Consider the following 72,089-nt stretch of genomic DNA (forward strand, 5'->3'; position numbering starts at 1 on the left):
GTGTCCCCCTCTCAATCCCTATCCTTGTCATACAAGAAATATGGAGCTGGGCAAGGACAGCTAAAAAACACTATCAGATCAAATGTGACTTTGTTTTTGTCCATGTCACCATTGTAGAGACTTCATCATTTCCACAAAAGGTTATTAACAAAAACTTGACTTTTCCTCCTATTCAAAATTAAACCAAATGTTTTAGCTTAATCAAAAGAACAAAGTTGTATTTTGCGTGGGAACGATCAAACTTATCTGATAGGAATAATTATTTTCTATTTAGGGAATAACATTTATAAGGACAGTATCTGAAGGGCAGCAGATCTCTTTGCTTGACTAGGCCTAACAGATGTAGGCATAGGAAAATTTTATTATGGTTTCTGGATGGTACCTATTTATGCAAGCAATAAAGCAGGAACGTGAAACACAGTTCAAGTAAAGGCAAAAAATAAAATATTTGGTTGTAAGACTTTATTTGGGTTATAAGCAGGGTTCTATAGGTTAAGTGTATGCTGCCATCTAGTGGTTTATATGCTATACAACTATCATAGTTACTACAGTAGAACCCCGGTTATCTAGAACTCAGATAACTGGAAAATGTATGCTCCTGCAGCCCTAGCGGAGCTGTGGCATATGTCCTGCATCCAAGAACACATAGCACAGCCCCGCTAGGGCTGCAGGGGCAATTAGGGAAGCGGAGCTGTCAGTATAGCCAAGCTCTGTGATTGGCTGAGGAAAGGGCGCCTGATGACGCTTGAGCCATTAACCGGGTTTCCCTTTTCTCAGCCATTCAGCACTAGAAGTGAATGAAGACAAGTCTCCCAATTCAAGTCTAGTGCTGAATGGCTGTGAAAAGGAAACCTCGATTAAGCGGAAACTACACTTATCCGGAATCAGCCATTCCCCATGGGTGCTGGATAACCGAGGTTCTACTATATTACTTTGTTTACATTAATTTGTATATTTTAATATTTTTTGGTCACATCATGTTTTTTAATGCGTTTAGGTATTCATATCAACCTGTTGGACTAGTATCACATCTGAGATCAGCACACATTTCTAGAGAGTGACATTGATCGTCCTCAACAGATCACATCTCTGCAGCATCTTGCATTGTGACATTTATTTCCAGGCAGCACTATTGATTGAGGTGACAGGCTCCAGTGTGGAATAGGTAACGGCTGTCTTGATTAGTTTCCTGACAATGTGAAATGAAATGGCAATCAGCGTGAAGAAAAAGGGAATTCTTGCTAGATTACCTGTGTCTATAATGTCATTACAATTCATACATTTAGCAGCTCTCGTGTTTTCAGAAATCTGCAGGTAACGGTAAGTCCTCAATATTTGAAGCAGGGTTTCCTAACCTTTTTAAATAAAGGAAACCTTTAAATAATTTACTCGTCTTGGGGAGCCCCTGCTATTATTACTATTTCCTCACCTCACAGTACATTCGTGTGGTGGTCAGTGAGAAGAATGCCTCTTACATTGCAATCCAGTGGGAAGAATGTCACCTATACAGATAGCCAAAAAAATCATTGGAGTCAGTTAAACTTACCTGAGGGGCACAATATGCTCAAGGCAACCTTTGAATGATATCTAGGGTTCCACAAATCCCTGGATGTGAAACACTGGTTTAGAGACTCACCTCTAGCTGCTGAGCTGGCTCTGGTCCTGGTTAAATGAGTATTGCAAATGCTGTTGCTTAGTATGGATCCATCAACTATTTGTATTGCTCAGAACATGCAATCAGCTTCTTCCTATCATCTAGTGCACATAAAAACTGAAATTGTTAATGTCATCGATAAAGATCTAATATTGTAAAGTAAACATATAGTCAGAAAAACACACAAAGTTATTATCTAATTTGTTAAGTTAATTGAAAAGGCCATGAACATAGTATTGTCACCAATATTGCAGGGGGAGGTCAAGGGGGTCTGTGTGCTAAAAATATATTTTTTAAAAAGTTATGTTGTTTCTCTACTTAAAAGTTAAAAAAAGCCAGCAAAACATATTTTAAGGAAAACAGAACCCCTGTGACCCCCCCCCCCCCCCCTTCTCCACACACACAACAATAACAATTGCAGTGACAAAAAGTAAAATCTGAAAGAAAAAAAAATTATCTGGGGTTAGACATTAAGGGCAACATATTGTGCAAGTCAGTCTCGTGATGCAGCATTTGCTGACAGGAACAAGATTCACCAGGCAAACTGGCTCAGCAAAGCAATGTGAAATCAGCAAGATCACATGACTTGTAGATTGTACAGTGTTGTGGGTTTGTTTTGGGATAGAAAGCATTCCATCTTCCCTTTAGATGTGCATTGTCCATGTTCATCTCCTCCTGCCACTGTGCGGTGCTGCACATCAGCCACTCACATACTCAGTTTATATTGAACATTAGCTATTTAAAAATATGTATGTTTGCTAAATATTTACATAGATACTTGTTAATAAGTAAGCTTCTGAGTAACACATAATCAAAAAAGGCAGATGAACAGTCCTGGATTTCTTTAACCTTTATTCTCCATGTGCTGTAGGGTAGGATAAACAATGGGGAGTGTCATGGTTAAACTTCAGAGTACAGCATATATTGGGATCTTGTGATCTAGGTTATAACACAAGTTGTGCCTGTAATCACTGTTTTCACTATAATTACATTTATCAAGCTTTAAAAGTGATCTGGAATTCTGCTATAACTGCATATATTAGTAATGGCTGAACATTGGGGTAGTATACCAAAAACCAGCCCTGAAATGTAAAGGGCTGCCTGTAGTGAGCTGCCATGTTCTGCTGCAGGCTCAACCACCAGTAAATAGAAGAGGGTAGAAACCATTTTTTGCATGCAGTTGCAGCAGATTATGGCAGATTACCCAAAAGTAACATACTGCATTTGGCTGCACAGTTGTTCAAAGAGTTACACTATGGCCATGAACATATCTGGTTACCTGTGTAGCAGTTTGCCGCATTGGGTGCACACCAGCGGTTTTCCATGTGCCAAGGTGTAGACATTCTTACGGTTTTATACCACAGATATGGAAGGGCCCTAATATGACTAGATAGATAATAAAATACTAAAAAGCCCAACTTGTGATAAAACAGACTAATACTTACCTGACAGTGACTTAGGGCAATGAAAACATACCACAAAAAAGGTGGACTAGGCATCAGACACAATGGGCTCATTTATAAAACAGGGAATCATACATTCCCTCAAACATTCTCTAGTGGGAATCTTCCAGGTCAATGTGTTTTAATGGCAGTAACTGATTCCCTCTAGGGAATGTTTGAGGGAATGTCTGATTCCCAGTTTTATGCACAATATAGACACCAATTAACACAGCTCTGTAATCATTGATAATCAATAAATGTATCATATATAATGCTGTATGATATGTGGTGAAGTGATATATAAATATGTATGATATGCAATGAGGTGATATATAATGCTGTATGATATTCCAGATCTCCCCTTTTAACAACACTATTATTCGGCCCTCCCCTCAGGCACGTTGTCTTGGTGTCACCTTTGACTCGGCCCTCTCATTTACCCCCCATATTCAGAACATTTCCAGGTCCTGTGCCCTCTCATTTACCCCCCATATTCAGAACATTTCCAGGTCCTGTCACTTTCACCTACGCAACATCTCCAAAATCCCCCCCTACCTGTCCCCTGAGACCACCAAACTCCTTGTACATGCTCTTATCATCTCTCATCTGAACTACTGTAACATCCTCCTCGCTGGTATTCCACTAACCCGACTCTCGCCTCTACAATCTATCATAAATGCTGCAGCCAGACTCATCCATCCTTCCCTCCACTCCTCTTCCGCTCCATCTCTTTGCAGATCTCTACACTGGCTTCCATTTCACCTTAGAATCAAATTCAAGCTCCTGTGCTTTTCCTTCAAATCCCTTCACAGTTATGTCCCACTTACATTTCTGACCTGGTAATAAAATACTCCCCCTGCCGCTCTCTCCGCTCCTCCAATGACCTACTACTGACTTCCTGTCTCATAACCTCATCACACGCACGGTTACAAGACTTCTCTAGAGCTGCTCCAACTCTCTGGAATGGTCTTTCTCATCCTATTTGGCTTGCTCCTACTTTCTGCTCATTTAAAAGAGCAATCAAAACCCATTTTTTCAAACTTGCCTACCCGGCTTCTTCTGTCTTCTGAAACCCTCACTCCTTCCCACCACTACATATCTCCCCTCCTATTGTGTGTAAATTCCCCCACCTACTAGATTGTAAGCTCTTCGGGCCAGGGTCCTCTCCTCCTGTGTCACTGTTTGTATTAGTCTGTCATTTGCAACCCCTATTTAATGTACAGCGCTGCGTAAAATGTTGGCACTATATAAATCCTGTTTATTAATAATAATAATAATAATAATAATATTAATAATAATGTGGTGAGGTGATATATAATGCTATATGATATGGGGTGAGGTGATATATAATGATGTATGATGTGGGGTGAGGTGATATATAATAATGTATGATGTGGGGTGAGGTGATATATATTGCTGTATGATATGTGGTGAGGTGAAATATAATGCTGTATGATATGGGCTGAAGTGATATATAATGATGTATGATATGGGGTGAGGTGATATATAATGCTCTATGATATGAGGTGATATATAATGCTGTATGATATGTGGTGAAGTGATATATAATGCTGTATGATATGCGGTGAGGTGATATATAATGCTGTATGATATGAGCTGAAGTGATATATAATGCTGTATGATATGAGGTGATACATAATGCTGTATGATATGTGGTGAAGTGATATATAATGCTGTATGATATGAGGTGAGGTGATATATAATGGGTGAGCTGATATATAATGATGTATGATATGGGCTGAAGTGATATATAATGATGTATGATATGGGCTGAAGTGATATATAATGATGTATGATATGAGGTGAGGTGATATGTAATGCTGTATGAGATATCACACAGTAATACACTGCTGAACTCTGTGCTGCCAGGAGGGGGAGGGGTGTATGAGGCCAGCACAGCTATAGGGATGCCGGAATGCCGCGGCCCAGCATAGGTGGGCGGGGCTTTGGTGGAGGAAGTGCCTTTCATATAGACATTGTATACTCGGGGACCGGCTCACTTACATCTCTGCATTTACCGGCACCTCGTATCACGTGTCCTCACCATGACCGACGTTCTGCCTAAGCTGTTCCAGCACATTGACAGCCAGCAGGAGCTGTACATTACGGTACCGCCTGTCCGTGCATGTGTCTCCTATAGGACGTATATGGGGCTCCATTACAACTCTCTGCAGGGGGAGGACAGATGTTCATGCCGGGGAGAGAAGCTCGGGACATTTCATAGTTTGGGCTGGGGTTTAGCGAAGTAATTTGCATGCTTTAAACAGGATAAGTTTTTATATAATAGTAGCAGGGGAGAAATGGGTAAAACATCTGTAAGTTGTTTGTTTCATGTGTGTCCCCTTGGGGATATTTCCTGCACTTCCTGTCCTGTAGACACTGCTGCAGTTGTAAGACTTCTCCTCCATTCCTGTCCTGTTGATAGCTGAGTATTCAGTGATTGTAGTCACTGTGACATGTGTCTATGGATGGACATTACTGGGCCACACATAATACCATAGGTAGGTCATTGCCTCCTAGCAGGAAATACCTAGACATTTCATGCCAGGTACCAGTAAATGCTGACATACTGGTATGCGGCACTGTCACCTGGGAGTGGTGGAAACATCCCCAGCTTTGTGCCAAATCCTGATGTACAGGAGCTGTGATTGGTCACATGGGAGTGGAGAGAGGGTCCCCATCCCGGTATAACCCCTTCTCTCTCCTCAGCCAATCACTGAACGCCTCATATTCTACATTATAGTCCCAGAATATAGGGTATTCTTCCCATATGATCTGTCACATGATCCTCTATACCCAGCAATACCAGCTACTTCCTTCTTCTTAAGTAGAACAGAGTGGAAGGAGAATAAAGAAAGGTAAATATATTATAGGAATTATATTGTGTGTTAATTCCCCCACCTCCTAGATTGTAAGCTCTTCGGGCAGGGTCATCTCCTCCTGTGTCACTGTCTGTATTCGTTTGTCATTTGCAAACCTAATTTAATGTACAGGGCTGTGTAATATGTTGGCGCTATATAAATGCAGTTTAATAATATTATTATTAATAATAGGAAAGGACAGAGGATTAAAGCCAACTTGTTGCTTTTCCCTTTTGCTTTAAACTATAAATCCCAAATAAACTTGACATTCAGGTGGTTGTAGCACGTGGGCGTGTGGGTAAGCACACAATCCTGTCAAAGGGGTACAATTGTCTATATTCTGATTGTGTTCTCTCATCCTGTAGAGGCTGACAGAATGGGTTGCCATCCAAAGTGTGTCTGCGTGGCCCGAAAAAAGAGGAGAAATCAAGAAGATGATGGAGGTGGCTGCCAAAGAGATTGAGCGCCTGGGTGGCAGTGCAGAGCTGGTGGACATCGGGAAACAAAAGGTAACCTGCCTGATGCTAACTGCACTTCCTGTGTTTTGTAAATGAGGTGCAGGATTCCAGACTGACTGATGAAAGTAGTCGGCTATGTTCACACTGGTTGGGAAGTTGCGTTGCGATTACCACTTCCTTGTGCCAGGGAAGAAGCTATATGTAGCTTTTCCCAGCGACAGCCCCATAGAGAAGGAATGGCGCAGCAGTGAGCAGTACCAGTACCACCCACTGCCACCAGCTGTCGAATGTGCAGAAGATGGTTCTTTATGAACCTGTGCTGTGGTGCGAATGATGAGTAGCTGGCAAGGTGCCAGCTGCTGGGAGATATGACATATTAAACAGGTCTGACTCTGCCATTAAAGTGAAGCTTTGAAGTCTTCTAGCAGTCACCTCTGCTACCTGTAGCATATAATAGGAAATGAGAGATTATTCGTTTTTGCAACTGAAAGATGTTTTGGGGATATTAAAATAGTTCTCCAATCAAAATAAAAGTTCAGCCTTGACATGCATACAGAAAACACCTTCTCCGTACTTTGCAGCTGTATTGTGGTTGTTTGAGGTGCATGGGGGGAGTCAAAAGACACATTATAAAAGATGTCTATCTGACATCACAGCTTTACTGTTGAAGGGAAATATGTCCTGGTTTACACAGGAACATTTGTTTGCATATCTTCCCCAGTTTTGATTGAGTTTAGCTGAAGGGGGTTGTGAGGTTTCAGATTTCTGTTGCCAGTGATGGATTTACCATTGTAGAACAATGCAGAAGACATTTTTGATTGCAATCTTTCACAATTCTGCTTGGTAAATATTTTCTGGTTGGACAGGAGGAATGTGGTTGTGGTGCAATCCTGAATTAAATTTCCAGCTTGTATTTTTACATGTGACAATTACACTCAAGGAAAGCAGTTGGTTCTAGGCAAGCTGACACATGCTTTGTATAATTTATTAGTAATTGTTCTTTGTAATTTTAAATCTGTCACTTTTATGTTCCTAGCTCCCCGATGGCTCAGAAATCCCTCTTCCTCCTATTATTCTGGGCAGACTGGGTTCAGATCCTGGCAAGCAGACTGTGTGTGTTTATGGGCACCTGGATGTCCAGCCAGCAGCTTTAGAAGATGGGTGGGACAGCGAGCCATTTGTTCTGGAAGAAAGAGATGGTAAGTGTGCAGGTTCTTGAGTAAACATTTGTAGTAAAGGTAAGCTGAAGCATCACTGTGTAATATTCTTTTACTGACCTGTATGTATAATTCCATCTGGTGCAGGGCCATATTTATAGGAGGGGTCAACAGGACATGTCACCTAGACTTGATGATCCTTACATCTGAGCAGTATGCTTGCACTCCAACACAGTAAAAAATAGCATTCTGCTAGTGAGTGTCACCTTCTACATCCCAGAGAGTTTGATGCTGTTTTCTAGTACTGTATGTGTGTGATAGTGCAGCAAGTGTGATCATTGTGATATGTTTCAAATTTTCAAAAAGATTTGGTGGCACATTAATATGCTGCATAAGATCCATTCCTGAATAGTATGTGATTGAAACCCACAAGCTACCTCTTAACCCAGGACATGGACTGTAAGGATGACCCAAGCCGCAATTAAACCAGAACTAAATTTCTGCAATTAAGAACTGTGAGCAGGCAGTTTTTTTTTTAATTGCAGAAGTCATCTGCCTATTCATGATGTTTCTGTTCACTATGTGCATGTGTAGCTCAGTCTAGGATGCTGGCATATACATTTAAGAAAAAGATTGTTCTACACAGAAGCAGTCAGCAGATATAAAATTTTACTTTGATAGAGAAAGAATAGTATGTGAGAGAAAATTATTGTAGGCACTGCAGTGAGATCAATGGTCCTGCTTTATTTACCAAGTGCTGTGGTAAGACAATAAGTTGGCTTAGTCAGAATGACAAGCTACTCCCTAAAGCAAAAGACATACAGGAACTTCTAAAATTGAATGTTTTTGATTTTGTGCCTCTACTTCCTTTTTGTTGCATGTTTTAAGAAGTTCTTGTTGAAGTTTGCTGTGGTCATTTAAAACTCCAAACTGCAAATGTGCAGAAGAAGATTTTTTTTTCACTGAAGGAAAAGAGATGCCGATCTCGCGCATACAAAGTTTTTTTTTTTCCCAGCCCTTTTACAGTGGGCTATGTCACCCGGTCTCAAGCTTGTGCAGTGTGAGATCAGGTAATGAATCCAGAAGAAGGTAAAAAAAAAACTGAAGATGGCAGTGCCTGGCACTTCCTGCGTGTCAGGACAAAGGCAAATTCCAGGACGACGTGGGTCCCGATCAAAAGTGATAGCAGATATCTCATTGTTCATGTTTGAGCTACTGCTGTTCCCACTGCCCATGTAATATTAGCCAAAGATTGTTTTAACAATAATTTATTCCTAAATAGTTCCTTGGGTTGTCCTTTGATTGTTTAGGGAATATGATTAGTTCCACCACTTAATAGACATTTTACACTTCATGTAAATGTATTAAGCTAAATCTCATTCTTTATGACTACCAAATATATTGTAGGTATTTAATGTTATTGGACAGATCCCATCTGGAATATTTGCAGTGAAAGAAGACTAGCTAATCAGGGTTGTTATTGAACACTATCAAGCACAATCTGGTCATGTATGCACACCTACTGTGCACAGATACATTACAATTTTTTCAATGCAAGAAGTGTTTTGAAAGAATACTATTTGTATTCCAAGTTCAAGTTATGGATCAAGTTGTTTTACATTTAACATGTCTGTTATATGCATAGAATTCCATAAAACAATATAGTTTCTTATTAACAACTGCAATTGTATGCTGAATTAGCAATGTAAAGAAGTGTAAGTGTACATGTTTGTATTTTAACCTAGTCCATAGTCCTCAATTGAAAGTGACATTAAGATATGCTACACAGTAGGAATTAAAGTCTGTATATATCTAGCTAGCATACAGTATATGTCTGCTCCCTGCTCCCGTATATCATTTAAAAACATTCCACAAAAAATTGTTTGTCTAAAACCAAAGCATATATATATATATAATCTCAAAGCGAACATTGAAAAAAAATAACTTCTCCTTTCCTTTAACATCAGTTTTCTTGACAGCCTCCATACACTGCATTGTATGGTCACACCAGGCTATAATACCTGGATGATGGTAGTGCAGACAGAAACCCCTCCGGTCATCAACAACTTTTATTAACCTAGTCTCATAGATTCAATAATGTGACATCTTTTTTACTTCTTTCTTTTTTTAATTTCACTACCTTGCAAAAATGTTGCTTTCTTAACAATGGAGCACAGGAAACACTATAACACTAGCTTGCACATATTGTGTATTGTCAGCAGTTTCTGTAACAGTCACTTTAGCTATGATTTGCAAGAGCAAAGGTTTCTTGGAGCCCACAGTGCTATCTCTGTAGATACCACAAGGTGACCCATCCTGGCTTTTCTTCTATCAAGGGATGATTGCAATCATTCCAACGACCCTTTCTTATGCTACATTGTCTTTTAAAGTGCATTTTTGCTGTTTCAATGATATTCTTCACCCTTTAGTATTCCTTCATAACTTATGGACAATGGATCATATACTTCCCTGTGTGTGTATATGTATATACATATATACGTATATAGGCTTTTTAAACAAATTTACTTAAGAAATCCAGAAAAACTACGCACTAAGTCACATGCTGGTTTTCTGCAAATTACTATAATACTATATAGCTAAACTGAAATAACCTGGGTTGCTGAAGACAACTATATATGGCAGAATGTGTGGGAGATAAAAAGGCCCTGCAGTAAGGCTGAACCAAATATCTGCCAAGATGGTAAGGGTGGGGTATGCACATGGAGTTCCTATTCTTCATAGTCATGCTAAACTACTGATCAAGTAGTGTAGTGTGGCACCTCCTGACTGGTATTTATGTTGGCATTGGAAGACATGCCTGAAGCAGACTATTGGTTCCTTCTCAGTCTGACAGCATTTCTTTGCTAAAAATGTTCCTATCTTTGAACAATAAATACCCCTACAGAATTAAATTTCTCATTTGGATCAGTTGTGTTTTGGTTACAACTTTCTTGGGCTAATTATTCAGTCCATATGCATATTTATTAGATCTTTATGGAAGAGCAAATAAACTGGCTAGTTACATGTGCATAGTTTACGTTGTGTATATAAGTAATTAAGTCACCAAGATTGCAGATCTAGCAGGTATTGAGCAGATTTGCACCTTTGAACCCATAAGGGTGCTGACAGTTCAAATCAGAAATTTCAAGATTACATATTGGCTGAACTAGTCTATTACACTGTTTATTACACCATAGATAAACGTGAATTTCAGCAACTAACTGCATTATCTTCATTAATTATTTGTTTATATCTAGGTAAGCTCTATGGGAGAGGCTCTACAGATGACAAAGGTCCAGTGCTTGCATGGCTTAATTGCATTGAAGCTTATCAGCAAACAAAGCAGGTAAGGACATATTAGCTGTGGCATTACTGAACAAAGATAAAATTATAGATTACTATTTTTTATCTCACTTCCACCACTTCCTACGCAGTCTGTAGAACGTCCACCACCATCTTACCACCCAATGGATAATTAAAATATTGTTATCACCATATTGAATTAATTATATAAATGCACTCACAGGTAGTTGCACCGCTGTCAGATGAAGATATTGAACCCCCCCCCCTTCCCATTTACTGTAGGACTATGAAGGTTGTAACTTGGCTCCTTGGACATCCACTTGGCCTTGGGCTGCTTCTAGGGTTGCTTTGTGGGGAAGGATTACAAGTAAAAATGCCAGTTTGGTTGGAAGATTAGTGTTCTTCACAATTAAGTTCTTATCAATCCCATCAGCACAAGCCCACGGACCCTTTACACAAGGCTTTAGGATGCTGAAAAGCTTATGAGAGTAAAGGTGCGTACACACTTCCATTTTTATCGTTCCAATCGAACGACGAACGATCGATTGGGCAAAAAATAGTTCGTAAAAAAGTAACCAACGACGCCGACGAACGAGGAAAGTCGCTGGAAACGAACGACCGGACCGGCGGATCGGATTGGACGACGATCGTTGAACATCGTTCGTGTGTACGGTCGTTCGTTGATCGTCCATGTTCAGAGCATGCGTGATGAACGAACGTCCGTTCACTTTCCTGTCGTGCACATAGTTCCTCTATCGCTTAAACGATCATATCTATTGTGTGTACAATATCTATGAACGATCGTGTCGTTACCTCTATGTGCAGGATCGGTGCTATACGATCGTTCGTGTATATCGTGCAGGAACGTTCGTCGTTCGTTTTCCGACGATAATAATTGGAAGTGTGTACGTAGCTTTAAGGTGTCCTCTGCCTGGCTGTATTTTGTGGCATAGGTGCTGGTTTTACTATATAAAAATGTATTAGACACAATAAAATATATATATATATTTTTATTTAAAAAATCACTTATTAATAACTGAAATGCTTACTTCTTTTCCATTCAAGGAACTTCCTGTCAACCTGAAATTCTGCTTTGAGGGAATGGAGGAGTCTGGATCTGAAGGCCTGGATGATTTGATTATTTCCAAGAAAGACACTTTTTTCAAGGATGTAGACTATGTTTGCATTTCTGACAACTACTGGCTTGGGAAAAACAAGCCCTGCATTACATATGGACTACGCGGTATTTGCTACTTTTTCATTGAGGTAATAATATTGTTCTAGAGGACACAATCTTTTGCCACTGTCATTCCCAATCCTGGTGCAGGCACACACTACTTATCTTCCAAAGTTCTGGATTATTACCAAGTGACATATCTTTATGCATCACAAAGCCGAATCCTCCATCTGATAATTTTCTAGTTAGAGTGGATCTAAACTAAACCAACAAAAAGCCTCTATGAGGTTGAGCTAATTGACAAAAGAGATATGCTGCGCATACTTGCTGATTTTGGTAGAATCTCAATACCCACCGATGAGCACAGTTCCATTTTTAGACTCCTTTTGGGCACTAAAAAATATCATTTGTTTTCAGTTGATTTTTATTACAATTGAACATTGATCTAGTTGCTTTTACAATGTGTTCAGTTCTTGTGTATTCCTACTGTTCTAAAAAGATCACTAAAAATATTTTCAACATAAAGACTTAAGTTGTAGCAGAGAAGACGTGAAAAAGACTACATAGAGGACATTTCTGCTATAAGCCTTTATTCTTTGTAAACCCCCAACACTCATCGTAAAATAGATAGAAAACTAAACTCTAATAATTTAGGGTGGATATAATATTTAGTTTTCCTTCTCCTGCCAAGTGATGAACAGGTAATTGTATCTTTTATTCTCTATGTAGGTTGAATGCTGCAACAAGGATCTTCACTCAGGGGTCTATGGAGGTTCTGTACATGAGGCAATGACTGATCTCATTTTTCTAATGGGTAAGGATGAAGCACAGCATTAAGACTCACAATATCCACATTTGGGTAAATTGGTTGGCGTGGATTAAAAGATAAAAACTAGCATGCAGTTGCTGTGGGCAACATTAGCAGTATTCCACCTGCAGTTTGCCTCCAATGATTGTGAGACTCCATTTTCAACATAGAATAAAAATATAAGCATTTGGTCATCTAATAAATGTATATTTCCTCTGATAATTTACTGGGGTTTCTTTCCTTTTCTTTAGGAAGTTTAATTGACAAGAAAGGTAAAATCCTTATTCCTGGAATAAATGAAGCTGTTGCATCTGTGTCAAATGAGGAAAAAGACATTTATGATAAAATTGACTTCGATCTTGAAGACTTTGCTAAAGATATTGGTACTGATAGGCTTCTGCATGACACAAAGGTAATGGATCAATGTAAGGATGAATCTATCTCTCAAAATTCTTGGTAAAATGGAAAATAATTTAGTTAATTTAAAAAGTAATCATCATTTCTTGATGTGGTTTTGAATAATATTTTAATATGTGTAGGCAAACTACTTCTTCATCATCCTCTAGGTCTTATTTAGATCTTTACACTGCCTGCATTTTTAACAAAAACAAAAAGTTTATTGATGTAATCATAATAGAAGAGCTGCACCAATTTGTGTCTTATAATTTGTATCCTTAATATGCCTATAATTCAGACTTTACCCTCTCCAGCTTTATTCTTATCTCAGTAGCAACCTCATTCAATATATATTTCTTATTAGACCATTTTTGGCACCTGTGCATGGAGACCTTATAATTCTGTATGGAGCTGTCCCAAATAATGAAGCTGCATCTTGGGATGATCCCATGCAAGTCAAGGGTCATACAAGTTGATGAGAGCTATGTGCAAGGTGTGGTTGACAGCAAAGAGAACTTAAGCCACAATGCAGTACATAGTACAGCAGAATTTTTGGCTTTTTCATGGAGGAGAGTGAGAGGGGTGGTTAGAGGTACTAAAGGTACTTCTAACGTCATCTGCATAGCAGTCTAAAACCAGTGTGCCTCAACAAGGATTCCATGAAACCCTAGGGTTCCTCCAGAGTTTTCCAGTGGTTCCTTGAACAATGAGCAATTTGTGCCTCTCAGGTCAGTTAAAGTGACACCAATGATGTTTTTGACTGGCATTCTTCCAACTGACGACCATGGTAATGTACTCTTGAGTGGATTTAGTAATTAAATTCATGTAAAAAGGTTGGGAAACTCTCATCTAAACAATTTTGAATCCTGTTATTATGAAATGCACAAGACGCATATATAAAATAAAAATAATTTCCTTTACGACTGAGCCAAATCCTCTTTTGTGTCTCCTGTGCTTCCCATCCCTGACGCTGCAGATCACAAGCTGTGCTGTCAATCCAGAAAGCAGTGGGCAGAACTTTAGGTGGTTAGGTGCTGATTGACAAGCTTGTGATCATACAGAAAGTCACATTCCTTGCAACATTTTTTTTAATGAGAAGCCAAAGTTAAATTCAAAAAGTACATGTTTTAATCATACATAATATATGCACTTTTGACAGGCTCTCTGTAAGAAGAACAGGTGGAATGCATATGGCAAGAGTTAGGTACAAAATGTATGTTTTTGCACAATACATAGCAATGAAATATAAAAAAGTTGCCACAAAAGACTTTTCCTCTACAGGAACATTTTTCAGCCTCTAAACAGATGGAATGTATATTTAAATTAACAATAATATGTTCTCTAGTTTGTAAATAAATAAATACGCTGACAGAATCAGACTCATGCTGTGACACATTTTATCTTTGTTTCAGGAAAAGATATTGATGCACAGGTGGAGGTTTCCATCTCTGTCTCTCCATGGCATTGAAGGAGCTTTCTCTGCAGGTGGAGCCAAAACAGTTATACCTAGAAAAGTCATTGGAAAATTCTCCATCAGACTTGTTCCAGACATGAACCCCGATGATGTAAAGAAACAGGTAAGATTGTTTTCCTTCCCAGAATTTCAAAAACGTTCAATAATTTAGGTGGAGCTCTGTGTACAAAATAGATTGAATCATGTGTGTTTATCTGGTGAAAGTCTAATGAATGTAGGCTTTTAACCTAGCCCAATTGCCAACCCTAAGAATAATCAAAATTAACCAATACCGCAGAAAGTAAGGTTTTTAAAGGCAAATAATAATTTTATAATATTTGCCTTTAAGAACTGTACTTTCTGTGTTATTGGTACAAAATAAATTGCCCGCCATTCCCAAGTTCAAAGGGTAAGGTTATGAATATAATTACATAGAGAGAATGAGTAGAGGTTTGGGTTCTTTGTAATGTGTATGAGAAATAAAGTTGTCAGGACTGACACCATGTGGTTTGGAATTCATAGCTGTGTTGTAATGTCAAAGAAGAAGGTAGGAGTGTGCTATATTTCTGGCACACCACAACAGTTATTCTGTACTTTTATCAAGTGTAAAAAGATAATGTGGACATATTCAAGGGATACATATTTCTGGTTTTATATCTCTTCAAAAATGCTGATACTGGAAAATTGCTTAAGGATCTTGTCAGAGATGCAGTCTGCTGCTAACCTTTTGCCTCTGCTTAACTGAAACAGCTGGAGAGGGGAGGAAGCAGCAGCTGCTATGGGAGGGCAGCAAGTACCATAAATGTAAATAAGAATGAAGGATATGCACGTAGAACATGTAGACAATTATGTCTGGGTGATAAGGCAGCTTTGAATTTTGGTGCATAGATGTTATCAGCACTATACAGGAAGTATTGCACACTGAATTCGTAGCAGGATCCTCAGGCAATTTTAGTACTTGCTGCATTTTTAAAAGGACAACAACGGTGATATGCATGTATTGGACAGCTGTGTTGATCATTGTAAAAGACAAATAATAATTTTAAATTTAGGCATACTGATAATAAGATATGTTTTCCATTTTAGTTTTGTTCAGTTCGTATTTGTCTTCTGCATGCCAGACTAGGCTTAACACAGCATATTTACCTTTAAGGTAGAAGATTACTTAACCAAGCAATTTAAATCGTTGGAAAGCCCTAATAAATTCAAAGTCACAATGGGCCACGGAGGAAAGCCTTGGGTGTCTGACTTTAACCACCCTCACTACCTTGCTGGAAGAAAAGCCATGAAAACAGGTATGATAACAAAAACCCAGCCAGTATGAGTGGAGTGTATTGGAGTCTCTATTTGTATTTACATGGTGCTATAACATTCTGTCTCCATGTACACTACAGGTGGTTGTAAAAAATAAAATGAAATCAGTGGCTTAGAATTTACCAGGGAACATTAGTTGATCATCATACATTCATGCCAAAATAGCCTTGATGTGAATGTATCTAGACCAGGGGTGTCAAAGTCTGGCCTGCAGTGTCCTTTTTTTTTTTTTTATTTTTTTATTTTTTTTGGCCCCCAACGGAATCCTAAATACGAACTGCAGCTGGCCCGTCACTGCATTGAAATAGCGACGCTACTACAATTCCCGCCTTCATTTGCATCTATGGACCATTGGGCTCTCTGCCTATGCGTGGCCCCGCATTGGACTGTTTTAACGATGCAAGTAATCCTGGGAGTTGTAGTAGAGGCATCACTCGCATCTATAAACCAGCAGGCTCCATGCGTGGCTCTGCATTGGACTGTATTATAGACGAAAGTAATGCAGGGTATTGTAGTAGCGGTGCTATTTCAATGAAGAGGGAGTTCCAGCGGCAGGCCCCGCATTGGCTGCTCTGTCATTTCCAGCACTTCCCCTGAGCTACACGTGGGAGGTGCCAGAAGGCTTTTGAAGTTACAGGGGCTTCAAGTTTAGTGCAAGCGGATTTTATAAGCATCTTCAATTTTTTCAATAAAATGCAAGGTTGGCCTGCGACTTTGTCCAAGTTTTTAATTTTGGCCCACTGTGTACTTGAGTTTGACACCCCTGATCTAGACATATCAGAAATGGTGCGCATAACACAATAAAAAGGCACAGTTGTATTTAGTGGTTTATATCCGGACAATTTACAGATCATTTTACCTTACCCCTAAGGGAACTCCTAAAGCAATTTTTGAGTGTACACTAGTAGTACATTAGTGTGATCAGCCAGATATACAAATATTTGCTTAGTGGCACATGGATAAAAAAAAGTCCACCTCGAAAGTTGCTTGTAATTCGCATGATTTTTTACACATACACAGTCCAATGCTCCAGAGCATTTTCATGTCATGCCAGCCAGCAGTATTCAGCCCAGTTTTCAAATCTCAGATGCCAATTCAGCAACAAGATAGTTAAAAGCATTATAAAAAAATGTACACTTAAAATTAGCAACCATAACAATCAACCACTATGTACTAAATAACACTCTAGCCAAATCATACCACGGTAGCCACTGCTCAAATCTCCCACACCACTTTTTCTATTTTGCTATGTAATATACATGATTCCTGCAGCAACCTTTGCTGGACACCTCTGTCATGCAGATGTGCCTTATTGACACGCAGTAAATCAGTGCTGCCAGCAGAGGGCCTACTTCTTCTGTACTTGTTTATTGCTTGATCCCAGCACTCATCCAGGCAATCAACTCTTGCAAATATTCCTAGTTTGTGGTGAACCCCTAGGGACCTTTTGAGAAATCCTATATTACACCAATGTAAACTGGATTTTTTTTTAATATATACTCTACTCATTATTAATAGCTTCAAAAATGTCAGCCATCAAATACTGCCAGAGACACCAATTTGTCTGGTTTATATGTAGAGTTCCCTTTGTATCTTAGTGTCCACTAACCAACTTGCAGATGTTAAAAAACTTTATATATTCAGTGAGAACCTCAGAGGCCTGTGACTCATTTGTTTGCAACACACAAATGATTGGCAAGCTTGTATAATATAAATGAGCATTTATGTGGTGAGTCTTGATATGTTTTGTAGGCTTTGCTTATTTTAATATACCAGTTCCTCAAGTTTTAAATCTACTCCCATTTAAATATGCCAAGAATTTAATCTGGATAAACCCTGCCTTCTCCACAGCAGTTGTAAATTATGGACCTTCATTCACAGCACCTCCATTTCTACCATTATTTTTTCCCCATTTTTGGCAATAAATAATAAAATAAAACACCAAAATAGTGAAAACATACCAAAAAAATCACTCTTTTTACTTTTTATTTTTAGATGTCCATGCATGTGTCCGTTTGTTCTGTTTTTTATATTTTTTCTTATGAAATGAACACATTTATCTGTCTACTTCTACAGTCTTCAATGTTGAACCAGACCTAACCCGAGAGGGTGGAAGCATTCCTGTGACGCTCACCTTCCAAGAGGCCACTGGCAAAAATGTCATGCTGCTGCCTGTGGGCTCTTCAGATGATGGAGCTCACTCCCAGAATGAAAAACTTAACAGGTATTCAAGACTTTTATCATCATCTCTTATATGATAATGAAAATGAGATACTAAAGGGGAATACATACCAAAGTTTCTAGATAGTACTACAGTTATAAAGCAAAGCCATCTAATATCTGGTACAGCTTGCAGAAAAGCCTAAAAGGCAGTGCAAAAAAACATTAACCAATCTGATTTTAGTTTAATACAATATGAGTAATCAAAATAATCCGATCAACTGATGGTGTACTCTACTTACTTCCCTATTAAAGAAGAACTGCACTAATGTGCATCAGACTTAGTAACACAAGTTTTTTTCAGACAAAGTGCATTTCTTGCTGAGATTGTCTGACTGTTATAGGCATACAAGTGGAAAAAATGTTTTAATAGAATTGAGACAGCGTAACAAATTCTTAAAGCGGAACTAAACTCGGTGGTATTGGTGAGCTTCTGCCATAGTCCGCAAGTATGCACATATGTGCATACAGGTCCAGAACCTGTCATCACTGCATCCTAGGGTGCCGCCATCTTTACCCCCAGCTCCATGGTGGACTTCTGTGAAGACGATCCTCTTCTGTCATTGGTTGACCTATGTGCAGGGGTTATATTATCCCCGGTGGCTAGCATTTCTGCAGCTCTAAACTACATGCACCTTGCAGACTAGAGCTGACACAAAAGCCGCCAGGAGCCAAGGAGTAGTTTTTTGACAAAAGCAAGATGGCATGTACTTCCTCCTGGTGGTTTTTTGTTGTTTCAGTTTAGGTCCACTTTAAAGATTTCAATCTGTGAGAGGTTCCATGAACTGGACAACATTTCAGGCAAAGTTAAATATTTGATCAGCTCCATTTACACTGGGAAATGAAGTGTGCCAGCTTTGTAAACAAATATGTTGACAAGGAACATACAGAAAACAGGCAAAAGCAGAGGGGTGAGTCAATATTGTGCTATTGCTCTCTCACTGTTCATTTGTCTGTGACATCCCCTTCCTGGCTGATCTGTGTGATGGGGCTGTAAACCTTATGACTAGATGGACAGACTTGCAATTTATTCCGCTGGAGTTCAGCTTTAATACGTTTCTGGATTGGCAGTTGCCTTTCACAGTGAGAAAAGGGTTAGTTTTATGAACGTATGTAATGGCAGTCCAAAGGCCAGTAACCCATACCAATAGTGTTTCATCTTGTTATAGTCTGGGCCCTAAAAGCTGAACTATGATTGGTTGTGATAAATTACTGCACTTTGATCTTTGCTCTGTGCTGGTTTTATAATCTTGTGTATTTCCAACAATGCTTAACCTGTTCATTTATCTAGTAGATGAATCTTCATTTATTTTATGTCTGCTTTTTAATAACGGTGTTAATCTGTCAGACATGACATTTTTTTGTACAAAGTCAGTCATGGACATTTTAACAAATCAAATGGGGGATCAGATTATTATTATTTACCAGTGCACACATTCCCATTTCTGTTTTACAGTCTTGTATATAAACAATTTGTGGTTACAAATCATCTAATCTTTTTCAGGTACAATTACATCCAAGGAATCAAACTTCTGGGAGCTTACTTGTACGAGGTGTCTAAACTGGAATAATCTCATAATCAACCAAACGGCTATTATCAATGTAACTGTACAAGAGAAACTTTTTTAAGAATCAAAACTAGTGGACACAAAATAAAAAAAAATGAAAAATGTATTTGTTCCTTGTTTTTTTCCTGTCATTTTTATTGCAGATTTTGTTTTGAGTGTTTATAAATGAGTCTTCTACAGTCATTTACGGTTCAAATAATCAAGTGCAAGCTTCCAATACACAGAGATCAAACTATCCTCAAATCTCTTGCAGACTACACACTGACAACTAAAATAAAGAATCAAATGACATTCTCTGCTAAACAGGTTCAGCAAACTTGATTTATTTCCAAAACAAGTATTTAGTCTCCTGTGTAGTTTTTAAGTAAGCAGTTATTCTGCTTTTTGGAATACAAGGTTTTAAAGGGACCTTTATTTCCCTCATAAGTATTAGAAAGTGTCAGTATAGTCATCCTATAAACAACTTGTGCCTAAGAATTTAGTGCACTGTTTGCAGGATTAAAATCTTTCCCTCTCCTATTCGGCATGATTTTAGAACATCATTTTATCAGATTAGACCAGATGGAATACTAGATTTTATCAGCAGGAGGCATTATATACAAAATTGGATACTACAGTTTCCAGCACAGAAATACAGTGGTTACCATGTGCCTGCTATTGCTGACCCCTTAGGAAATTGTGTGTTGTCAGTCTGTCATGCTGATCCTCTGTCTCCTTTTCTGACTGACAATAAGAACGCAGATCAGGAGTACATATGCCTCTTGCTGTGTACTTGGTCTAAACCACTGACCTTGTATCATTGATTTGAATTGTGGCTTAATCCTAGCTTTTAGCTTACTATAAGCCTAATAAACACAAGTGACCTGATTTATTAAGACTCCCCAAGGCTGAAGAGGATACACTTTTATCAATGAAGCTGGGTGATCCAGCAAACCTGGAATGGATTTCTTAAAAGTAATTTGCTATTTGTCAGCAAATGTTTTAAATCCTGGACCAGATCCATTCCAGGTTTGCTGGATCACCCAGCTTCACAGATGAAAGTGTATCCTCTCCAGCATTGGAGAGCTTTATTAAATCAGGCCCAATGATGGTAATATTTAAACATACAAGGAACTGTACTTTATGAAACATAGAGAAAAAAAAAGTTGAATTGGAACAACACAGTCCATTCCTATTTTGGGAAAAAACAGTGCTGCCAGTACAACTAACGAATAGTCTGGAGGCTGGTGAATTCTGTCTTTGCTACCTTGAAAACCTACAATGGTCAAAACATCTTCAGTGCTCAACATACAGTTGGGGGTCAGATGTCTGTATTTTTTTTTTTTTTTTTTGCTGGGTCTAGTAAGCCTATTCTGACGAATGTGTGGTTTAATAAAAATTTTCTAAATACAACCCTCCCTCTTTGGATTCTTTGATATTAATTATGAACAGTTCTGGCAGACAGTGCATGTCTGATAATGACCTTAGTCCTCATGGTCATGTGATCGGCACAGTAGTACTGTTTTTGCTTTTTCCACAAAATAAGAGAGTTATTTTTATTCTGAGCATATATTTTTACTAGATACAGGATTATGCCACAGTAATAGATTGTGTGCATAGAAAAGCAGTAGTGCCAGGGGTTATCTTAATACACTGGAGAGCCTGAACATTGTATCCTTTAAAATTCAATTATTTAAACTAATTTCTCTGCGGAGGATCGTGTAGAGTACAACTTGAAATTTACCGAGCAGCTAGTTGACATAGTCAACTCCAAGTCCACAGTCATGTCGCTAACTTTCCCTCAAAGGAACTTGCACTCAAATATCCTTACCACAACCATATGTCAGTAACACAGTCTAATATCAATTTACCTAACTGCATGTTTTTTTGGAAAGTGGGCGGAAACCCACCAAACACAGGAAAGTCACACAAATGTCACCGTGTCCTGGATGATTTTCCAGCTTGGGACCCTTGTACTGACAAGGCAAAAATGCTAGCTACTGAGCAGCTATGCCTACAATTCTTCAGGTTAAAACTGGGGGATATTGATCTATACAAATTTTGGTATTTAAGTTACTTGTATCTCTCAAAATGGGCCTGATTTATTAAAGGCTGGAAAGGATACACTTTCATCAGTGAAGCTGGGTAATGCAGCAAACCTGGAATGTATAATTAAAAGTAATTTGCTATTTGTTAGCGAATGTTTTCAATCCTAGATCAGATCCATTCGAGGTTTGCTGGATCACCCAGCTTCATCGATTAAAGTGTATTCTCTCCAGCCTTGGAGAGTTTTATTATATCAGGCCCATTGCATCAGTGGATGAGAGCACACTACAGTGTTATTTTTTTTTGCACCCAGGCAATACACTAGGCACTGCTACCCAAGTGCTGTATTCCATGTTTAAAATATCAACACAACCCAATAGACAGGTAAGTTGAATAACTAAGTGTATATTACGCATCATAAAATGTTGAACTTAATTTTCCCAATATCCTATTAGTATAATGCAGTACCACTACAGGTGGCATAGATCTTCCTGTTTCTCTCACACTTGGGGGCATTGAAAGTCTTTCTTGCGTTATATGCTATATAAAAATGTTGGGGTTTGGAATGCAGTGTGGAGCACAAACAGCTGGGGTAATCTGTTACTTTGGGATAGGTATACCTGTGGCTCCATAATATTTAATTGGACTGCAAACCTAAGCTCTGTATTATTTCCATACTTAGTTTTGGATTTTATTGGATGTTAGTAGAGGTAGTTAAATCTGCAGTTAGGGTTTTTTAATATATTATTATAAAACAACTGGATAGGCTGGCTTTCCAATTGCATTAACAAAGTAGTGTATCCAATTTACATGAACAATGTCTTTTACTATATTTTAACAGAATGTCTTAGGTAAAGGTATTTACAAATAAATATTTGTAACATTATGCTAGGATACCAGTTTTTAAAGATTTTTTTTGCCATCCAAGTAAAGTGATGCCACCATGGCAGTCAAGGACAGATTGGGGATCTCGGGCCCACTGGAGGAAATGGGAAGTAGGACCCACCATAATGTAGTATACACTATGGGGAAATATTTGTATGTTGTTCTATCAGAGGGTATGGTTACTTACAGTCTATAGTTTAATCCTGTATAAAAAGCAGGGCCAGCATTAGGAATTATTAATAATAAAGATTTTAATTCATTAGTAGTAGGATAGCTGGACATACCGGCAGTACACTATTTAAAATGCTTCAGAGACTGATTATTTTTTACAGAAGACAGACTGCTTACATATAACAAAGTTGAAACGAAAAAGTTATATTACACTTGCTGTTTTGTTCACATAATACAGGGAGTCTGTGTCTATGTCTGAGCCTACTTTAAAAAGAAGTTTGTATATCAGTTTGGGAATGCCCAGCAACCCTCAGCTGTTGAGACAAGGAACATATAGGTCAGGATTGTGTAACAGTGTCCCTTACATTTCAACTTAGTAAGTGCACCAATCTGTTCTATTATTGGTGTCACTAAACATAAAAATAAAATAAAAATGTCACTTGTGTCAGTGAGTTTAAAATTATTTAATAGTTGCTAATAATAACTAGGGAGAACACCTTGAATGGATGGAGAATAAAAAGATCAGTGCACCACTGCCACCAGCTTTTGAGCATGTCCAAGAATTAGGTATGGTCAGTAAAGTATGGGTTGTATGCTTTAGACACATATTAAAGACATTTTACAGACATATTTTATTTAGTCTTTTTTCTATGGGATAAAAAATGTGCTGCTGGTTTTTCCCCATAGGTACCTTAAAGCAGACCTAATATGACATTTTTAACTATATATAATAGGGTGATAAAAACTGAATGGGAAAATCCAGAGCCTCCTGGGATACATAAGTTACGTATCCCAGGAGGCTTTGGGCTTTTTTAATTCAGGCTTCATATCAGGCATCACAAAAGCGCTGATCACACACATTTGGAGGAAATTTTTAGGAGGAAGCCGCACCCAATTTTGTGTCTGCAGGTGACAACTTCAGTCATATGTCAACACACAATGGCTGTATTTCAGCAATCTGCTGGGTCAATGTTAGTGACCCCCTATGTTACCCCTGGCAATGGTACAAGCAGATCAGTAATAGAAAGGCCCATCCTGTTTGTTTATGTCAGGATTGTGACTGCCCTGACCCCAGGAATACTCAAAGCTAAGCACTTCTGGGTTCATTCTTGATAGGAGGGGGTTCAGAAATAGATTGACCCTTGACCAACCTGGAGGACTGTGCAGTAGCCCTGGGTTAATGGGTGAGGTGGAGGGAGAATCACCAGATTACCTGCCCACATTAGGCTCAGATCAGTCATAAGGCTGCCTACTATAGATAAGAGTCTGGGGTTCAATGGATCCCCTACAATATTTGTGTCTCTGCGGTGGAACAACTTGTAAAACTCGAACACCTGCCTGGCAATTTACAGAGGATTATTCACTTATAGGTACAAGGTATCCTTATTTTTATTTAAACTCTTCAATTGATAGGATGGAGGTCTAAAACTGTTTCCCTTTCCTGGTGTCCCCATACTCTTTTGTTCTTTCTGTGGCCAACACAGCCAACCTTAAGTATAATATACAAATGGTGGTAGAAAGAGAAAAAGCATGCACGACTAAATTAAGTGAATAAGATAAAACTGTATAGATCAGTAACATAAAAATACATTTACATTCCCTAATTTCAGGTTGTAACACTTCAAATTGTGGGAAAATCCTATAGTTTTTTTTTAAAGACACCAGCAGCTGGAAAAAGGAGGTCATGTCAAGCTTGAGGAAAACCTGAAAATGGTTAAAAATGTAATTAAGATTTATGGGGAAGATTCAATTCACACTTAGTACAGAGAATCTTCCTAAACTCTGTAGCACCAACATTTGTTTTATCCAATCTAATTTTTTATAGAAATTAAACTCATTAAAACAAAAAAGTCACTAAGTTTTTCACAGAAATAACAAGCAAATTCTCTTTTGCCTAAAAAAAGAAGAAAAAAAAAACTTCCCCTCTACTGCTAAGTTTTTGTATTCATTACTGCAAAAAAAAGATAGAGATAATGCAACTCATGCTCATGGAGAGGAGTTATGTCAATAGTAGCTGCCCAATGGCCCAAGGGGATATCGGTGGGACCTGAAAAAAGCAGCAGCAGAGATGGAGGCAGCTGTGGAAGCATCAGTGACCTGTCATTGCAGGAGGGAGAGGTAGTCATTTGTCATTGCAAAGAAAGAGGTAGGTATGTGCCAAAATGTGAGTGTTTAATGAATTTGCTGTGGAACTGCGCATACAAGTATGATAACTACACTGTGTTGGACTTAACTTACAGCCAAGCCTAACTGTGGATATAATGCCTCATGTTTTGCATGTACTGTATATTGTATGTACACTTGTTATTGACTGTTATACCTGAAATGATGAAGGGATAGGATTTTAATACAAATTTTGTGCCATTCTGTCACCAGTGACTTTACTTAAGCATACTTTAAGCGGAAAAAAAAAATTAAATCCTAATGTTGTTGATTCTTCTGAAAATGCTAGCCTAGATATCCTGCTGATTAGCTGAATCCCAAACAGCTAAATACACAGATTAGGTACATATCTTAAGGGAATGGTAATAGCAGGATATGTTTGGCTCCCTAGAATCCTAAAATAATCCCTTAGTCCTGCGGGAATACACACAGCAGGCTTCAATACTTTTAAACATCAGCGTGATGTTTATTTATACCATGTACAATATTTACCAGAACAATGAAATAAAACAAGACAGCAAAATAAATCCCACCACTTACTCTGTTTGCCACACAGATCCAATCTATCTCAGCAAAATAATAGTAAAACAAACTCTAAACTGGATTAATTGCATGAGGGACCCATTACTCAGGAATCTGGGTAAGATGTTAACTACCTTTTTATAGTTTTTCACAAACATCAATTCTGTCCTGTTGTCATAAAGTCCCCTAATTCCTGTTTTAACTTCAGGTTTGGAACATCTGTTGACAATTTATTCAAATTTGGCAATTTTGAACCATGACAGTGTTTAACTGTAAAATTGTGCAAGGAACCACTGCCTAATGCTTTTCTTTGTTTAGGAAGATTCACTTTCAAAGGGGTCGTTCAGTAATAAAACCAAAATTCTGCTTCAACAAGAAATATCTGAGGGATTCCAAAGCTCATTAAATGTCCCAGCATTATTTTTGACTTACACTATTAGTCTTCTTGTGGCTAATAACCCTTTTACTGAGCTAAATCACCAAGTGTTCTCCCCTATTATGAATTCAAAACAAAATGGGCCATCTGTAAAACACACCCATATGGTGTAGAAAAATAACTGGTTCGTTTCACAAGGACTTTTTTAGGGATACCATTTTGTTGTGACCCCTAATTCATATTTGTTATGGGGCCAGCAACCAGCAATTCCAAAAAGTCTTGGAGTTGTTTCCTATTAAAGGGGTAAGGTCAACTGCTCCTGCCTATACCATACCCCAAGTATTTGGCCTCCTGTAGCCCAGTTGCCTTTTTTTTCCACAGAACATCTAGGACTGCCTATACTTTTGGCAAATGCGGTGACCAGTCTGTACAGTCAATACCAACATCATTAAAATGTATTGCTGCATATCTTTGGTAAGGACAAAGAATCCTTTCTATTGTGCAAATATTTTAGGGGCATTTTGTGGGCCAAAGATCAACCTTTTAAATTGGAAGGTTTCCCCTGGGGTTTAAAGACTGTTTTTTTGGGGGGCCTAATCAGAGATTGGAACCTCCTAATACCCTTTGCTCAAGTCATATTGTTGGGTATCAGGCTGTATCCAAACAATCAGAGTTTATCTGTTTAATGTATGGTCAAATTTGGTAATAGCATACAACCTTCTAAAAGCATTACAAAAGCAACAAGCTCCATTGGGCTTTGGTACAGCAACAAAGGGATTTGACCGTCTCTATTTGATTCTTCAATCATTCCAAGTTCTAACATTTTCTTTACGTTCTGTGCAACATTCACCTTTCTGGTATATGATATGGCTTTTGCTTCACCTTTTCCCCTGGGTCAGGTACTTTGTCTAACTTGGGACTGAGAGAATATTTCTCTGTTTCTTTTCCAGAATTCACAAACCTGCACATCTGACAAGGTTTTACCTTAGGAAACAGAGGAATGTGTCAGGGATACTGGGGCCACATCTACTACTACCACTAATACTCCCTTCTCGTTTAAGGAATTAATATGATTGACATGGTAGATTATTATTATTATTAAACAGGATTTATATAGCGCCAACATATTACGCAGCGCTGTACAATAAATAGGAATTGCAAATGACAGACTAATACAGACAGTGATACAGGAGGAGAGGACCCTGCCCCGAAGAGCTTACAATCTAGTAGGTGGGGGAATTTCATACACAATAGGATGGGGAATAGATCTGTTCAGGTTTCCTTCTCTCTGGTTGGCTAACTTTGCAATTGGCTTCTTCTATCTTTTCCATTACCATAAAAGGGCCTTGCCACTTTTCCAAAAATCTTCTCTGAATCAAGGGGCCCAAAACTAATACAGGTATAGATTGTCTATTATGACACCTGTGCTTGAACCAGGTCCTATACAATAGGTATCACTAACTCAATCTTGTGCAATGAAGCCACATTCTCAGAAACAATTTTGTGCAGGGTTCTCCCTCTTAAACTTGTAAGTTGCTAAAAGTGTTACAGTTAAGGACGCGCCACAATTCCCCACAGGTTTTCCTTATTTGAATTAATTTATGGTTCTGTGGAATGGTGACCATAGAGTCATTTAAATGGGCAAAACCTGTGGTGAACTGTTGAAAGTTATTATCTATGATTCTTTTGGCAACTTACAAAGTTCCCTAACTTGATCAGTAAGGACTTTAAAAATCTTACCCAGCTAAACTCCTGAAATAGTTTGGGCCAATCTTTTTAGCTGACATATTACTCAAAGGTATAGCTTCCAGATAGTGGGTGTTATAAACTAGGATTGCATGAAAGTTCTGATGGATCTGGGCAAGCTTCGTTAATGGGCCAACCAGATCCATAACAGTACTTTTATTTGAACCTTACTAATGGGTAGTAACACTAATGGACTATGGAAATGAGGCACAGGGTAAGATACCTGGAAAGCTGAACAAGAGTGACAATGATTCCTAATATCTTTTTTTTACCCCTGGCCAGTAGAATCTTAGTCCTGAGATGCCCTCCCAATAAATGTCCATGTGCCTAAAAGCTTTTCATATGACAAGCTGCTCAAATATTTCCCCAGACCTGGTACAGCAGATTCCTGTTTAATTTATAAAGACAGATAAATATAGACTTTCTAAGTCTTTCAGCAGTCCTCATTGACGGTTGTAAAAAAAAGTCTTCAGTATCATCATGACATCTTATGAAGCATTTAGCTCACCTAGGTGGGTGGGTTAGAAAATGTATTGACAGGTGGACTCTGGTGCTTCCATGACATGGCATTACTATTTATGCAGCTGTTTCTGCTGGAAGAACTACAGTATCTCCATATGATAGGTCTTTGCTTGCTGTTGCACTTGTATAAGTGACACAATAGCTTGCTTTTTGCTATGCATTGCTGAATAGTATTTGCTGTGTCACTAACTGGACTATGATTCCAGACCCAATGCTGAGCAGCTTCTCAAAACTTTCTCTGCCTTTTAAGAATGCCAACATACCAAGTGTGACCAAGTGTGCCCATAACAGAAAAATCAGGTTGGACTTTCTCAGACATCAGTTCTGTCCTCCTGTTACATTAAATATATATATATATGTTTCCTTACAAACGATATTTATTTCGCTATCTGATTTACACAGACAGAGCAAGAGGAGTCATTTTACTCTGCTGCAGTTGTTACACTTAAAAGTCTTGTTCCTTCCTCAGCCTATGACCAAGAAAAATGAGAAGAAGCACTGTGATAAACCCATCTTTATGTCCGTTTGATTCCTTCTGCCAGCATACACACTGCACATAAGCACTGTAGCACAAGTGAATGACTCCTTGAAGTGAATGTATCCTTCCCAGTCTATGCCCTACTCTAAAATGCAATGCAAGTTTCAGATACTGGTTTAAATGCAGGTACTTACATTGCTTGAACTTATATTTTTTGATGCATTCATTTTTTAGTTAGTCTTGTAATATTTCTGAAGTGTGGCTTCAATTCTTTTTATAGTTTCTGACCAGAGTTTGGAACACACAGTCTGTTAGCTGTATGCTTGTTCTAGGTTAGTGATTTAGAAGTATCAAAGCCAGGATCACCCAGGTATATGGTATTCCAAAAGCAAGCTGGCATTGACATAAACAGGATCTCTAGAGGTGGGGCGTGTATCCTGATATTCTTTACACAATGCCAGGCCGAAAGGACTCAAATGAAGGAGCATTGAGTATACAAACAAGGGGTTTCATGTGAGAGGGGGCATCAATTTCTGTTGTGATCCCCCCTCATTGGAGGCCAATTTACTGGCAATGGCTGTCTCCATATTTTTAGTACAGGTTTCCTTTGATGTATATGTAAATCATATAACTTAAAGCCCACACAAGCATTAACACAATAATGTAATTTAGGTGTAATATTATTTTAACATCTAATCCTGCTAATGATACACAATGTAATGGCTAAATTCTGCAATTACACTTGCCAGCTATTGAAAAATTGAAACATTACATTGCAAGCCCCCAACATACATGTCAATAAATACATTCTCTCCTGCACACTGTGGTGTTATGACTATTTGCTTCAGTTAATCTAAGTGTGTCCTGCATTTCCAATATAGGCACAAAACCCTCTCCCTCCTCTTTAGCTTTGCAGGGGGCTGAGGTAAACAGGGTAGATGTAGGTGGGATCTAAAGGGCCCAGCCAATTGAAGATTGGCCAAAAAAATTTAGGGAGGACTGAGAGAGGTTACAGCTTGGTGTGCCTGACTTTACAGGAGAAAATTGTGAAAATTCTGTCAGCTGTGACCAGTTGAAAAGATCTCCAGGCTATTCATGTCTCTGATTTAGAGACTGCATGATCTACAGGACACAGGTAACTATGGCACGATGGGCATTACTCCTCTGTCTAACCTCATATAGCTCATACAATAATTGTGCATGCAGCAATGTTCATAGAATTGGAAAAAATACTTCCACACATGGAAATGGAATGGAATGGAAAAAAATATCAAACACTGCTAGTTTTTTGGATTGATGATTTAGTGCATGCTTTACATGGATGCATATAGTATAGATTTATGACCTATGTATTTCTTATTACAGTTGTGTCCTAAAACAATAAGGGGCATGCAATAGCAATAATGTAACCTTTTCAAATATATATGGTAGGTATATTTTATTATATTATTATTATTATTAATAATAATAATAATAATAATATTAATAATAATAAACTGTATTTTAAAGCAGACTTTTTATGATAAATGTAAGATTCTCCCCCCTTAATAAATTGCAGAACTTTTTATGTTATGTATAGCAAATACCTTTGATCCTTATATTTTTGCAACTTTGACCTCTCATTTCCACTTCCCTTGTGTTTGTCATCAACCCACATCTCGTGTTATATCTTTGTCATACATCTCAGGAGGTTGCATGTATAAAAGAATTTTAAAAAATGACACCTTGCTTCTGCATAGATGACAATTTTTACCTAGCCTATGCATGTACAGAATTCAACTAAGACCTAAGATATATAACACAATGTGTACATTTGATTGAGATTTACCAACATGTCTGTTCACTTCAAAATGGACTGAGGAGAAATGATTGTTAACTGGCAGTAGATTTTACTTTAGATTCACTCCTGATCAGATCATTTTATCAAACAGGAACAAAAATCTGCCTGTGTGTACCATGTGCTAACACATTAAAGTCCAGAGCTGGTATTGTATGTTCAGGGGGCAGGCTGCCAGAATCAGGTAGACATAACAAAGATGGCGGAATTGAAGGAGAGTTGCACTAGAAGAACTTCTGGTGGTTGACCTGGTGGTCACAACACTTACTTCCTAAAGAAATCAGTGGCCACACACGTATCTATATTTATCTTGATCATTCAATTTATCATTCAATGTCTCCAAACTAATCAAGATGAATAAAATTCACAAACCAGACCCTTCAATTGACCGATTTCGTGAGCTCTAAACTGATTCTTGATTAATGAATTCTGCTCAGTCGATTGTTAACATATGCTTCTAATCAATTGAACAAATATACAGTATGTGTGCATATCAGTAACTTGATCATAATACAGACACAATAAATGAATCATTCATGATGGATGTATAGGCTCTTTCACGCCCGCGATGTAAAACCATGCAGCTGTCAGCTTCTGGGCACACAGTGAACTGCTGTTGTGGGAGTAGCAAACTGCACCATGTGTAACCAAATTTGTATGCAACTGGGGTGCAAATCTTTAAACAAAAATGTGCTTCCAAAAGTGACTTAGTTGCACAGCTGTGGGCAGCCACATGCAAAAAATGGTTCCCAGTCACTTGAATGGGAGTGGCTGGGATCACGGTTGAGCCTGTGGCTAAAGTGACTTTTTTATAGATTACATTTTTAATTACTTTTTGTCATTTTTATTGTTATCCTTTTGGCTTTTACTGCTTTCTGCATACATGTTTTTTTTTGTTCTCTATGTGGATAAATCTATTTTTATTCTGTGTTCATGTGGAGTGGTTTAACACTGTACATATAGCTGGAGGAGGTAAATTGCTGGGCGTGCTGGAGAAATCTGATACCGGACATCAAGAAGGACATAGACAGAAAGGGAAAATGATGCAACATTCCCTATGGCATTGCTCCATCTCTATGGTAAGGATCTACAACCTTTACTATTCATATACATATAGATTGTCCAATAGCTTTTTCTGCTGTTTTTTTTGGTAACTGCTCCTGCAATGACCTCTCTTGGTGAAAAAATAAATTGCCACCAGCCGCTTTGCATAGTTTAACTTCTAATATAACACAATTAACCTATACTTACAACTACAACTAGTTATGCTGGAAAACATTAAATAATTTAACAATGCTTATATTATACATATTACTAATATGTCTCTCTGCTATAAGCTATTCTAGCTTGGGCCCCACAATAACTATAAATGTCAATTAAAGATATATGATTCCTATGATCCATGTTTCATGAGCAAATCAACAATTTTTGTATAACATAAAACAATAATTTAAGATCTAAAAACAGTTTAAAATGATGGGATGTATCAATTAATCATTTAACATTTAAAATACTTTTTTTCTTTTATTTTCTTTGCCTGCTTGTTTCTTTTAAGTTATTTTAGGTAGTGCATTTTTACATGATTGCTCTTCCATACTTTTATTAAAAATACAAAGAATGGTAGATTAGCCACTAGGAACGTATACACACACTTAATTTTCAATCATAGCCTCACTAGAAATTGCTGATAACATATAACCGAAATACAGTGAATGTTAGTTGGCTAACTGATTTACATTGTGAGCAGGAAGAGAAGCCAGTATATGTAATATATAAAATATACACATATATCTAAAATAAAACCTCAACTACAGGCACAATAAAACCAACTTGTGTTGTGAACATCTTTGTCATGAAACTGAAACTTTCTGGAGAGCTGGTCGGAGATTGGGCTAGGCACAGAGTCTACAGCACCCACCTCTGGCGTCACTAGCGCACTCTGTAAAGGTTGATGGACTTGGGAGATGGTGCCCAGGTTGCAGCCCTCACACACATCAGAACTAGTGACAACTGAAGCTGAAGGGTGGTACAGAATCACAAGGCAAAAACATAGTCAAACAAGCCGAGGTTAAGGCAGGCAGCAATCCGGAATAGAACAGAGCCAGGGTCCCATACAAGAGTAAACCTCAGGGGAAGCTGCATGATGATCTGTACACTCATAAAGACAAGCCTCCCTGTCTATGTGGCTGCCCAGAAGCAACTTGTTGGGCATCAACAGTTGCTGTATTAAGCAGCAGACAGCAGTGTTGGGATCAGAGGCACCAGGCAAAAAATGGGGGATTTGCACCAGGGACTCAGCTATCAATCACTAGCAATGATTGTGGTTGTCAATCCACGGCTGGTCTTGAGAACTGTAGTTCTGGCAAATCAGCTTGTATTTTGTTAAACATTATAAACCAGGGGATATGTATGCATTGCAGAATTAACTGAATTTGTTTTGTGTTGACATATTCTTGTTAAGTTAAAGCAATGGAAAGGAGGTGCACTGAGCATACCACCTAGTGACTAATCTATAAATCTATACAAAAATATTGAAGCAAACAAAGATGTAAGATGAATATCAAAAATACTTTAAGATACATTAAAACATGGCGATTGATTCCTATTCTTTACAACTACCCTAGAAGTAATGTTCTTTGTTGCTCTTTTTTAAATGTATTGTGGATTAGAAAGTTACATATGGTAATTCACATATCATTTCTTCTTGGCGAATTGATTTTTAGTAGCACATGGACAAGCAGGAGTTGTAATTGCTAAAATAAAATATTCCAGAGTCAGCTGCATCTCTCGGGTGCTCCAAACATTTTAGCAGACACAATAGAATAAAATAAACTGTTTTAGACTGAGTAGGATTTATTGGTAACGAGACATAATTCTGCTGGGGGGTTCATTTTTTATTTGGTAAAATATACTGTTTGTTTGTGGGGATATTTTAAGAACACTTTCTTGAAAATAAATACAATACCTCTTGCTTTGTGTTAGGAATGTTATTTAGGACTCATTTTTGCATAATATACTCATGTGAGTTATAAAATGTAAATAATGCTAAATCTGCAGAGATGAGATTGTGACATCGAAGTGTAGAGAATGCTAGTGTAAAACTCCACAAAACTTTATTTGCAGTCCAGGCTTTGTAGTTTTTCCCCCAAAGTAGCAAGACACAAAAAAACACATTCCCAGCTAAGTTGTAACTAAAGGTAAGGTTTAGGTCATCCCGACACAATAATAATCTATAATACAGTCCAAGCCACTTTAGCAAGCTGTATCCAACATCTGGAATCTATTTCAGGATTCACCCCCAGGTCTTCTCTAATTCAAACAACATTCATAAATCACATGCGGAGGGGTGAGACTACATGGTAACAATTCTCAATTAATACTTAGCATATGTTTAGTGAAATATTGCAAAGGAACCAGGACGTTTGCAATATACATTCTATTGGAGGAAACAAACACCATTCTGGGTGTAAGATACACCCCATTACTAACTACAGTTTTGTCCCCTGGCCATCCGGTGGATAATTTGTTGCAATATATACATATTCTTATTTTATATCCTACTCAGGAATTTATACCCTTTTTCCTGTTCTGTTTATTATATGTAAATTAGTGATTAAAAGAAACATTTCCAAGCAGTCCATTAGTTTTATACTTGAGAAATGACTGGGAAGAAAAGATTAGGTCAGGTTAATTTTTAGCTTTTAAATTCATCACATAGACTTCAATCAGGATAAACTTCAGACAGATATTTGTTGCTGTTTGAAGATACAAGAAGGACCTAGAAGAGGTGGGTATTATTTCTCGTTTATTTGACAGATAAACAGAGATTCATGTATCAACTTAACTATTTACTGTACACATTCATTTATAATAATTGTTCACGTGACTTTTGGGGCAAAGTAACAGGTATGACTGATAAATGTAACTGTTTTAAGAAACTGTATCAACAGAATGCCTTTCACCTTATTTGTAGTAGTGTTGTAACTCTCCATAGAGGTAATTGTGATTTATGCTGAAAGTCACATTGACTTCTGGATTTTGTCTAAGAACCACCTGTGAAACTAAGCCATTGTAGGCAGCAACGTAAAGAATTATTTGTACCAAATGCTTGTGGGTTTTATGTAAGCTTGCATTGTTAGTTTTAATATACACCAGTGCTTTATCTACTACAGAACTTCAATAATTTCAATAACGATTTTATACATGCCTTATTCCAGTCATCAGTCTGATCTGAGACATATTCCAAATGTAGTACTGTGTGTACTAATGATCACACCAGTCACTGCAGTTTATATAGGGTGCAATCATTAAGTGTTCTTGCCCAGCAGGAATAAAAATTCTTTTTGCATTTTGTGACATTCCGGTCATTTCCTTTTTCATAAGACACAATATGGCCTTATAGAAAATCTTACAAAGTAAAAGAAATTCTCCTTTTTGACAATTGTTCCCAGAACAGGTGTGCCCATTGGAAGATTGCCCTTTACTTCTTATTCTAAGAACACTGAGAAACACTAGATTTTCCCTCAGTTTCTCAGAGACAATGATCACCAGCAGAAATACTGGGATGAATTCCCCCAATGGGGGACAGAAACACCTATAGATGATTGATAGAGTAAACCCCTTACCTAATCTAAAACTAGGTTTTGCCTACAGATACACTTTAGGGTTATTTCTCGCTAGGGTACTATCTGCATGAAATTTTTGAAGGCAAAATCACTTCTTCAAACCACATGTTTGATATTGGCAAGCATGTTTGCACTAACAAATGCACCACACAAAAAAAACTGGCACAAACATAATTTATAGGTTCATTTCTCTTCAAACTTAGTAACCACAGTTGAACACGTATATATTATAATGCAAACCAAGCTCTGCACATATCATTACCAGAATCAAGAGTTAAGAGTGTAGGTCTGTTTTGTATCTGCATGCTTTGGCATAAATATGACATAAATAATGAGGAAGTAGAAAGGTGCCAGAAAGAATACACCAAGGAAAGAATAAGATTTAAAAGAGAGTTAAAATGAGAAGTGAAAATGAAGGTATGGGACAGGAGATAGGATTGTGGAGTGACCTTCCTCTTGATCATCTAGTGATGAAGCTAAAGCTACGTACACACGTCAAATTTTTCTCGCCCGATAATCGGCATCAGCTGGATATCGGGCGAGAATCTGGCGTACCATCCACGAACGATGAACAACGAGCGATCCTAATGCAAGGGAAGGGGGAGAGCGTGCAGCAGGGTGCCGCTCCGTCGCTGTCCCCCTCCCCTCTCCATAGAGCAGAACGGTGCTGTATGTACAGCACTCGTTCATGCATCTTGCGGTTCTTGTCGTTGGAAAGGATCGTGAAAGATCCTTTCCAACGACAAAAATTGCACGTGTGTATGCGGCTTTAGGTAGGGATATCCCTCAAGTTAGATATAGAATTGAAGATCAGAGTCTCTTAACACCATCTAAGCAATGCAAGTCAGAATAAAATCATCTGGGTTATTCTATCCATATAAATAACCTATTACACAATGTTGGGTGCATGTTGTGAGCACCAATAGTGTGGAATGCTATTCTAGTTGCAAGAATAAAATGTCAATATCCTTCTATTTTCCCTTATTTTTAATAGGTCCTGAAAGTAGGGAAAACAAGATGGTTTGAGAAGTGTTAAGAATGCCAGGATTGGGTCAGGCATTTCTCACACTGATCAGATAGTGATGGCTTTATTTGATCTAAGGCGCTGAGACATTTGTACCAATGGGTGTGAATCTTAAAATTCAAGCAGTGTACTGTAATTGCCTAAATTTTACCTGGTATTAGCATGTTGAAGTCCCTGTTCTTTATTCCCCCATTGTTAGAGAAAAGAGCAGCACAAGAACACAAAAAGATTATATGCTGACAAGAAGCATGCAGAAAGAAGGAGGAAGCATTGTAGCAAAAAGATGAGCTCATCACTGTGCTACATTTCCATTTAGTATCTAGTCACAAGTCACACGACTGTCTGGGCTCAGGAAAACTGGATTGAAAGATGCTGGCCATAAGAGAGCATATACCGGTAGTGTCAAAAATTAGGTACTGCTTGTGACAGGTGCCAAAGGGCAGGGGGTTCACGTCTGTACAGCTGACCATTCACCTGCATCACTATATGTCTACTTTGGCTTATATTTTGCAACCTAGAAGCCATCTCTGGTTGGAGTTTGACTACTGGCTGATGTTATCTATGTTTTAAAGAGAATAGACTATCTTTTAGTGGAGAGAATGTTTACAGACATTTGTCTGTCTTTTCAACTCTTGGGTTAGTTTAAAATGACATGCAGACATATGAGTATTATGAAGATTAAAAATGTCATGTCTTTCTGTAAGTTAGCCTAATAAATATACTGGCCATACTCACATATTTTAGATGCCAAACAAAACTGGTTTGAAGTTAAAAAAAACAGCTACTGTTGTAAGGGGTCAAATATCTCATGAGGACATATGGTTTTAATATTTCCCAGTCCCTGATTTATGGATTGCATTGATACTTACACAGTAAACACTAACGTGTGTCTTGCACAGTAGGAAACACAGCAGAAATACAGTGTGAGAGGTGAGATGTAAGAGCCTTATTCAAATGATAATTAGTTTCACAATATCAGTGCAGCTGGAGTTTCCTATGTCTGTGGAAAGCCTCAAGGGGACATTGGCATTATGCAATCAACTCGGGGTGGAACAAAGGCCTGTTTTGAGCTTATAATCATTGCACACAAAGAAAATTTCTAATCCCTTGACTAAGCAATACTAAATATTTAAAGCAGCAATACAAGGAACAAAACTGTTGAATTCAGAATTTATTTCATTGGGTATTTTACTGAATCGTGTTTTTCCTAATAGATCTTCATTATTCCGCTCATCATGCTGCCGTTCACTACTGATGCATCTGAGAAACTGGTTGAAGATCTCTTTCAGTACATTGATGCTCATCAGGATGACTTTGTTCAGGTAAAATAGAACCTATGTTATACATTCAGAAGGCAGGACAATTTTTACTTGTTTAATAGTTGCATACCAGGCATAGTGGTCATGCTGATCTGTATACTCAATCTGGATAGTAACATGTAAACTATTAATTAGTGAGTTTTGTGTGATAAAATCAGAAGATGCAGTAGCTTTATGGAAGTGAGTTGCACATAATGTTATCCAATGATTACAGAAAATAAGGTTCATGCTTTGATTTATAGATGTGCAAAGTTAGAGCAGCTACTGAGATTTCTCCAGATGCTCAGAATACAGATCCTGTTACTATATCAGAGCCAGTTAGTATATAAGAGGTCTTCAGAAAGTAGCTGTAATATGAAATATTTCTGATAAAGATAATATAAAGACACACTAGATTAAAGATCAAATATACATTTTCAGGTGCACTCCTTTTGCACGTTGCATTTGATGGGTTTTTACCACTATGTGCTGCAGGTATAATTCAGTTTACATTGTGACTAACTGTGAGTCCATGATTGAATTTAAGGATTTATGTAACTGTGCTGTACATAGATTCCTGTGATTATGCCCATAAGTAATGCTGAGCCTTCAGAAAACTGAAATCCAGTGAATGAAAGGGGTGGGCCAGGGACAGTAGGGCTGGTAGGGAAAGAGCTAGATGATGCTGGGTGTCCAACTGCCAGGAAAACCACAAAATTAAAGGTAAGGATTGATGTTTGTGGTACCTGGTATAGAATAACCAGAAAAAAACATAAATCAGTTATAGGCCGCTGTATATTTGTGTAGACTTTAGCCCCAAATCTGGAATCTCAATAGCAGAAGCTTATCATGAAGGTGTGAGACCATGAAGTAGAAATGTCCCAGAATCTCCAATGATTTTATAAAAACCTTTAGCAGCATTAATACATTTGGTATAGTGGACCCTTTCTAGGGGATCAGTGGCATTATTAGCAAAACAATTTGACCCATTTTTTGGAATTGGGAATGGAAGACAAACAATGACATCTAAAGCTTGCAGTATACTTATTGGAACAATGATGGCCACATAAAGCCTCTACACACCAAGAGCAACTGTATGAATGCAGACCACGTCTCAGGTCTCTGGGCCAGATATGATCGCAGTGTATGATTTTTGTATGAGCATCCATGTTGTATTAAAAGTTTCATTGTGAACAGTGGAAATTCATGTTTAAATAGTTGTTCTGTAACCTCTCCTACTAGGATCAGTATTGATGTTACGTGAGTTTTTTCCTAGTCCTTCAAGAACTGTCCTGAATTTCAGCAAACAATGAATATAGTAGAGCATGGTTTGTATATTTTATTTGAATGCCTGTATTTATTGTCATGCAGGAACTTAAAGATTGGATAGCCATTCCAAGTGATTCCAGTGACCCTCAACTACGTGAAGAATTAATCCGAATGGTAGAGGTAACTGCCCAAAGAATTAAAACTTTAGGAGCCACAGTGCAGCAAGTAGACATGGGCTTTGAAACGGTAGGTGACATAGAAAACAAGAAAACAATTTACAGATAAACTTATTCTGTTTTCGTAAACATAATAAAGAATATTTGAAAACAAAAACATGATTGCAATATATTGCAGCTTATGAGTTCCAAGATGGTGGCTGCATTACATTTTTAAGGTACATTTTCTGCAGGTAGAAAAAAGTACCCATTGACCCTGTTAGAAATATTGTTGTATTATAAATTTGTAAAAATGTAACTTCATGTGACCTGAAACAAAATCTTATACAATGTTATCAACTTTCTTCTGTGCTTTACAAATCAACACCCCTCTATTTATAGGAGATAAGAAGAAGGGGTGGTGTTTGTGGTATAAATCAAAAGAGAACCTGAAATAGATAACATTTTTTCTCCATAGATAATGTACAGTGAGTAAGCATTCTTACCCTAGAACAGGGTAACCCTTCTGATTTATTATATTTTGCTTTAAAACAGATTTCTGTTTGCAAGAAAATGTCAATTCCTGCAATATTTAGACATGAAAGCATAGACAGTAATTTTTCAAGCCACTCAATAAAACACAAAGCCTGATTTTTTAAATATCTCTAAGACTGGAGAAGATAGACTGTCAGGGGAGAACCTGGGTGATCCTGTAAAACTGTAATGGATTTAATTGGAGTCTTGGAAAGCATTAATACAACAAGCTCTAAGTGTCATCATAACAGGGAGTGACAAAAACATCATATGAATAGTTCAGGCAGCAACTGAAAGAGTCAATCACATTAGTAAGATTATATTTCCGAAGAACATGTAGAGTGTTTTGCTTCCTCTTCCTCGACATTTTTGTCATAGACTCTATTCTGTTTGATAAGATGTTTGTTATTACACCCAATGTATGTAATTGCATTTTAATACAAAGGTTCAGCAATATAAATGTAATTGTTTATCCACAGCTCCATGGTGGACAAAAGATCAAATTCCCTCCAGCAATCTTGGCTGCGTTGGGTAATGATCCCACAAAGGCCACTGTCTGTTTTTATGGACACGTGGATGTCCAACCTGCTAAAAAGGAAGATGGGTGGAAAACTGATCCATACACATTGACTGAAGTTAATGGTTGGTATTGTGAAAATGTTGTTTCATGTCATTTGTGAACTGCTTTTCGTTTTAGTGTGTGTACGTGTGTATATATATATATATATACATATATATATATATATATATATTTATATATATAAATATATATTTATATATATATATATATATATACATATATTAGATTGGAAAAATTACTCTGAAAAGGATAAATCACTTACCTTAGTGAATGAGGCGGAGCTCTGCTTCTTCAGCCATCCATGTTCAAGCAAAAATTGTGTTTTTGTTTTAAGTTGTCTTGCGCATGATTAGATGTTCTTTTCAAAGTCAATTTAAATACAGTCACTAAGCTAAACACATACATTTATTTCAATGACTTTTTTTGAATATTAAAGATGGAGGGATATCAATATAACATGGAACGAAAAAAACAACAGTATATAATCAAGAAGAAACATTGGTAACAGTTACATAAGCATTAACATTACATGCAGAAGTAGGCAAAGAATTTACCTTTTGTAGTTTGATAATTCAGTTTGCTGAGTAACCAGCTTAAGCTCCTTCGATTATTCACCTCCATAGTTTCTGAATATTAAAGCATGTTAAAGAAGACTTGCTCACCTTCATTTAATACTGATTGCAATTATAGCTGTTTAAAGTCTAAGAGGAAGGTGTGTTTCTGGGAATTTATATATATATATATATATATATATTATATTATATGTATTACTATACATTTTCTAAGTTTCATTGTTCTTATTTTTTAGGAAACCTTTATGGCCGTGGTGCAACAGACAACAAAGGCCCCGTGTTAGCTTGGATTAATGCTATTGAAACATATATATCACTGAAAAAGGTAAAAAAAAATGTAAATTGAATGAAATGATACCTTCCATGTTTCCACATAGAAGTGGTAGTCATTATATTCTAAACCTAAAGCAATTGGACTGTGCAATAAAATTTCAAATAATTTTAATATTATCTCCCTCGAGTGAAACAATATATGGTACAAACATTTGTAAAGAAGGCTGATATGAAAATTACAGGTTTATAAAAAATCTCCTTTAACCCCATAGTAGAGGACCAAACAGAATTATGGTGTCTAAGTCTAGTAGGTAAATGCAGGATGTCAAAGGCTGTTTTACAATTAGATTTGAAATAGAAAAGGCAGGGGCTAGAAGAACTAGTTGTAACAGAGGAGTTCCTTCTTTCACCTATAGTCCATAAGGAGCTGTCCTGTAATATATCATAATAAAGTTTATTTTTGAACTGCATTGTGACAGCCATATAACTAACTATTTCAAAAAAATATTATCCTAGTAAAAATGACCCTCTCTTACAAGGGCAGTGTTATTACTGAAAAGATGAGATTCCCTTTATTACTCTGATAAGGTGAGATTTACCCTTCATTCATTGCCTACAGAAAAGAAATATTGTTCTTTACTCAATCATGATAATACCCTGCGTGTAATGCTCTTACGGGGCAGGAATATTAGTGTAGTATATTCAGCAACACACAGGGGGGTATTCATGGTGGCCCCCTCTGCTGTTACCTGAATTCAGTGAAGTTAGTGTTTTTGGCCCATAGACAACATTAGACTTTTGCTCCGAGATGATCTTGGGCAACAATTCAGCACGTGTATGCCTAAGTGTAAACTTATTTGTCATTGTTGCTGGCACATCAGGATGATTTATATGGCTTGTGTGTCTTTTAGCAGCAAACACTGACATGTAAGCTTTTTCACTTTTAGTTGTTTCCAGCTGACATTGCTGTAAAAGAATAAAAATACAAAAATGTACAAAAATATATTTTCAAGGGACAGAGTTTTTTCATGTCTAAAAAGAGAATTTAATGGGATATGTGACATTAAAGAAGCGCTGACAACCAAGACATTTAAAATTAACATTCCAATATACCTTTAACTATAGATAGCAGTAATGTTACAAGACAGCATAGTCAGAATGGAGCTTCCTCTGCCTAAGTGAAAGTTCCCTGAGTGGCTGTACAAGGCACAGAGAATTAAAGCTACGTAAACATTTGCAATTTTTGTCACTGGATACAATATTTCAGGATAATATCCAGCAATAAAAGAGTGACAGATGAATGAAAAAGTTCTGTACACACAGTGCAGTTCTATGGAGAGGTGAGGGGGGAGAATGCGCAAGCAGCACCCCTTCTTCTCCATTGACTTGTACATCGGTCATTGGTCCTCAGGATGAATCCATGAACAACATCAGGAGACAGCTGTAGATATGTCAGATTCTCGCCCGAGAAGACCACGACCGTTGGTATTGGAGAAGAATCATTTCATGTATGTACATAGCATAAGCTTTCTCGCCCTCCTGTCAGCCGTGCCTGCTTTTCTGATTAACATTAGAATTGAATTTCAAAAAATCTTTCTGCAACTTTGTTATCTCCTTAGGGTCTCAACTACACATAATAGTCACTTTGTCCGTTGCTACCTGTTTGATTTGCAGATTAGGTGATCATGTGTCCTTGAGGGAATAATCTTTACAGCTAAGCAAATAAAAACCGTATGTGTTTTTGAATCCAAAACATTTAAACTAAAAAAAACGTTTTACCAAGATAATTGATAGAAGGGTAGATTGGGACTGTTTAAAAAAACTGGACAAAAGAAACTGTGAAAAAAGATAAATTGTTGCTTATTGTGACCAATCAAATTTCAATTTTTATATTGTATAAGAGGAATCTGATTTGTGACTGTGGGTAACAACTGCACTCTTGTCCTATTTTTCCTCCAGCTTTTATAACTAGACCCTAAAGATTGGCATGTGGTGAGAACATACAATCTGTTTAGTATAGAGAACATCTTGAAACCTTGAAATGTTTAGGACAGTCATAACTTTGAGATCCATTCTTGTGACTACATGGTGCATTATTTTTATTTCGTTTAAAGCAAGGTCACTATTCCAGGCCAACAGTTAAAATAGATATATGAGGGTCTCCCAAGGGTTTGAGGTTTTGTTCAGCCTTTAGATCCAGGCATTTCAGCCAGGACAGTCACCCTTTTTTTACTTTAGTAGAATTCTGAATGGAGATGAATGAAGAAACAGAAGCACATTGATGAGGTTAACTTAATTCTCATTCTATGCATATATACACACAGTTGATTGCGACCACAGCCCTCATTGGATAACATGACTGTAAATTATAGCAGCCGGAAGTCAATACTGAAAAAGTAACATAATTATATTTTTGCATATATATTTAAATGAATGAATGAAATAAATGTTTGTGATATTTTCCTGCAGTTCATTATTTTATCTTTCATTCCACATGTGGACATAGTGTTGGCAATTTTATATCTAATCTATGTTCTGTTTTCTATTTCTTAGGACATCCCTGTAAACCTGAAGTTCATTATAGAAGGAGTGGAGGAAACAGGGTCCCCTGGTTTAGAAGAATTAATTAAGGAACACAAGGAGTTCTTCAGTGATGTGGACTACGTTGTTATTTCTGACAATGTGTGGCTCAGCAGAAAACCCGCATTGACCTATGGAACTAGAGGCAATGCTTACTTTTTTGTAGAGGTACTAATCCTTTTTCTACTTCAGGCTAATAATGTTCTAGCTTATTGCAGAATGACTTTTCCAGTTATTCAAGTCTTTTTTAAAGCAAAAGTTACTGGAAGGACCATAATAAAAAGCAGAGAGAATTTTATAGGTATATAGCATTACAGTAACATACAAGGTCATTTTGGTTTATTTTATTCATGTATGTCTCATAGGTACACATAGCTTTACTGTAATATACAATATTATTTCAGTATATTGTATTCTTTTATGCCTATGGTTATACATAGCTTTACACTATTATATATCATTATTTCACATTTCTTATATTCATGTATGTCTCATGAGTATACATGGTGGTACAGTAATATACAATATTGTTTTATTTTATTGTACTTTCATATATCTTATAGGTATAGTGTATATAGCTTTACAGTAACATAACATTTTTGTTTACTTTTTTCATGTATGTTTAATTTTTTATATACATTAACCTATATAGGTCAATGTATATAAACTCCTGCATAACTAATAAAATTTAGGTTTAAACTGGATTTGTTGTGTGATCAGACAATCATTTTTATTAAAGCTCTTCAAAACTGGAAAAGATAGACTTTCATGGGCAAACCTGGGAAACCCAGATAATAAGTGGGTTACTTGGGTTCTATGGCATCCTGTGCTATATTTTAGCACAGTGTCCTAAAAAACAAATCTTTTACATTTTCTGCATTGGTGGTGACATAAAGTGAAGGGGCCCTCTGCATATAGCTTCTTCTTGACCTTGTGCATCCTCAATCATATTTGTCACTTGTTATCAGAAGGATAAAAGGTTTCTGTAATGAGACAAACCATGTTATCACATTTGTGCTTTTGTGTTTTAGTAGCTCTTCCATGTTTATATCACATTACTACTGTGACCTCTGTAATAATATGTAAATGTTTACTTAGCATAGCAGTTTAAATGATGGATTTATGATATTTTGTATTAGGTGGAAAGTGGTAAAAAGGACTTGCACTCAGGAACATTTGGAGGCATCATCCATGAAGCAATGAGGGACCTGGTATATCTATTAGGTAATATATATGGTATATTGGTAACCACAGCCATATGTACATAATTATGATGAGAATTTTGAAACTGGTTTGAATTCTGGTGGCAACTTGATTTACACCTTATTTCATTATTTGTGACACTGAAAGTAAATCTCCCCAGCAGAGACACAGATAGTAATACAAACCTGACAGATGTTCTTGCCTTTACCATTCTATTCAAATCTAAAAAAAAAAAATATTTTTATTCCTCCATTTCTTTTCACATACTGTAGCAAATCTTGTGGACTCTACTGGTCGTATCCTAATTCCTGGAATTTATGATGATGTTCCTCCAGTAACAGAAGAAGAGCAAAAGTTGTATGAAAATATAGATTTTGATATAGAAGAACACAAAAACAATACAGAAGTGAACTCATTTTTGTACAGCACTAAGGTACAATCCATCTCTTGAATAACCGTACATTCATTATTGTATGATTTTAAAAAAAGGTCTAAACTTTATCATCTTTTTACGAGACCTGTAGACATTAGACTTTCACCCTGTATTGCTGCCTTACTGAGAGATGAATCATCAATCACCAAGGTTGAAATTATTTGTTCAGTTTATACTGCCTCTTTCTGTCAGTGCAGAGAAAAATCCGACACCATGGTTTACAGCAAAAACTTGAAATCAATATAAGAGTGCGTGTGTGTGATTTCAGAATAACATTGTTAACAAATAAATGTAACTCTAGTCCAAGCTTAAAAATGTAACTTTATAATCTTCTTCAAGTTTTCCCTAGCAAGCTTTTCTCATATAATTCTCAAAGTAGTGCTACTACCTACATAAAATTCTTTACAAAAAACTATCCGCTATGGGTCCTTACTGTTTAAATAATGCCATTACCGGGCCTTCTGTGACTTGTTTGCATTCAGTTTCATTGGAAGCTCTGTAATGTTTGTACTTGTTCTGGTTTCTATGGGATATAGCTCTTATTTATCAGCCTGGGGTGGGACTGAGCATATGGAAAGCTATTAGGGATTGTCTGCAGAATGAATTTACTAATAAATGACTGTTTGGCAGGACAAGAAATGTGAGTTTGTTGGATGATTAGTGAATACATTTATACAAGTGTTTTATGGTAATTATGAGACATACTGTACTTGTACATGTACTTTACACCTTCTATATTGCGAAATAAAACAGCATTAATAGAATTATATAATAGAATTTTCTATTAGAGATTTCTGTACTCAAGGGTCAGCTTTAACAGCTTCCTACTTGCTATTGGGGAAAAATATGAAGTGCCAGAGCAGAGCTATATAGGTGATATTTAAAAAGCACTTATATTTCATGGGATTAAACTATCTGCATTGTGGCCCTAGCCTTGAATCTGAATTCTGTGTCACCCCCACCCCAACTAAGTGCTGCTATAAAAACCTTTTTCTGCCCATAGGTGGGTTTTAGGTCAATATCACATATAACCCATAAGAGGCCTCCACACATTGTGCAAATATCAGGGTGTATGTGACCTCAACTTTACTTAGATTGATGCATAAATTTAGGTTGGCCATAGATGACCGAATATCTTACATTATTGAAGGCACTTTAGCATTTTAAAGAATACCAATATTCCTTAAAGGGTACATTTTTTGTAGTTAGTTGTATATTTCATACTTCTATATATGTTGTAGGCTTCATAAGGAGCAGCTCAACAATTGTTTTAATTATTTAATATTATTCTCCAATAAACCTAACTGCAGGTGAGCGGGATACTAAAGTGGCCAGAGGAAACCCACAAATACACAGGGAGAACTTGCAAACTCCTTGCAAATAATGTCGTGGCTGGGAATCAAACCTAGGTCCCATCGCTGCAGCAGAAAGAGTGCTTTACACTGAGCTATCCACGCTGCCAACATATTTTTAAATAACGATTAAATATTATGCACTCTCTTGTTGCACAACTGTGCATACTATTACCACTTACCTTTAGTCTTGCATAGGCTTCTCATCAGTACTAAAATTGTCTAATCTCATTTCTCTGCAACTTTTATTTTATTATTTACATAACTTATCCCAAAAGCCAACTCACTATTTGCACCAGACTGAGTGGTACTGAGGCAGGATGCGGAGCTGTGATGTTTTCAGGTACCCATGTTCAGTCCCCTTGTGGTCCCTTCCAGCAGTTAGGATGAAGCACAAAGTCCCAGTGAAGATGTTACTGGATCTAAAATGGAATTTGTATTGAAAATGTAAAGTTGACTTGCTTCTCATATATTTGCCGCCTTCTTGCAGGAAGAAATTCTTCAGCATATGTGGCGATACCCCAGCCTCTCCATTCACGGTATAGAGGGAGGATTTGCTGGAACTGGGACCAAAACTGTAATTCCTTCAAAAGTGATTGGAAAATTCTCAATTCGGCAAGCTCCAAATATGCAAATCCCTGTAGTGGAAGAGCAGGTAAGAAACACCACAAACATTCACAAGGGTAATGGGTGCTTAAATAATTAATTCTAGGGACAATTAGGAAACTTTATTATGTACTCAAGAAAAGAATTACAGTCAAGTGAAAGTGTATGTACAGCACATGAAAGTTATTGACTCTCTTAACATTTATACAGGCAATCATTAGAACAGACCATTTGTTCAGCATTAATATCCACAAATCCCATGCAGTTTAAATTAGTGCAATATCTTTGTAGATCCATGTACTGTAACACCAGCTGTTATCTGCAAATGCACCCATATATTTATGGGATCCTTGAAGACCTCTTTCTAAACAATGAATTAGGAGTCCTGTGACATTTGTAGATTATTTTCCTTACAGTGGTATGATTGAGTTCAAATAATCTGGTGATCCATATGAGGACCAATTATAGTTCTTTTGATCTTGGGACGATGACACCACATATGTCAATAGCTAAGGGCTCTATTTATAAATTATTCCCTTGTCAATTCGCTGACAAGTGAATTTCACTCCTGTTCACTCCTTGGGCCTGATTTATTAAATTTCCCCAAGGCTGAGGATACATCAGTGAACTTCCAGCAAACCTGGAAAAGATTTCCTAAAGTCATTTGCTATTTGTTAGCAAATCTTGGACCAGATCCATTTCAGGTTTTTTGAATCACCCAGGTTCACTGATGAAAGTGTCCCCTCCCCAGTTTAGGAGAGCTTTAATAATCAGGCCCATTGTTTCAGTTCCTAATAAAACAATGACTTGTTCTGCCACCTAGTGGCCAATTGTCAAAATACTACTGTCACAATAGGAAATGCTAAATTTATAAACTAAATTTATAGGCAAATTTAGAGCAAATTGGCAGAGGAATAATTTGCAAATATACCCGAAAACACCCGAAACTCAATACCTAAAATAAAGATTCCACCAGTGTGATCCTTAAGAAGATTCTGAATATTGGCACCTACTCTAGAACTATTTTGAATTCTGATTTTATTTGTATTGAGTGAAAAAAAATGTAAGGGTATGTCTTTTTTTTCCACATGACCAATCTGTATTTTGGTTACTTCCTATTATGCAAATAATACATCATGCCAGTTATATGTGTCACATTTTCTCTTTTACATGACTGAATTACCAGCCTTTTGAATAAGCACCATAGTGCAACATGCATCTAGGCTGCTCAGTATTGCTGGATTGCACTGTTTGAAAGAAAATCTCCCAGAAACTTTTACTCCTGGTCTTGCACTTTCTGGTTTAGATGTACATCTAGCCAGGCAGAGGTGGTGCACTGGGCCTAAAAGGTGAAATTCAATTCCCACGAATCAGAAGTTTGTTATGGATTAGCAAAATGTCAGCAAAGTCATAAATATGCAATACGAATGGTCATATAATATAAAATAATATAAAAGCAAACACATGAACAGTAAATATATTTAGTAATGGAGAACAGTGAGACTGTAAATGTAACCCTGCTCCAGTAGTATCTTGTATGTATATAGGGGGAATCTAATTTTGTATAAACCAAAAATAATGCTTCAGCCATTGTATGGTAAAACATGAGAAAGGTACTGGAGGCAGGTATTACATTAAAGGTGACATTGGCTTTAGGTTATTTTTCCTTTCAAGTGCTACTAAATGCTGTAATTACGCAGAAAGAAATGTTTTTAGTACCAGAATTTTTAAAAGGAGATTTATAGGAAAACTGGATTTGTCTGTAACTCATAATAATGTCTTTAATGCAGAATAATACCCTTGTAATTAAGAATGTGAAAGAAGTCCCATTTGTAGATCCTGAATTTTCTAAAAACAGGGAACTGCAGATACAGACTTACACACCATCTGCTGATTTTAACTGGAGAATAATTCTGCACCCCCATAATATACAATAATAAGGGAACTAAGTTAGAGGGGACAGAAAACATTAAATAGTAAAAAAAATAAATTGTATGTTCCCAGTTTTTATGATGATTTTTTATTTAAATTATTTACAATATGCAAGTGAGTTAATTAAAATATATTTCCAAAAATTTAGGTATGTATAACAATAGGAAGAAAAGTAGACCATGTGAAAATTCTGTATTTCAGCTAGATGCGTGCTAATTGAAATCCAAGCTTACTGTACTGCTGTTTAAAGCTTTGTGCAAGTATAAACTGGCCCCAGACTCGGGACGTCATGAAAATTTCTGAACACAATTCATTGTAATGATAATCCTCCAATTTTTGGCATAAAGCATTGCACAGCTTAAATTGACCAAGCCATTTGCCTAAATCACATTGAATACCACTGCCAAGGCAACCAAGTGAAGAACCAATATAGATCATTTGCATCATTGTAAACATTTATGTGCAGCATTCCTTTAAATAATTCAGCATGAGGTACAAGAGAGTGGAGGCATTTTAAAAGAGAGCTTGTTAACTGCAGAACCCCAACAGCCTACCTCTTCAGATGATTCAGATTCTTTTATCACCCTCTGTCACTATGGTGTAGTTTATAGCACAAACAGTATTTCTGAAATACATTGCAAGTCTTGAAAATAACTGTATAATAGATCATTTCTGAGGAGCTTCGATCTCCATTTAAAGGCTTACTGTAATTTCAAACAATCTTTATAATATAAAAACACCCCTTCTAAAAGGTCAAGGGGGGATATGATCACCCTTGTATAAATATATAAATGGTCAATATAGAGAACTCTCTTCCCAATTATTCATTTTGAGATCATTACAAAGAACAAGAGGGCATTCCTTGTGTCTGCAGGTAAAGAGGTTTAATCTCCGGATAAGGAAGGGATTCTTCATTGTAAGGTCTGTGAAAATGTGGAATCAGCTCCCTCGGGAAGTAGTTTCAGCAACTACTATAGATTGCTTTAAGAAAAAGCTGGATGTTTTTCTAGAAACACAGAATATTACTGGGTATTAAAGCTTTAAAGTCAAAATAACGGATACTGTTGATCCAGGGAACATCCCATTTCCTCATGGAATCAGGAAGGAATTTTTTCCCCTGTTGAAGCAAATTGTACCAGGGATTTTTTGCCTTCCTCTGGACCAACTATGTCTTACAGGGTTTTATATCTGGGATATATTATTTTCCTAGTGGTTGAACCTGATGGACTTATGTCTTTTTTCAACCTATGTAACTATGTAGGTATAGGAGGATCATGTGACCTACCCCAATTTAACAGTGTTCAGGCCTGATTGGCCAAACTGCAGGCCTAAATATTGTCATGTGGGGGTGTAGAGGGTAACTTAACTGAGTACGTTTTGACAACGGGTCTTTTGTTTTTTTTAAATATAATTTTTATTTTAAAGGTACGACAAAAGATACAAAATAATCAAAAAATATATATAAATATACAGAAGTCTTAAAAAATACCAATCATAATCAGTAGATCATGTACAGAAACCAACATGTAATAGTACAGAATACATCAGTAAAATACAAGTAAATTCGCTTCCCATAACATTTTGTCCACACCCTCATTTTCCATTTTTTGTTATATCCCAACCTTGGAAACAATATATAACAGGTAACCAACAAACAGTAACCAGAAAAACAAAAAAAAACAACTGTAAACCTACCATATCCAATCAAAAAACCCAGCCCCATCTCTCGTTCACATAGACTATCGCTATGTTACGACATACATTGAAGAAGAACTATACCAAAAGTAAAAATATCTCAAGGATGTTTAATTTAATATCCAGAGACAAGGGTACATTACTTATGTGACGGCCCCAACCGCCCCCTGGTCATACCAAGTTGTATTTCTAAATATTTCAATAATATCATGAAGTTGACTAGGGGATCATATATGTTGTAAGTATGGCATACAAGTGCCAAAAAACCTTTGCGGGTGGGTATTCAAGTGCTGAGTAGCTTCTGTCTTGTCTATAACCATCAAACCCAGCAGGTAATTTTGAAACTGAATAATAGTCGGGATGTAAGGTTACAACCAGTTTTTAAGAATGCTTTTCTTGGCCGCTAGTAAACAGAAATGCTCGAACTTAGATAAAACCCTCAATGTGGTCAGGTGAGATACACTATGGAAAAGTGCCATTGACAACGGGTCTTACTTGAGTACCCTTGCAGTTGAGAAGTAGCAAGGGTGTGTGGATGGGTATGTATACCTTGCTGGGCGCAAAGGGCAGTCAGGTGACACTATTTGTTTTTTATACAATATACTTTATAATGTATAATATTATTTATATAGTTATAAAATAAATAATACTTTTCCCTGTTTACCCTAGATGGAAAACTACTACTACTACTTTTTATAAACAAAATGTTTTGGGATTATACAAAATAAAAAGTTAAAAACTGTACTTATTTTTCCTATGACTGGTGGTGATTTACCTCGTATGACTCAGTTTGGATTTATGTTCCTAGTACATTCTCAAATACTTACATCATTGCAAATGGATGAAGGATTTCATACTACTGAGAAATGATTATGGATAAAATATGGAGTACAATATGTGCATATTCATTTTTTTCCAGGTTAAAAAGTATCTTGAAGAAGTATTTGCCAAACTGAACAGTCCAAATAAACTGAAAGTTTCCCTGGAAATTGGAGCAATGCCTTGGGTGGCTAATGTTAATGATCCTCAGTATGAAGCAGCTAAGATTGCCATACGAAAAGGTCAGTTATGTTTATTGCAGCACCTCCTTCCCAAAAAATACAGTCAAATGACTCTTAGTCTACACATACAAGTAACGGGCCTAAATTATTAAAGCTTTGACTGGAGAAGATAGACTATCAAAAGGGGAAAACCTGGGCGATCAAGGAGAGTTAGAATTGATCTCATCCAGAATTGAAAAGATTTGTCAACTAATAGCAAATGAGTTTGATGAAATCAAATCCAGCTTTGCTGGATCACCCAGTTTCCCCTATGATAGTCTACCTTCTTGAGTCTTTGATTGTGAGAGCTTTAATAAATCAGACCCAATGTGTTCAAACATAATCAGTCATACGGGATGTTTAGAATCTGTTGCATTTCTATGTCCATTGTGTAACACAGGTCCAATAAAAAGTTATTTTTATTAAAGTATTATTCACAACAACTACAGTTACGATCATATGATTTACCAACTCCTAGAGAATATTAAGGGCCCATTTAGATATTTGTGTTCTAAAAAAGCACACAACATGCTTCACCATTTTAAAATCCAACTCCACCATACTTACAGCACTGTTAGACCTTGATTTAGTGTAGGGATAATGGATGCTCCCCCCCTTCGCAATGGCAGGAGAAAGGGACCGTGCAGGCAGCCTAAAATATTTCATTAACTTGAGTGGCTAAATACTAAGGGGTCTATTTGAAAGCAGTAAATCTGACATTCATTTTTCTGGCACTAATTGATTACCCACCAAGGAATGTTTTAGATTTCTTACTTTGCAAATCCCCTAAAGGCATCACTGTGAAAGAGTGACTCTGATAACTAAGCTTCAGCCCAAGATCTGAATATAATGTACCAATCCAAGAACCAGATGGATTTCCAATTTTAATTTTTTTCCTCTTTTTGTTTAACTTTAATTTGTGTTTTATATTATGTTTTCCGTATATTTTTTCTGCATTGTTTTTTTTTTCTTTTCTGGTATTAAAATAATATTTAAAATTGTTAAAGTAAATCTCCAAATGACCTAATAAAAAATAAATATTGCCAGTGTTACAAACTTTTTTAAAAGGTATATTCATGGCTTTAGTTGCTAGGTATGGTGTGTGTTTCCATTAAGACAACTTTTTACTCTTGATTTATCCATCATATTAAAATTGTTAACATAGCTTTTTTTGTTCACACTGTATCACAGCCAACCTTAATCAACTGGGAATATTCTAATACAATAAAAATTAATGTGACATTTCTAAACAGAAATATTTTGTAATCTTCTTTGATTACAAGTAAGGGCATGAATTCAATTTCTTCATTGCCTTACTGCCAAGTTGCAGTTATTTGGCAGTGTATGCACTCCCCTTTAACTCCATCTCCTTAATTATGCTGAATAATTATAGCTAGCTCAAACAGCAGGCGACACAAAAAAAGCTAAATAAATCAATTAAAATTTTTTTTTTTTTGGATTACCCTCAAAAATATCAGACAAAACCTCAAACTATCCCAGACTCACTCAAACTATCAAAATGTCAGCCTTTAACCATAAAAACACCAAAAGGTATACAAAGGGTAATCTAAAGGATATGAGTGTTATGGATATAAAAATGTAATGTTTATTGTAAAAATCACTATTATACAATATAACTAAAAAACTATAATCCCTATATGTGTTTTCTAGCAACAAAATTATTTGGTTGATTCTGATATATCAAGTGTAAATTCTACTCAACTGAAATAGAATTGCCTTTGCAGTTTGGCAACCATGACAGTGGAGTTGACAATTGACAATGTGTCCCAATAAATAGCAATACAGAGAAGATGTATCTTCTCTCTTTGGTTGTGTCCATTGACCCTCTAAGTGAATAGGTCCTAAAAGTAGCAAGTTGTGGTGAGGTTACCACTCTGCAGCTATACACATTGTGGGGACATTTGGCTTTAAGTAACCGAAATCACAGCTCCACATCAGCAAGCACTTATCTACTAAATAAATAAATGAATTATTACTTATCTACTGAATTTGAAAGTATGGCAATGTATGGCAATAAGTGCTCTTAGTTTAACCTTTCAAATTTGGTTTCATTTTGTAACTAAGAGTTTGATAACCCTAATTTTTGGGCCAAGCTCGATCAATCTGACTAATCTTCCCTAACGTATCTGGCACCTCTCTCCATTGGTTCTTCATTGTATGCTGAGGTATCGGTCACAGCTTGATATCCTAAAGTCTAGTATTATAAAATAGTGTCCCAATTTTTACACTAAACCTCCGCAGTTCTTGTCCCTAATTACCTTTCTGCCCTGATACAAAAATGCACCCCTAGCCACCCCTCCAATAACCTATTATTGACTTTCTCACTCATAACCTTGTCACATGCATGGCTCCAAAGCTTTTCTAGAGCTGCCCTCTGGATTTGTGGTCCTTATCCTATTCGGCTTGCTCTTACTTTCTGCTCATTTAAAAGAGCACTCAAAACCCATCTTTTCAAACTTGCCTATCCATCTTTTTCTGTCTCCTAAAATCCTCATTACTTCCTACCTTTCCATATCTCCCCCTTCTATTGTATGTTGCCTCACCACCTCTTAGATTGCAAGCTCCTCAGGGCAGGGTCCGCTCAGCTTCTTGTGTCATTGCCCTGTATCTGTCTGACATTTGCAACCCCTATTTATTGTACAGCACTGTGTAATATGCTGGCGCTTTATAATAAATTATAATAAGAAACCTTATTTACGATTGCTAATATCACCATTATCAGGTATTTAGGTAAAAATGTGTGAAAAATTAAGAAACATAAAATATGAGACATAATGAATAAAATATAAAGGTACAAATTTTGAATCATGGGGTATGGTATATTTAGATGCATTTCTGTTTTACATGCACAGTATATTACGTATTGTTCTGCTCTTTGCAGTATTTGGTGTTATGCCAGACATGATCAGGGATGGCTCAACTATACCACTAGCCAGAATTTTCCAAGATCTAACCAAAAAGAAGGTAATGATGCTTCCAATTGGTGGAGCTGATGATGGGGAACATTCCCAAAATGAGAAGTTAAGCAGGTAAGACATATAATGTACTATAAATAACTTTGTCTTTGCTCCAAAACAACTAACAAGGCAATTTATTAGACATTACAGCTTTAGTACAATCATAGCATTTACAGGGTACAACCTGCGATTAGATGACGGAACATAATTTTACTTAATATTATGTTTTTTTTTCAGATCTAATTACATTCAAGGGACCAAAGTTTTTGCAGTATTTTTCTCGGAATTGCCAAAGCTACATGAAGATTCACTGACAAAATCGAACCAAAAGAAACCAAAAATATCTCAGCTTATTGGTAGCTGAAAACAGTAACATTAAGATTGAAGAGGAATTCAGTCTCAGCTTTTTTATCATTACATTTATTGCTTTTATATTAGTTCAGATTGTCCCTGAGTTATTTAGGCAATAATTATGTGTTTCTAGCTAGATATTACATCTTGACAGCCAGGGGTAAAGTAAGTATCCATTCTTTTAGTGGTCTTACAGTTCTATACACAACCTGAATATGTGAGGTGACATCTAGCCATAGGTTATTATTTGACATCACATGTGTAGTAGGTAAATTCACAATATTCTTCAATTATTCATGTGCCATGGTCTACTACACAGGTTTCAGATCAGCAGTATCACATATGCAGAGGTGGCAATCTTAACCTAAAATGTGAATTTAACCCTGATAAAAGTTCCAGAGTAGTTTAGTTACTTCCAGAAATTGGTCCTAGTTTATTGCTATTACTCCAGCTTGTTCATTGATATGCAAAAATAGGGCTGATTATGTGTACGTATGGATGGATGTGCCTTCACTTAGATCAGTGACAAAAAGTAATACAGAGAGAAGATTGGTGGTAACCTAAGTGTTGGGTCCTTTTAAACATTGCCCTTTCTATATAAAACATTCATTCATGTTACTCTGGAAATATCTGCATGAAGATGCTATAAACTGCTATATTTTTGTATATGCAATGAGTATCATTTACTTTCTTACATTTATACTTTTACATTGTACTTTTTAACTGTTTTTTTTTTATTATTGTCCTAGAAGTTGATGGTATACAAAGCAGCTGTATATAGGTATTCTGTGACTTTTTTTGTATTACTAAAAATTATATTGCTTTTCTCTTATTGAAATCATTTGTTATTAAGCTTTAGTGGGTCATTTTTGGTAATGCAGCTAACACTTCCTGTAATCCAGCCACAAATTTAGGAGCTTTCCTGCATTATGATACACACATATATATATATATATTTATATATATTTATATATATAGATATTATCAGTGCTCTCCCCAGCCCCTTTAAGCCAGATGCATGTTTTATTTTCAGATGCTAAACATTTAAACCCGGTTCACTACCCCAGCCTTCTCCATAAACTGGAAACACTTGTCACTGCTATGGAAGTGTTTTTAATCATTTGCGGAGACCAGGCACTCTGAAGCAGTAAGTGCCATGGTAATGTGAGCTAAGCCTAAGGCTACGTACGCACGTCCAATGGTTCTCGTCCGATAATCGGCTCAGGGCTGATATCAGGTGGAAATCTGGCGTGTTTACAGCGCCCGTCGTCCCTCGTTCGAACGACTGGCGTATTCATGGGCGATGGACGACGAACGACCTTAATGGAAGCATAGGGGGAGAGCACGCAGCAGGGTGCTGCTCCATTGTTCTCCCCCTCCCCTCTCTATAGAGCAGCTGTGTGTACAGCAATCATTCATGCATCGTGCAGTTTTTACTCGTACACTAATTGCACGTGTGTATGTAGCTTAAATTATTACACTACACTGATTACACTTTTACACTCTTTACAAAACATATGACACTAGAAAGCTGGAACAAAGTTTAGGGGTTATTGGACACCTATAGCACAAATAACTGCGAACACTGAAATTGTTGTGTGATTCCCAGCTAATTTTTGACCACGTTTCCCCCCAACTGGTTAAATATTTTTTGAGGAGAACACTGTAAATACATACATACATGCATGTGTAAGTATGTATGTGTATATATATATATATATATATATATATATATATATACACAAACTATCATTTTTGTCCTACCTGTGTTTTCTACTGGAAGTAACCCCTGCTATATTCTGCTTTGCAAAATAAAAAAGTAAATGAAATAGCACAATGGCTCTGAGAGCTACAACATGAAAAGCTGGGCCCTCTGAAGCAACATACAACATAAAAGTTTGCAAAAGCCTGGGTGAATTTTTTGCTCAGTTATCACCCTTATTGATCGTAACATTCAGTAAGGGCCAATTTATTCTGTTTGGTTCATAATGTCATAATAAAGAAGCCCTGTGAAAACACACTACTACCTATTGCCATACACACTTCAGTACAGGTGCATTGCCTTAATATGATGGATTGCCATTAAAAATGTGTGCATTACTGGTACGTTACCACCATGATTACATTTAACTCAAGGTTTTCTTCTACAGATGTGTTATATCATCAATTTTTCAAGCATGTTGTATCATCTATTTTTACATTTTTTGTGTAAACATCATTTGGGGTGCATGCTTTGACTACTGCTACTGCCTACTGTCATGAGAGATACATGTGTCCATGGAAGAGCATCCGAAGCAGGGTCAACAAACAATACAGCTGCCTTTGGTGGAGGGGGTAAAACAGCAGCTCCACTGTAACAACAAAGCTTCTTGCTCTTTATTCACATTCCAGGCCGGCACCAAGGGTGAAAATAATGGCTAGCATCGGTTCACAGCATGAACCAGCCTGCTGTCATTCAAGAGTGTCTTTTATTTAATTTTTAGCACAGCAAGAGTACGGATGGTCTCCACTATAGTGAAAAAAACTGTCTTTTGAGATCAACATGCCTCCTAACCCTGTGTACACAATGGGCATTTAATAAGCAGTCTTGGTGGGAAGGTGTCAAAAGACACATCAGGAGTACAAAATGACAAAACAATGGCATGCATGGAGATAATTGCAGAAAAGTTTATGTAGAAAGTCATGTGGATATACAACAAGGGTGCACAGGGATAGCACATCGTATAAAAGCAGACATGTTTTTAAATACCAGGAACATACTTCTGGTTAACTGGTAAAATTATAATATATGGGACCTCACAATAAAATAGTTACAAAATGGACCTCAAATCATCAATCTTTATAAAATGTGATTTAGAAGCAAAACTTAGCATCCACCAAAATGTGAGTCATTGGCCCTGGTTTATGAACACTTTCAACAGTGAAGTTGGGTGATCCAGCAAACCTGGAATGAATCTGGTCTAGGATTCAAAACATTTATTAGCAAATAGCAAATTACTTTGAAAAAAAAAAACATTCCAGGTTTGCTGGATCACTCAGCTTCACTGTTGAAGGTGTATTCTCTCCAGCTTTGGAGATCTTTAATAAATCAGGCCTATTATGTTTTCATGTGCAGTTATAAGGCTGTGCAACAATGCTAGAAAAATATCCTTAAAATGTTTTTCTTAGCTTTAATACTTGTATATGCTATGAAAAAGTCCAGGACCTTTATTTTTTGTAAATACAACACACCTCCACGCAGGAATACACATACATCACTGCACACTAGTGCTCATTGACCCCCACGCTTCATCTATACCCTTTCTTTCTGAATTTAACTTTAATAAAGCATTTATACCTTTTTAACATACATTTGTGTTTGTTTTTGTAGCGTTGCAATAAAAATGCTTTGCATCACAAAAGTAACATTAGCAAACTTATCACAAAGCTAAAGTTGCATCTTTGATGAGATTAATGCTTGTGGTAATGGATTTTGGTCATGTATCCACAGCACCAGTTTGTGATTCCTCTGAGATCATTCACAAATGACATATAGCACAGCGCTGTACAAAAATGACAGGTGCAATCACATGAGTCTCAGTCATATATATGGCAAGTTTGGTTAAAATGTCTCCATGCGTTTTCGAGTGATGGTGGAACATACACACACACATATATACATACATACATACATACAATTTTATATATATATATATAGATATATATTGCTTTTCTCTTTAGATTTTTGAAAATCACCATTTAGATATTTAGAATTAAATATTTTGGAAAGGAATAATAAAAAAAACTTTCTTTGGAGTGGAATTTATATTATGGAATTAAAAAACACGCACACCACTAGGCTCATTTAGTATGTTAGTTCAAAGATTTCAGATATAAAAAGTGCAGTCATCCATTCTAAAGCTGCGTACACACTTGCAATTTTTGTCGTTGGAAAGGATCTTTCACGATCCTTTCCAATGACAAGGGATAGCACGATGCATGAACGATGCTGTACATACAGCACCGTTCATGCTCTATGGAGAGGGGAGAGCGACGGAGCGGCACCCTGCTGCGCGCTCTCCCCTTCCCTTTCATTAGGATCGGTCGTCGTCCATCGTCCATGGATCCGCCAGGTCGGACGATGGACGACCACCGACTGTACACACGGCAGATTTTCGCCCGATAATTGGCCGATGTCGATTATCGGGCGATAAAAATCTGCCGTGTGTACGTAGCTTAAGCCACTTAAGTGTATTGTGTCCAGGTAGTAAGAAAGAAACAAAAGAACATTTGTTTAAATGTAGGTTCCTGTAGGCTGCAACCCTTTGCACATTGCTCTTTAGCTTATTAAATGCTAAACATTTAGCACCTTTGATACTATTTTTGTATAGACAATATGTTTAAAGTTACCATGTCACAAACCTAGAGAATGTAAACTGAGCATATGATAAAGAAATGTAAAGTACAGGATTACCCCATGGAAACCACAAAACTATTATTACAGTATGAGCTATAGGCAGCTAAATGTATTTGCATATCTTTACCTTTCCTGTTAATATCAGTAATTGCCCTACCCCATGCACATGTTGAGCCTTCTTATTGGTCTTTAAATATGATTGACACTATTACTGTCCAATAAAAATCAGAATGAATGGGGTCAGAATCACATTTTACAGCAAACAGCATGACTGTATATAACTTCAGATTTAAAATCTCTGAAACTACCAATTATTGAAGCTGGCATTGACACATAGTGGAAGGTAATCTATACATATGTATTTTAATAAAATTTACAGCCTATATTTACATTAGCACAGGTTAGTTAAAAAAAAAATGTTTTACTTTTGATGCAATACAAAAATATGAATTTGGCATGTTGATGCCTACCAGTACAGTTAGATGTAGGTGATTGCCTCTCCTCTGCACATTCATATAATAGAAATCCTATTTAAAGCTTGCAGGCTCTATTAGCTGCAATTGATCCTATGGCACACTGCTGATCACATATATCTAATCATTTTCTACACAGAAAGTGCCAGATGACCGCAGAAGATTAGGTAAGTGAAATTAAATGTTTTAATGTTGTAAATGTTGCTGGACTAAAATTTCACCTTATATTTGAAATTGACAGGAGCTGGGGGAAATTATGAGGTTTTGTGTTATAGGTGGTCAATACTGGAAAATAAAGATAATCCTGATGACCAAAAATACAACATATCCACTCAAAGCCTGAATAATATAACTTTGATGTGATATAACAAGGGTTGATCCTATTTGTTGGATGGGGCCAACCCAGCACAGTCTTCTTTGTGCACACTGCAATCTATTTTCATATCAATTGATAAGGATGATAAAACTTGTTTGCAGTCCAATGGGAAGTTTTCAGGTTTCTTTGTGTTTACATATATGTGCTTCTTTATTTGTGAATCACCTAAATATTAGAGAATGTATAGTGCTATGTTATTTCAATGTAGCATACCCTAAACAAAAAAATGAATGACAAACAACTAAACACACATATGTAACTGAGTAGCTTTGTGAAAGCTTCTGTTGGAAATATTTTTACATTACAGGGCTATAGTTCCACACATTCCTTGGTGGATATTAACACTGGGGAGGGCAGGAATTTACATCTGATCTCTTAAGCAGCTTTTTCCTGCCCAATAAATGTATTATTTATGAAGATAAGCTGTTTAGCCACCTAATTTTATCTGGGGTGTTCACATACTGGCTAGTAATTTGTTATACACTTTATATATTTCATATACAAATAACACAAATATTTAAACGGTTACTACACTGAATACTGTTTGACTTTATTTTATCTTTATAATATTCGCTATATCATACACTATGGAACAAATACGTGGAACAGCCAAACCATAAAACCACTGACAGGTAAATAAATAACAACAAGTAGGATATAATAGGCAGCAAGTGCATGTGATGTGTTGGAAACAAAAAAGGGAAAGTATAGAAATCTGAGTAACTTTGACAAAAGCCAGATTGTGATAGCTGGATAACTGGTGAGAGTATCTCCCAAATTATAGTTGTGGGGTATTACTGGTATGCAATGTTAGGTCCAGCAATATACAACCCATGAAACAGCTAACAGGTTAATAGGCTTCCCTGATCCCAAAAAAGGTACTGCAACACAAACTGCTAAAATAAAAAAAATTCACATAACTTCATGGGGTTGCATTGCCACAGACCAGTCAGAGTTCCTAGGTTTGCTGGCCCCTGTTCACTCTTTTTACCCAGACCACTGAGTTCAAGACTAAAACCAGTATAAAATTTACCAATAAATATAATAATAATAAAAATAACGTTATAAAATAAATCAAAACACCCTATGGGTTATTTTGTAACAGATGTGTGCCCTAAATATGTTGAAATGGATGATAAAGTAAAAAGTCAGTTAACCGAAAAGTGTTACTTTAGATGTACATGGAGATCAGTGTGCCCCCGTCAGCTCCTTGATTCATATTTGTCATATTTCCTAAAGCTTTTACAATTAGACATTTTGGGTTCCCACCATTATGTTTCAGAACCTAATGTTGCATTTTCCATTATTATTAAACTTAGTTTAATAGATTAAGTGGGACCCTTTCAGATTGGTGTATTCACAGCTCACATTATATTAGCGAGGTTGTCAGTGGGAAGTATGCTTACTATATTAATAGGCAGTGGGAAGAATGTCACTTTATATGATCATTGGTGTCAGGTAGACTGACCAAAAAGCCACATTGCTCAATGAACGCTTGTGCAATTAGACTTTGCACACTGATCTGACCCCAGGAAGAACCCCAGGGTTTTATAGAACCCTGATTGAGAAACATTGGTGTAAGGAGTCCCCAAGTGATAAAGAAGCTTGTCTAGTGGATTTTTTTTTTTTTTTTACCAATATCTATCAAAAACTTCAATATATCAGTTTTGGGTGGCACTTTAATGTTTAATGATTCACAGCATTGCAGTGTAGATCCTCAGTACAGTCTACGTTCATAATAAACATCTGTGTTTATCACACTCTAAAGCTACGTACACACGTCAGATTTATATCGCCCGATAATTGGCCGATGCCGATTATTGGGCGATAAAAATCTGCCGTGTGTACAGTCGGTGTCGTCCATCGTCCGGACGACCGACCTGCCAGATCCATGGACGATGGACAACAGCCGATCCTAATGAAAGGGAAGGGGAGAGCGCGCAGCAGGGTGCCGCTCCGTCGCTCTCCCCCTCCCCTCTCCATAGAAAATCTGCCGTGTGTACAGTCGGTGTCGTCCATCGTCTGGACGACCGACCTGCCGGATCCACGGACGATGGACGACAGCCGATTCTAATGAAAGGGAAGGGGAGAGCGCGCAGCGGGTGCCACTCTGTCGCTCTCCCCCTCCCCTCTCCATAGAGCATGAACGGTGCTGTATGTACAGCACCGTTCATGCATCGTGCATTCCCTTGTCGTTGGAAAGGATTGTGAAAGATCCTTTCCAACGACAAAAATTGGAAGTGTGTACGCAGCTTTAGCTTGCTCACTTCACTTGTAAGCTAATACATATTGCTTATTTATGTAAATTGTTTGTGTATTGGTTTTGATGAATACGTAGATTTATGTGAACATTTAACACAATGCCTGATTTTATCTAGCAAATCCTTCACTATTTTTCGGCATAGTCCTAGTTTGCAAAGCACCTTCAACATCCAAAAAATTCTAAAAGCATGTGTATGTCAATATACCTAAAAAACAGCTTGCTAAGTAATGAAATGTTTGTGCAAAGTAGCTGGTAAGAAAAGAAAAAAACAAATCATGCCGGAGCAAAACATGTTGTCTGTTGGTATTCATCACTGGAATCCTCTATTCTAAGCATCAGTATTACTCCAAGCACAGCATGAACAATGGAGTTTTTATTTAAGGCATCCTAATACTTGGCTGACATACAGGAAAATCCAATTCCAATCCTTGAAGGTCAGGACATATTTCTAGTATTTCTCTAACAGGAGTACATTTAGTGGGATGTGGTCTATAGAGAGTGAGGAAATACGTTCATTTATATGCATATGTATGGCATTGTTCTAACACATACATTTCATATCAGACCTTGTAGGTAAATATATCATATCTTATGTCAACATAGGCACATAGAAGATACAGCAATTATAAGATTTGCTGGTTCATTCATGCATAGGTAAATCAGGCTGTGCATCACTTCCCAGTCCAGAATATTAATGTCCTGTTTTAAAGTGAACATGAGAGGTCCACAACGCCTAACAGAGAGCTTTGTTTTACTATTCCTGTGCAAATTAGATTGTATGAGATACCTGTATTTTTTCTAACAATGGTAAATCATTTAAATATAATCCAATCAGCAAAAATGCTTTCGCATCCTGTAGGACCAGGTTTAAGCTACGTACACACTTCCAATTATTATCGTTGGTAAACGAACGACGAACGATCCTGCACGATATCTGCGAACGATCGTAAAGCACCGATCCTGTACATACAGATAACGACACGATCGTTCGCAGATATTGTACACACGATAGATGCGATCGTTTGAACGATACAGGAAGTGACGTGCACCACAGGAAGTGAGCGAACGTTCGTTCACCGCGCATGCTCAGACCATGGACGATCAATGAACGACCGTACACACGATAGATGGTCAACGATCGTCGTCCAATCCGATCCGCCGGTCCGGTCGTTCATTTCCAACGACTATTCTCGTTCGTCGGCGTCGTTGGTTACTTTTTTTACAAACGATTTTTGCCCAATCGATCGTTCGTCGTTCGTCGTTCATTTCCAACGATAAAAATTGGAAGTGTGTACGCAGCTTTACTGTAACTAATGTGAAATCTGGCGTTTTATATGAATCAATATCCTACAGTTTCGGGTTTTTATTTTAGCATTAGAAGCTTATGTATCAGTTGTGTTTGTGTTTCCATATACTGTTTAAACTAATTTTTGGACAGATTAAACCAAGCATGATATAATTATTTACATACTTGGCCCATGTGTATTCATATAATTGAGTTTGCTGTCAAATAAAAAAAAGTTGTTGTTTACCCTAAATGATTACATTGTTTTAACACACCTTTGTCATTTAAAGGTATCTCCATATCTTATCTTATTACAATAGGTTAACAAAATCAACCTGCCCTTTGTTCTTATGTCATTATCTAGTTGTGTTGTAGTTGATCTTGATAAGGTATTTACATACATTTTTGTAAGGCTAGGTACACACGTGCAATAATGAAAATAAACCATCAATGATTATTCCCGATTATTTTTCATCATGTGCACAATTCTGTACATGCTGTAACCATACAATCGTTCAAATATTATCCACCAATAATGTACACACTAGATACGATCGTTTGAACGATGCAGGAAGTGACATGTACAGGAGAAGGTGTATCACAGAACAATCCACGATCACTGAACGACCGTACACACAATAGATTAAGAACGATCGTCGCCCAATCAGATCCGCTGGGACGGTCGTTCTTTTCCAGCGAGATTCCTCGTTCGTGGGGGTTGTTGACCAGTCGTTGTGCACTTTTTTTTGTTAACAATTATCAAACGATCTGTTGTGGATTGTTCGTTTCCAACTACAATTATTGCATGCGTGTACGCAGCCTAAGTGGGTATGCTTTTAAATTGTTGTAAATCTGTTTTTATTATACAGTATGTATGCAATATTTGTTGTGCAAAAAACAAATACACTAATTATACTAAAGGATTATCAATGGCACCATGGATCAGAAATTTTGCTTTTGCTCCCTTGAAGCACTAAGGCGGCCCTAAGAATGTTCTGTGTCTAATACACTTCCATGTCTTTCAGATGTCTGACCCTCTGCTGTACAGTTTGCTTTGAACTACTAGCCTACTCAGATCATTTAAAAACTCAAGGTTTGTTTTTAATTTCTATTTTATTTTAGTATCAATATTATTAATATTTTTCCTATTATTGCAATATTTTCCCAGTGTTCTTTAAGATGTCTATGCAGATGGACATCTTTATGATGCAAATGGAGAGTCTAGGATTAAAAAAATCAAAATGTAACCAAATTTGCTATTCAGCAGAATTAGAGATACTTGGGATGTTAGTTCTGATGTTCAATATTTCTGATAGGTAAATCAGTACTGCAGAGTAGTTTAAAATGAAGAATACTACAGAGCAAAACAAACCAAAATTATCTTAAGAATACATAGGTGTTACAAACTTCATATTTACTTTGCATGTATCATTAACCAAGGCTTTAACTTTACTAAACACACTTCATTAGGGCTGCAAACAAAGGGCTGGGAGAGGACTGGCATGTAGGAGTGGCTATTCTCACCCCTTTATAACCTGGAGCAACTTTACCAACAGCCAGTGTGCAGGGGGCCACTAACAGTACACTGAGATGGGACCACCTTTCCACATTACCATGGTAAGCAATTTAAAAACTACTTTTGTGTTTTACTTACCTGTGCTAAGTATTGTAATAAATGTTTAAATGATGTAGTAGGTAGACTGTTGAAAACATTAGCCTACAGGTCACCTTAAACCTTTAAAAAGGATTTATAGGGCTGATCTCATACTGGTCTTAGGTTTGTTCGCATAGTTAGGCATGTTTAACAGTGCTGCTTTGTTCTACAAATATAAAGCTAAAATACAAAGTTTGCATCCTTACCTTTTTAACTTGTTCATTGTATGCTTACAAGCAAGGTATTGCTAACATAAGGAATACAGAATGTTTGCCTGAGGATAGGTGACTCAATTCCTGAGTATCAGGAATTATTTATGAATGCTTTGTAATTACAATTGTACCAGGGGCATTCATACCAGTTGTACAGGGCCCTCTTGGACCTAGTAGTCAATATATATGATTAATATGGGTTTAGGTTTCAACCACTTCCACTGTCACTTAATATATATAGGAGTGGTCCCCCTGTCAAAGGCTTTGGTTCAACTGCTGGTGACTACATCACTCTTCTGTCCTGTAGTCATAATTCAGTAAGATATGTTACTTCCTATAGTCAGATGACTAAAGGATTGTTCGTAACTGTACATTAGTTCCATGTTTTGATTGAAAAACACAACAAAAAGTTGTAGCTAGCTTATATATTATTAATTTGTTATTTTTGTATCATTTAATGTGATATTTTTTAAAAAATAAACCAAACTATTGACATTTTGGCCCCATACTAGTAGCCAGCTGAAGTCTAAGATGGTTTACCTTGAGATGGGGTATTGCTACATACTGACCAATTTTTTTCTAAAAACAGTAGCAGTTTACTGGCCAAGATGTTTCATCCAAACATTTTGTCACACTTGCTATGTTCCAATTTGTAATGTATTTTTTTTTCTCTTGCAGCTTTTCATACTATCTCTCTTGTCTTTGCTAAGTGATCCCGTTTTCCTTACTCCTATACAAAATGATGCCGTATTTCATTACATTAATGATCAACAGAATGAATATATTCAGGTAAACTCCGCATATCCACACATTGTGTATAAAAGTGCATCGCTTTCCAAATGATCTTCCTGTTATTTGTGATTATGTAAATGGTGTCTGATGTTAATTTGGGATTTCCAAAGAATGTTTTGTTTCTTGATTTTAATAATCTGTATCATTGTTTTCTTATATATTGGGCCTGATTTATTGGATCTGGTCCAGGATTGAAAACATTTGCTAACAAATAGCAAGTTACCATTAAGAAATCCATTCCAGGTTTACTGGATTGCTTAGGTTCAGTGATGAAAGTGTATCCGCTCCAGCCTTGTAGAGCTTTATTAAATCAGGCCCATTGTCGCTTTTAATCATAGGTCTAGATTCATGTTAATTTTTAAGCATCTGTTGTTTTACCATCCTCAAATAAAAATTATTTTTAAAAAGTGCATTCCGGACAGTACATAAAGACATTGTTTTCTTTTATTTATTTAGCGACTGAAGAACTGGGTGGCAATAGAAAGTGACTCCAGTGACCCTTCAAAGAGAGACCAAGTTAATCAAATGATGGAAATTACAAAGGATTACATTTTGAATATAGGTGGAGAAGTGGAGATGGCAAAAATTGGTGAACAAGAGGTAACATATCTCACAACACATTACAAGTACAAAACATTAAAAAGCAAATGTATACAAATAAATTATAGAATAAACCTACAGATATTTAAAGCAATTGGTATAAAAGGTCAAAAGCTGAGTGTGCTAACTTTTTGCTATATATGTAGTATACCTAACTATTACTTTAAAAACCCATATATTGTGCATTATACAAAAAAAATAAAAACTGTAATCAGATTCTGGTAATAGTTTGTTTTCAAATGTATTTGTTATAGTATTCCCCTGGTGTAAAACTCCCACTGCCACCAGTTATTCTTGCACAAATTGGAAATGATAAAGACAAGCCTACTGTGTGTTTCTATGGACATATGGATGTGCAACCTGCAAAGAAAGATGATGGCTGGAAAACAGAACCATATACTCTGCAAGAGACCAATGGTAAGTCCTCTCATCACTCATGTTATTATTAATAATAATAAACAGGAATTTTTATAGTGCCAACATATTACGCAGCGCTGTACATTAAATAGGGATTGCAAATGACAGAATAATACAGCCAGTGATACAGGAGGAGAGCACCCTGCCCCAAAGAGCTTACAAACTAGAATTTTTACTGAGGAACATTGTACCTAAATTACCGAAGAAAAGTCAGAACCATGTGAAATATTACATACTTTTGGAAAGTAAAATTAAATTATGGTTTAAACAGGTAGCTGGTAGCTTCTTTAGTTAACCTCTGCTTTAAAAAATGCTGCCTGGCTCCTGCTGATACCCTGACTTCAATACTGGCTTGGCTACTGACCTGACAAGCATGCAGATCAAGATCTCGGACTACATACCAATTCCAAGACATTGTATGTCCATTGTATTATTTATTTATACTTTTTATTTATAAATATATTCATGTTTTTTTTAAGGTAACCTGTTTGGCAGAGGCACTTCCGATGACAAAGGACAAGTTCTGGCATTGCTGCATGCTGTGGAATCTGTTAAGAAATTTGTATGTATATTTAGTATGTATACCAGATAATACTTCCACAATCTTCCTGTAATTTACTACCACAAATATGAACTAGCTAACACTTAATTATAAGACAGAAATTAAATTGAAAAAAGAAAGTATTTTAGCTTGACAAGATAGATAGTAAAGACCTTGTGGGGTGGGGGGAATCCCTATGCTGGGTTCTATGAGAATTAACACAGCAGCAAGTTAAATTACAGAAATGACTGGATGAATCTTTTAAACAATGTATGTGAACAGATAATTCAGTACTGCAATGTTGTTTCAGGGTCTACCAGTAAATGTGAAGCTTGTGATTGAGGGAATGGAAGAAGTCGGGTCCCAAGGTCTTGAAAAACTTGTTGAAGACAAAAAGGACACCTTTTTCTCCGATGTTGACTACATTGTGGTGACGGATACTCCCTGGCTTAGTACTAAACCAGGCATCACTTATGGAGCAAGAGGAAACTGCTACTTTATGCTAGAGGTATGGTATTCTAGATTTACTATTAAGTCATGAAAGCATTTAGGTTGATCAAAGTTGACACAATACTATTTGGATGCCATGTCATTATAATCATGTCACATCATTATATTGTCAGTTCACCCAAGCTTATTTTTTGGGGGAAAAAAATGATTGGCCAGAGAAGTTGGCCTGGGAGCATCAGCTGCTGTCATAGACAAAATCTGTCTTGATTTAAATAAAAATTGTTGGACCAAAAAATAACCAGCTCTTGCCCAGCGTCTCTGCATTCTCTCCCACCTCATAATTCTCTAGGCTTCACAATTTCATTTTTCAATAGTAAACTTTTTGTCCAAGTGACTATTTTGGGTACTAGGGCAGTGAACAAAACCTAGAGGAGATTTGCACTTTAAGTTTCATGCTGAACTCACTGCTAGAATATAACTTCTGTTGTCTTTTGTTGTACAGGTTGAAGGTGCAAAACGTGACCTACACTCTGGAGGCTTTGGAGGAACTGTTTATGAAGCAATGAGTGACCTAATTTATTTACTAGGTAATATTTAATATAGCTAATATGTTTACTTCACCATTCAATGCATATGTAACTATTCTGTTTCTATGATCATTAAACATTAAAGCCGACCTAAACTAAAATTTTATCTTACATAAACCCAATCCAGAAAATCTCCAGAGGGATGGAAGGATCTGTGAAAGTAGGGGTGTTCTTTTTGTTTTTTTTAGTTTTATTTAGATTATTTAGCAGCCTGATACTGGGACATCATGAGGTTGTAGAGCCAGGAAAATGAAAAACAAGTGAAAAAAATAGCCAGAGGATATTATTGCTGATAATAGTGCTGATCTGTTTTTCATTGTTCTTTTGAGATAGGAAAATAAAAACACAGGCTTAGAGGTATGACAGATGTCTCTTTAGAAACTTTATGTCAAACAAGCAATTTATTATCTGCTTTTTTTTTGATTTGTCACTAAAAATTTACTGACCGCTGACAATTAGATGTAACCTGTCATTGATAAACTCAAGTGTATAAAAAGACATCATCTCTTGAATGATTAGACAGAGAGAAGTGAAGCCTCCTAAGATTGTACTTTTCCTAGGCATAAACTTTGGTATTCTCAAAAATATTCTGTTTAACTGGGTAAAATAATCTTACCAACCCAGCCAAAATTGACAAAAAATGTTTAGCACAGAAATGTACATGATTAGTTTTAGGGAAAAAAATGGTGTTCTACAATGTACTGCTTACTCTGCAATCTAACCAAATCCATCAATTTTTGTAGGTCAGCTTGTGGATGTCAAAGGTAAAATCCTGATCCCAGGTGTTTATGATGATGTGGTACCACTTACAGAACAAGAAAAGGAATTATACAAAAATCTTGAATTTAGTCTTGATGATATGCAAGCTGATACAGGAGTAAAACAACTTCTGCATGACACAAAGGCAAGTGAGATTTACATATTTAAACTGCAAAAACGGTTCACAAGGTCAGCTTCTTAAAGTGTGCATTAGAAGTTGCATCAAAGTCAGATTTCTGGCTGATCATTATTATTCAGCCCTTTTCCACTCACTGCCCATTGTCCCTGGCCTGCTCCTTTTTATTTCCATGGAGGCCTACTAACACATGTGGGTGTTACCTTGCACGGTCTGCAGGAGGCAGGGTGCTGTGATGTTATCAGAGAGCTATGCATGGCACCCTGTAGGCCCCTCCCACCACTAAAGATCTTCATGATCTTATATTGAGGAAGATGAAAGCAAAAACCAAATTATGTTGTCAAGTCTAAAATATGGTATGCAATTAAATATGAAACATTTTATTTACAAATAGCATTAGCATGTTGATATAGGGGAAAAGGAGGAACCACTGTAGGCAAAACATTTGCAGAATAAATTTAAAAAAAAAATTTGGCTCCAGTGTGAGGCTTACTCAAGCATGGTGTCCATTTAAGGATGGTACCTTGGCCTTCCTATTAATTAAAGCTGAACTTAAGTATACGTAAATATGTTCTAAACACAACAGACATGTGCATTATTAGATTCTTGGTGTACTTGTGTGTTTCCTGTGCAGTAATTAAGCATTACCTTAAGCAAGACTGGTCACTGCTTCTCACTTTCATTGTGTCTGGTGACTGGTCTTGTATCTGCCCCCTCTACAGGGGGATTTCCTCCTTGTAGCTGCCAAGCATCCTCTTCTGTACTAGCTGTGGCAATTTTGTGTTAAGTCAAGCAGCACTCTGACTACTTGGAGGGGCACACACAGTGGTCCCTGGGTTGGCTAAACGCTCATTGGTAAGGTGATTGTACGTATTGTACCAAGGGATGCAAGTCCCAGTGGTGGGCCTTCATTATCAGAAGACGCCACTGCCAATAAGTTCCTTCTTTTTACCATTACATTTCTTTTATACCTGCTTATAAATAACAAATGATTGGTAGTTGGAAAATGTGTATAGTTTCTCCTTAACAGATATGCTGTATATACAAAGGTGCTTTAGCTTGTAATACATTGCACTGGAGTGGTATAGTTACTTACATTTAAAATTAAGGTTACATCAGTTTTGCTATTTCAATGTTCATTCTTTCGTGTATGCATTTGCAGGAAGAAATACTCATGCACAGATGGCGTTATCCTTCTTTATCAATTCATGGCATTGAAGGAGCTTTCTCTGGATCAGGAACAAAAACTGTAATTCCTGCAAAAGTTATAGCCAAATTCTCAATTCGTCAAGTTCCAAATATGAATCCATCTCTTATAGAAAAACAGGTAAGCAAAAAAATGGTATGAACCATAATATTCATAAAATGAAACATGTCATAGTACTTGCATTACTTAAATTTATGACTTTATTCAGTGTATCAACTAGGTTTAGATTCAGGTGAATTCTGAAAGCTGGTAGCTGAATTCCTTATTAAATGTAGCAGTATCAAATATAATGATATCATATGAATCATAAAATATGCTTTAACCACTTCACATTTCCAATACAGTACATTGCCTTCTGTGAGTCTGAACGGGCATAGTGCACAAGACTGCAGCAAGTGTCGGCATGAAAGCAAGCACAATCTTAGTTGAATGATCACAAAGATTTACATACATGGGATGATAGGAGTTACAGTTAAAGTGACCACACATAAACATTTTTTTTTTTTTTTAATTAAGATGTGTTCCCATTTAACTTCTTACGTTACAATAATTTACCCCTTCTGCCCTTAGTTGCTTTATTTTATTTATGTTTCTCAATATTTAACCAATGACATACATGTACAAGATATCAAATGGTCTAACATGTCACACGTTTTGGTAATTGTAGCTGAGAATATAATGAAAAAAATACATAGGCATTGGCTGTCTTTTAAAAATGTTGCAGTCTAGTTGACACCCTGACAATGGTCACCTTTACCTTTTTTCCAGTTTTAAATATATACCCAGTTATATAACTAGTTTGATTATACATAGTTGAGTTTGGTATAGTGGACTCCAGTTCTTTTTAGGGCAGATACAAATTGCTGACATGAGAAGATCAGCTG

The 72,089-nt window shown here is 36.9% G+C and overlaps 3 protein-coding genes across 4 annotated transcripts in view; all 3 read left to right on the top strand.

Annotated features, from left to right (window-relative positions):
* The first annotated feature begins 5,064 nt into the window (after positions 1 to 5,064).
* Positions 5,065 to 19,936, top strand: CNDP2 (carnosine dipeptidase 2). The gene is made up of 11 exons (XM_072411517.1): positions 5,065 to 5,225; positions 6,344 to 6,487; positions 7,473 to 7,635; positions 10,851 to 10,939; positions 11,962 to 12,162; positions 12,803 to 12,887; positions 13,133 to 13,293; positions 14,690 to 14,854; positions 15,884 to 16,025; positions 18,121 to 18,268; positions 19,769 to 19,936. Exons 1-11 carry the CDS (start codon positions 5,163 to 5,165, stop codon positions 19,833 to 19,835), a joined length of 1,428 nt encoding a protein of 475 aa, XP_072267618.1. The 5' UTR covers positions 5,065 to 5,162; the 3' UTR covers positions 19,836 to 19,936.
* A 9,769-nt stretch (positions 19,937 to 29,705) lies between these two features.
* On the top strand, positions 29,706 to 55,884 carry LOC140330927 (beta-Ala-His dipeptidase-like). Of its 2 annotated transcripts, none has more exons than XM_072411518.1 (13): positions 29,706 to 29,855; positions 31,499 to 31,636; positions 37,421 to 37,528; positions 38,876 to 39,019; positions 39,942 to 40,104; positions 40,851 to 40,939; positions 43,441 to 43,635; positions 44,607 to 44,691; positions 44,943 to 45,103; positions 46,946 to 47,110; positions 51,608 to 51,749; positions 54,631 to 54,778; positions 54,944 to 55,884. In XM_072411518.1, the coding sequence occupies exons 1-13, from the start codon at positions 29,838 to 29,840 to the stop codon at positions 55,068 to 55,070; spliced, it is 1,683 nt and encodes a 560-aa protein (XP_072267619.1). In that variant the 5' UTR covers positions 29,706 to 29,837; the 3' UTR covers positions 55,071 to 55,884. The 2 variants fall into 2 exon arrangements, with proteins under 2 accessions (XP_072267619.1, XP_072267620.1); XM_072411519.1 differs by having other exon boundaries at positions 29,837 to 29,855; positions 31,521 to 31,636.
* A 9,436-nt stretch (positions 55,885 to 65,320) lies between these two features.
* LOC140330928 (cytosolic non-specific dipeptidase-like) overlaps positions 65,321 to 72,089 on the top strand; it is an 11,565-nt gene continuing 4,796 nt past the window's right edge. Inside the window, exons 1-9 of the mRNA XM_072411520.1 lie at positions 65,321 to 65,467; positions 66,395 to 66,505; positions 66,965 to 67,108; positions 67,363 to 67,525; positions 68,005 to 68,087; positions 68,377 to 68,574; positions 69,019 to 69,103; positions 69,847 to 70,011; positions 71,165 to 71,325. Coding sequence (XP_072267621.1) covers positions 65,441 to 65,467; positions 66,395 to 66,505; positions 66,965 to 67,108; positions 67,363 to 67,525; positions 68,005 to 68,087; positions 68,377 to 68,574; positions 69,019 to 69,103; positions 69,847 to 70,011; positions 71,165 to 71,325 — 1,137 coding nt within the window. The 5' untranslated portion in view covers positions 65,321 to 65,440. The remainder of the gene's footprint in view (positions 65,468 to 66,394; positions 66,506 to 66,964; positions 67,109 to 67,362; positions 67,526 to 68,004; positions 68,088 to 68,376; positions 68,575 to 69,018; positions 69,104 to 69,846; positions 70,012 to 71,164; positions 71,326 to 72,089) is intronic.

This window comes from Pyxicephalus adspersus, chromosome 5 (assembly GCF_032062135.1).
Source record: "Pyxicephalus adspersus chromosome 5, UCB_Pads_2.0, whole genome shotgun sequence".
Classification (NCBI taxonomy): Eukaryota; Metazoa; Chordata; class Amphibia; order Anura; family Pyxicephalidae; genus Pyxicephalus; species Pyxicephalus adspersus.

Coding starts and splice junctions, on each gene's coding strand:
- CNDP2 (XM_072411517.1), top strand. CDS start 5,163: ATGACCGACGTTCTGCCTAAGCTGTTCCAGCACATTGACAGCCAGCAG. Junction 7,636..10,850: donor TGTTCTGGAAGAAAGAGATG/GTAAGTGTGCAG, acceptor GTTTATATCTAG/GTAAGCTCTATGGGAGAGGC. Junction 12,888..13,132: donor TGATCTCATTTTTCTAATGG/GTAAGGATGAAG, acceptor CCTTTTCTTTAG/GAAGTTTAATTGACAAGAAA.
- LOC140330927 (XM_072411518.1), top strand. Junction 43,636..44,606: donor ATGCTTACTTTTTTGTAGAG/GTACTAATCCTT, acceptor ATTTTGTATTAG/GTGGAAAGTGGTAAAAAGGA. Junction 45,104..46,945: donor CATTTTTGTACAGCACTAAG/GTACAATCCATC, acceptor GCCTTCTTGCAG/GAAGAAATTCTTCAGCATAT.